This window comes from Lytechinus pictus, chromosome 10, assembly GCF_037042905.1.
Source record: "Lytechinus pictus isolate F3 Inbred chromosome 10, Lp3.0, whole genome shotgun sequence".
NCBI lineage: Eukaryota > Metazoa > Echinodermata > Echinoidea > Temnopleuroida > Toxopneustidae > Lytechinus > Lytechinus pictus.
The window spans coordinates 29769948-29825729 of record NC_087254.1 but is presented as its reverse complement, the minus strand read 5'-3'; the positions used below and the strand labels follow the sequence as shown (position 1 = coordinate 29825729).

Sequence of the window (55782 nt, the reverse complement as noted above, 5' to 3'; positions counted from 1 at the left end):
TGGCATGAATAAAACTAGATTTCATAAAACAAGCCACTTGATCACACATCATCTACCCTAGTCTATAGACCAAGTAATCAGACACGTTGGGGAACATTGATTTATACAGAAGGCTAAACAGACAAGCTTATGACACGGCAATAGACAATTTGATTGTAACATTGTTCCCCAATGGAATATTATTGTTTTGCCTTCATGTACCTCCAAGTATGATACTAGCTTTCATACATACTTTTGACCATCAAGAAGGCTTGATTATTTCAAACTCAAATCTGGTTGATATCACTTGCATCCTTTTGATATTGCAGGGATGCTCATTAGCATCACATGAGAATTAGACCAACATGTTTGGAGGCAAGTTAGCACTACAATACATGAATATTCCTGAACAGTGTGTATGCTACATATTAAAGATAACACTATCATTAATATCTTTGGTGTTAGATAAAGTTCTGTAAACACTATTCCCAACCCACAGATTTCATACAGGAATTGAAACAGCCGGTGATAAAAAAGTCTCACTGTCATTGCTCCCTTCCCATTCCCTATGTGGGCCACTGGTGTGGAGGAATCGATACTTGTATCGGTAGCAATGTAATATATTTGGTTAGTCTGGTCATTGTGACCTACATGTGGAGCTGATACCAAGTACACTGCTGCTCACTGTACATAATCAAAGTGTAGTCCAACTCAGGAGGCAATATCTACATTAAAATAACATCACATTACAATATCAACACATTAACACAATACAGATGAACTGGCATCAAGGGTTTCGTTAAGTTTCACACTTCTTGGAGAGAGGTAACTAAAATGTAGAATGATGTCATATTAGCAATATAGGTAAAGTGGTGGGAAAGGAACCAAATACTGTTGATCAACACATTAATTTTTTAAACATATATAGCAAACATTGAATTTTGAATAAATCAGGCAGACAATTAACTTACATGCAATTTTTGCATAAAAATCATGATGGCATGAATGAGGGTTTTCATTTCTTACTACAAAGTAATCCACAGATTATGTACATGTATGCCACTATCATTACAATGGAGGAAAAAAAATCAAAGTGGGTTTTCCTATCAAAGGTGGCACAATCATTAGTAGAGCAGTAGTCTATCTATCAATTAATCTTTGTAGAAGTTATGAACTTCATGTCAAGCTGATATATGGAAAGCCATAACAGGTTCACTTGATAATTTTCATCCACGTTAGCTGCAGTTCCATATCTACAGTGTAGATATGATGACATTCCTTATACCTCCGTCACATTTGGATTACTGCGGCCGTACAGCAAGTCGAAAACAACGGCTTTTAACATTTTTTTTGTACCAGATACATATAGGTGGTTTGAATAAAAATGAATGAAACGGCTTTTTTCGACTCACCATACAGTCGCCATAGAGCAAATGTGACCGAGGTATTACTGTATAAATATATTCTTATGCAAAGTATGTGATTTGCCATAAATCAAATCTAGTAGTTACTAGAGTTTAATATTGTGACTTTATTTAGAACATTGAGAAAAATTGATGGTTCATATTTTGGGGCTTCATATTCCACTCCATAATAACTTCACAACAGACTTTGTGAAACATCTCCCACGTTAGGAATGAAGTCCATGCAGGGGCCGCGGAAGCGAGGGGCTCTAGCCCCCCACTTTTTTCCAAAACCTTGTACAAAGACGTAAAAATGACCATATGATTGTGATTTTTTGCATGGTCAGCCATCCCACTCTGAAAACCATTCTGTGGCCCCTGCCATGCACGAGTGCACTTTAGGAAATGCATTATATTTTTATTTATTTTGGGAGGAAATTTTCAGTAAAAATGTCTTCTGCCAAAGAATCGCTGCTCAGATGCCATTCACATTCACGCTATGACCTGAAACGGGTAAAACATTTGGCCGAACATTAGCATACAGTCCCACTTATGCACTTTTGTGTGCAGTGCATACTTGAGAAGTTTCTCATCATCCTACTCATTTCAACATCTTAACAACAAACATTATTTCTTTGGTGCATTGTTATCAACATATTCCATTCTCTTATTTTGTGGCAGTTTCCGTAACAACAAATATGTCTAAAACCGAGAATTATCTTTTAATAATTACCAGTCCCCAAAGATAACTTGGGCCATCTGGTTGCTCATAAGCTAAATAACTCTTATATCATCAACAGCTGCCAGATTAGTATATTTTATTCATTTACTATACACACAACTGACAAAGCCATCATGCAATTCGCTTCTATAGAGTAAACCAATTCAAGCTTTTCTTTCCAGCGTGTATATAGAATAATTAAAGCATGCAGAATAAATAGATGGTTACTGCAAATATTTTTTTCATAAATATATGTATAAGCCAGATTTTATATAATTGTTACAACCTGGCAGTCATTTTTTTTAAAACTCAATATTAACAATTATGTTATTTCAGTTTCAACCTTCAATTGAAAGTGGAGAAATATAATACAAGAATGGTAACCTTCACTTAAAAATTACAAATAATTTTGTTCTAATAGAATTCATTGAAACAATGAAATGTGACCTGCTCATTGGTGAGTTCTGTACATACCTTACTATATACTTGTAATTTGTTCAGTACTGTCCTAAATCAATAAATTTATCTTGCACTTTGAAGATTGTGTTTGATTGTTCATCATACATACTATCACTGGATCGGAACCATTTGAACTGCTTTCAGAGATAACATATTAAATACTATATGGCACTGGTATGGAGTCATACAATGTTCTATCACTTTAAAGCTCATGCAACATGACAAAGAACAGAAAAACAAAATAAATAAATGAAAGGACCTTTTTTTAGAAAGAGGTGTTATACGTAACCTCATCAAATATTGATTCTATATTTTTAAAGCAAACCTGTGAAAATAAAGGAGAGCCAAACCAGGGCACCATCTTACAAAGCGTTACAGTTGATCCAATTGATACCAACTATGGAAAGCCATATGGGGGCTGCTGCATACAACTTTTTAACATAGATTTAAAACTCTGGTTTGTGAAATTCTGCCATTGACTTTACTACAAGAAAATATATGTACTCTAGTAAAATAATAACCATTTTTCTCTACTGAAAAGTTTTATGTAACAGGGCCCTGATTTCTGGTATATTAGATATGTGCCAGAAACAAAACTTTCCTACACTGACAAAAGGAAGCAACTCATGAAATATGGACATTTCAATAGCAAGTACATGTAACTCTATTTATTCCCATATAAAAACAATGAAACATTTTCCTCATTTACAAAGAAACCCATTCCAAAGAGTTGCTTCCTTTTGTCAGTGGACAGCAGAGTAGCTATGCAATCAGACTATATTCTATTATCACAGATGTTCATGCCACAAATTCAAGATAACATCTAAACATTATAAAGATTCCAAACAAGCTCAACCAAAAAAAAAACACCAAAAACAAACAAAAATAAAAACCACAAATCAATAGAAAGCTACAAGGGAAATTTGCACAAGGAAACTCATGGCTAAATTTGCACTTTACCAAGAAACTTTCAACCTCCCTGGCAGGGTACAAACATATTGCTCTTAAAATGTATTGTGTGAACTGAACATAATAAAAATAAAATGAAAATAATTTCAAAATTCCTCATTATTTCAATAATAGAGTGAAAATAATTTGAAATACTTAAGTAGCTTATCATTATTGTACCAAATTACCAAGAACCAAATGAAAATGACAAATTTCATTAAAAATTGCCGATGACCAAAATCAAAGTACTAAATATTCTGTTCGTGCTAAATCTGATATGAATATAGAACGTTTGAGTCAAAGTTCAATAAACATTCCATCAACATAATAGATTCTACATGACAAACAGGCAAACAATTCAGAAAGTATAATATTTGTCATTATAACTTTGTTACACGTCCCTTCATGAGTTACACAACCAACAAGACGTACATGTATCCAATTTTAGGGCTTAAGAAATATAACATAAAATCCAATTTTAGGGCTTGATAAAAATAGAACATAGTACAATTAAATTCAATTCAAATATTGTCTCCAACACCTACAACGAAAATGTCACTGTTTTTAATATATAGGTACAAAACATGGTCTCTAAAATCAATACAACAAACAAAAATATTTTTAAAAACAATATGAAAAAATATACTGAACTAATGATATCAATTATGAAACTTTTTGTCATAAATAAAAATAGTAATATAATCATATGGAGGATGACAATTAAGATTAAGGAACTCTAAGCTCAAGAGATGTCCACTACAATGTTTCTGGACATTGTCATTTTCACAAGAAAATTATAAACTCACTTCATATTCATAGTAAAAATACTAATGTCAATCGTTAATCCCCACATCATTTATGAAGCTTCTAAAAGAAGTGATTTTACAATGATTGTAAATTATTATCAGTATATCCACAATGCATATTTGATTTCATAATACAGTTTAGATCTGTGAGAATGTTCTATTTTATGGCAATTCTATGCTATAAATACCATATCTTATGTGAAAGTAGAAAATAAAAGAATAAAAAAATGAGTTCAGGTGATAGAACACAAACAGCTTAAAATGGTAAAAGAATGCCATTACAATAGGTGCCCCCAAATCCACAAAATGATTTTAATAATAGAATTACGTTGCAGATATGGAATATTGTTTATTGAGTGATTCTAGTATCATTTTAAAGGTAATTTCTCATAGATGAAATAAGAGGGCATGTCATTATTCCAACTTATCTTTTGGGTGCATAATTTCAAATAAATTTATACATTTTCATCCAGACATTGACATGTCTCAATTATAGGTAAAATTGTGATAGGATACTAATATTCTAAGAACAAAGTCAATATTTAATGCAGCAAAATCTATTGAAAAATCAATGTAAAAATAAGTACAAGGATTGACTTCAATACAAAAGTCACACACAATACTAAACTAAGTAATTATGAAAGAAAAATTCAAATACATATATTTAAGAAGTTTTGAGAAAAAAAATTATCAGGGCATATTTCAATGGTCACAACAATGAATTGTTGATCAAAATATTTGATTTTCAATACATGGGAAAAAGGGGGAAAATGGAAGAAAAATAAACTTGTCATATGTGTTTAATAATAGCTTCATGAAATACCCCCCCCCCCCCAGCTAGCATTCAAATGTAGGATTCATAAGTTGTCTCCTTATTAGGCAAACAAAAGGGAGGTAAAATCAAAGCCTGTCAGAGATTGGGAATCCACAAATTACACTAATTGAATGAAGGGTTGCTTTGATATTAAACCATAATGCGAAACAAACTGATTTGTGACCATTTGGGATTAATGCACATGTACAGTATCATCATTTGGTCAGCTGTTGATGTCCACGTGTCAATGGTCTAAAACTGTGGGTTGTACAGTTATGACTGATGTACATCTTTCAATACTAGGTACAAATATCAATACAACATGAGTACTATTCTACTCAAATAATTTAAGTACAAACTCCCTATACAAATGGACTAATAAAAATGTCCACTTTTTATAAATATACCAAAAAAATACACCTCCGTAGTAATATATGCAGTAAAATGCTTTACATGACATAAATATACCAGTAGCCAGGGGGTGTTTTATGAAACTTGCAATCAGTTGCAAGTCAATTGATTGCAAAGACACAAATCAAGCCTATGTATTGAAATCAATTGAAATTTGCAAATAGATTCCCGGTCAATCTTCTGCAACAATAAGTATGAACAGGTTTCATATGGTTTAAATTACTTGCAATTTTTGAAATAAATTTTTGAAATCTATTGTAAAGAAGTTTCTTAAAAAGCCTCCTGACTACTAGGTAAAAGATAGCATGGTACTGTTCTAGACAAAGAGTGACACATCTGAGGTGGGCATGACTGAAGCACCAATATCTTGATGGGTGAGTGCTGCACAGGAAGCAAGAGCTGAGGTTTTCAAGGTATACAAAGACTGCTATACAAACATCGGTGATCATCATCCATGAATCCATTCAAAGGTGCCTTTGCTAAAAAGTCCAAGGGTTGCATTCTTTGAGGTGCAGGACTGGGAATATAATAAGATTTCCAATCTGACAAGAAGTCTCACCTCCTCTATGTAAGTCTATCAACAAGTCAACTGTTGGGTCCGCTAGACATTCTGTGGCCCTCTGGCCTTGGGCGTGCTTGCAGCTGGCATGGGAAGGCTGTACAGATAAATAGCGACAGTCACAAGAGCTGATCCACCCATGAAGAGGTACCCAAAGGACTTCCCAAAGAAAACAAATGAGCCTACAGCTGCTAAGACGATAGATACTGCTGTAGAGAATCCTTTGATGATGTTATCAAGGTACTTGACCACAATGGATGTGTACAAACCTCCTATACTAGCCATTGCTGTGAAAACATACAAAAAGGGAATATATTAGTAAAAAGATACTTGCAAATCAAGAACCAAATCATCCTATATGTTTATCTTTTTTTTAAAGTTTTTTTTTAAAACTAATAACTAGTGGCGGATCTAGCTAAGTTGAACATACCATTTCAGGGGCCATATTGTTAAATATGCACAATAGTTGGCCTGTCAAGACTCTTGTCTTATCCAGCTCTATCTGCGCAATGTATTCGGTAAAAGAGGGGCTCAAATACATTCCAAGTACAAAGTATAATTCAAACAAGTGGAATGCCTCTAGCAGTCTCGCCTGCATTACACGATTTAATGTAGCAGCAGTGCTAACTTTGAAAACTACTACAAAATAATCATTCACAAAAACACCATTCATATAATGACATAACATCACGTTCATTGACCATAAATGACATTTGAACGGTGACTTAAGACTTGTCAACTACACCCATGTCCACATTTCATTCACTCTATCCATAAACTTTCAAAGTTATGATGGCAATTCAACAATTACCGCAACATGGCCTAAGTTTATTGACATTTACTGAACTTTGACCTTGGTTTTGTGACCTGAAACTCACAGGGGATGTTCAGTGATACTTGATTACTCTTATATCCCAAGTTTTATGAACTAGATCCATAAACTTTCAGAGTTAGGTTGGTAATTCAACAAATACCCCCAACACAGCCAGAGTTCATTGGCCTTAAATGGCCATGGTCATGTGACCTGAAACTCGTACAGGATGTTCACTAATACTTGATTAAACTTATGTCTAAGTTTCATGAACCAGATCCATAAATTTTCGAAGTTATGATAGTAATTCAACAAATACCCCAAACTTGGCCAAAGTTCATTGACCCTAAATGACCTTTGACCTTGGTCATGTGACCTGAAACTCAGGCAGGTTGTTCACTAATACTTGATCAACCTTATGTCCAAGTTTCATGAACTAGATCCATATACTTTCTAAGTTATGATGTCATTTCAAAAAACTTAACCTTAGGTTAAGATTTGATGTTGACGCCGCCGCCGTTGCCGTCGGAAAAGCGGCGCCTATAGTCTCGCTCTGCTATGCAGGTGAGACAAAAATCATTAATCAGATACATTTTACTAGTTTCCTTCCACAAACTAGTTTTACATCAAGCATAGACCCCCCCCAAAAAAAAAAGTTCAATGAATAATCGATGATGGTTAGGAGGGACTACAATGTCATTGATAAACATTCCTACATTGCAGCTCCTAAAGTCAATGGTAAATCTTGCAAGCAAGTGCAATTTTTGCAAAATACTTGCTGATATACCAAAATTTCATTAGAATTGAAGCAAATTCAGCTTCCCTTCAGAACCATCATAGTTCAATAAAACTTTGATAAATGACCGGACCACATAATCATGAATTCAATACCCTGATAGTGCAATAAGAATTGGTCAAATATATCTTCCCTTAAAGGAGAATGAAACCTTTGGAACAAGTAGGCTTGTGTCGTAACAGAAAAATCAAAGAAAAAGAACAAAGAAAGTTTGAGAAAAATCGGACAAATAATGAGAAAGTTATGAGCATTTGAATATAGCAATCACTATGGAGATCCTCCCATTGGCAATGAGACAAGGATGTGTGATGTCACATGTGAACAACTTTCCCTTTGATGGACTATAAAATACCCTCAAAATGTCTGTTTGCTTTTTCTTATGGTGATACAAACTCTTTATCCATGATGTATTTTTCAAAAATCTGTATTACATGCCCTCCTATAGAAAGAACACATAATCTACTGATAGATGTGATAACAGAAGCAATTTAAGTGAAATACATACTAAAGTAATGGGGAGAGTTGTTCACAAGTGACATCACACATCTTTGTCGCATTGCCAATTTGAGGATCTCCATAGCATTAGTGATCACAATATTCAAATGCTCATAACTTTCTAATTATTTGTCAGATATTTCTCAAACTTTCGTTGATCTGTTTCTTTGATTTTTCTGTTTTCACACAAGCAATCTTGTTCCAAAGGTTTCATTCTCCTTTAAATATCCCGGTAATCAGAACAGATGGCATACTTACCTATAATCAAACAAACATATGCATCATAGCCATATAGAAATCCATGATCCATAATATTCCTATAATCTTTGGTAAATACTGCTACAAGACCGCTTATGATACCAAATAGATACATCTGAACATTCCGTATCCATAATGTTGTCTCGGTTCCTTTTAGTACTTTTTCAAAATAAACACCTGTGTGTACACATAGAAAGAAGGAAATAAAGACAATGTCATGGCAAGTCAGAAATTCTTCAACATCATAGCTTTGCTGGTAGAATACTTTTCATACATCAAAAAGCTCCATTATTACTATCCAATAATTTCATTTGAATCATATTTGTGGCAACTAATGATACTTGTTATGTTTTCCATTCTCATCTTTTGTTATATCATACCATTTACATCCTAATATCTATTTTTTCGTGATTCACCATAAAGATATGAGGCGAGGATATAGATCTAGTTGTGTTCACTTTTTTCCATCAGGATAAAATCTTACTGAATTGATACCGGAACCGTCCCAGGAGCTTTGCCTACTACATGTATGGTTACATCCCAGACCGGTTGAAAATACTAGTGCCATACATCTGCTTATATACATGCAAAGGGAAAGACCCCTCTAAAAAACTTAGCATCTGGATTCTTGCCAAAAGATAGTGTAATGATAATTCCCAAACTCAATTAATCCCAATATCAATAAACTCCCATGATCCTCCTCACCTGCGAATCCTGAGCAGAGACAGGAGACTATGATAGCTATTAATCCTTTCATGTAATTATAATGGGATGAATCTTCTTTCGTGTTTGCAGATTCCACCTGAACGGCAGCCACGCCAGCAAAGAGAAGAAAGATGGCAAGCCACTGCATTGGGTTGATCTTCTTCCCTATCATCACCACCATGAACATTGCTGTTGTGATGATCTTCAACTGATATGTTATCTGTGAGTCAAGAAAAGATTGTTTACGCTACAATATCACAGAGTAAAATAAAAATGAGTCAAGCAAAACAAATATGACACTACAGTTATCACAGACTAAAGTAAGATTTTGGCAATACAGATATGGGAACCTCTTGAAACGACAAAGGATGCAGAGTTCAGAAATTTTATTACAAAGCTCCAAGAATAGATTCCTTTATTTCTGGTAATATGGACCTTCCTCAACAAATTGGCCTTAAATTAAGTTGCACTGTGTAAATCAAGAGGGTTACAGATTCACTTAAATATGATATCAATCTGTCATCTTGAACAAATAATAAGGGATCAGATTTTGAAGAAAAACAGTCCCAAACTACTGAAATTCATAAGCCAGTATCTCAGTAGTGTCAGCATGTCATAGCTTTAAGCATGAATGGTCACTGCTCCAAGATATCATCAGCCTATGCATAATCAAATAATGCACAGTATTCAAAGTTGTGCTAAGTTTGTGACTGCTATGAATGCTCAGTATTTGTGCCATAGGAATAATATCACATACCTGATAGGTAGCAGCGTCCAGATTGGACAAGGCCACAAAGGCCAGGTTGTTCTGAAGAGCATAGATGATACTGGGAATGCACATCTTGAATGTATCCGATGGGTTACAAAGGACATTGTGGTAGACGTCCCTCATCATCCCTATCAGGCTCTTGTGTTCCTTGGTGAGTAGCATGAGACTGATGGTGAGCTTGGAGACCTCTGATAGAAGAACTGTGGTGGTGCTGAAGTACATGGGGACGTTGTCTCTGGAGCGGGTGAAGCGGATCAACAGGATGTACCCCGTGGCATTCATGGTCAGCACCAACAAGATGTACATCTTGAAGCCAAAGCTGGCTCCTTCTCCTGGATTCATACCATGAGCAAACACATATATGATAGGTTAGCTCGACAATTAAAGGTATAGATGGGACTAAAGTTTGCACTTGTTGACCTACACTTGTAGAAGAAAACACTTGCATTCTTGTTGCTTCACTTAAAAATGGCCAACAGCGATATCTATCCAAAGCAAAATAACTGAACAGTAATGAATTGTTGTCAGCTGTCAAACCAGATACAAGACTGCCCCCCCCCCCCCCCGAAAAGAAAAAGGACCTAGTCTTTCAGGATAGATAGCTTTAAAGCTTCTAGTTTTTGCTGAATGTCACCATTCTAGTTCATTACGAGATAAATATACTACATGAAAGTACAGCAAATACATGTAATTAAGATGTGGAAGATATGAAATACGGGTTGTTTTTTTTAATATAAACTTCTCAATATGAAATAAAAAATATGGGTTGTTTTTTTAATATAAACTTTTCAATTTTGCATGAAAACTTATTTCGATCAGGTGCCCAAATTACAAATAGAATAACTGGGTACTTTTTCTTTTTAACATAAAACCACTTCACAAGCATTGAATGAACTGAAAATTATGGCAAAAAGAAACATAAATTTTACATAAAGTTGAATATGATGTGATTAAAAATGAATGCCAAAACATTCACTCATTCCAGCAAACTTTTCATTTTATGAAGCAGACAGTAACTCTGTACAAAGTGATAAAAGTGATACAAAATGATATGACTTCTTACACATGTATTTGATGTTAAAGCAGACCGTGCACAATGCTGAAACTGATGTATTTTCCTATCAAACAATTGATGGCTATTCAAGTACATATAGTGAAAGCATATAGACAAACCATATTTGCTACCTAAAAACTGTTCATGTATTGTACAGTACATGAAAGACTGACAACTCGGCTGATTAATTGAAGTAATTTTGTTTTTACATGTAGCTATACATATATGCAATATTATCATATCAAGGATTTTGAAAATACACAACACTTGGGAATAATAATAATAATAATATAGCATTTACATGTATGAGGCGCTGATTTATCTATTTTCCTATTCAATGGCGCACTATATATTACCCTGGCTGTAGCTCCAGCTGCTAAAGGCACTTGGTGCATTCAAGGAATTAATCCTGCCGAGTACCCACCTCACCTGGGTTGAGTGCAGCACAATGAGAATAAATTTCTTGCTGAAGGAAAACACACCATAGCTGAGATTCGAACCCACTTCCCTCTCATTGAAAGACGAGATTCGTAACCACTAGACCACAAAGAATTTTTTTTTTTAAATGAAGTTGCCAATAGAACTACCTGCAACTAAGCAATAAACTCATATACATGAACATTTTAAATCTAAACTAAATTGTTTTTTAGCATTTATATATTGAATTTTAAAGGAATTCAACTGACATTTAAAAAGTGGCATGTATAACAGAAATGTTCACACCTCTCATATCTTATAAAATATCTGACGGCATTCTGAATTCTCAGCAGAATATTGTAATCTGAATAATATTTACCATGTTCCTCTGATAATGTCATAACATTATTATTTTATGAAGATTCACAGAATCTCTAATTATTATAGCCTGTAGGCCTACATGTATGTCAGTTCATCATGTAGAGCAGAGTCCAACTTCCAAGCATGACATTAATTACTTTCTAGTGCACCTTGGGATAGTTTATTTCCAAATAGATAGCACTGTAGGGATTCTTTCTATTATATTATCTATAATTACATTTACTTCATACATGTACATGTACATGAAATATATCTATAGTTATTTCAACATAATATATATTCCAAGTAAGGTGCATTGCTGATACAAATGATATTAATCTTTAAGTTTTGCCTAAGAAATTCTCATTATTTGAAGATGGGTGTGAAGTATATATAAAGAGGAAAGCAGGGGAGTCCAAAGGTTTCATGTTTAGAGAATCGTTCCAAAAGGGAAATATGCAAGTTTCCAAAACATGATAGAGCCTGCTGTATGTATTCCCGGGGGGGGGGGGGGGCACTCAGTATATAATGCATAGTGGGTATGTGCCGCGGAGGGGACCCCCATTTTTACACTCAAATTTCCGTTCCAAGGCATAGCATTTTTGTCTTTTTGAGAAAAAGAACAAAGAAAGCCGCTCCAAGGCATAGCATTTCCTTCTTATCGAGAAAAAAGAAGAAAGAAATCCGTTCCAAAGCTTCGCATATTTTTCGTTACGCCGTTCCGGTCGCATTGATCTGCTACAAGGAGCTGCAATTTTGGTGAAAAGCGGCCGTAGAGCGCTTTTCGACCATCGCCTAAGCGCGAGCGCACCCGGCGGAGGCCGCGCTAGCTGCGTCATGCACGATTGCCCGTTCCATAGGGATGCATACGCACTCACAGAGATACGGAGATCCGTTCCGAGGACCCCCGTTTTCACAAACATTTGTAGTTCCGAAGCCCGTTCCGAGGACCCTCCTTTTTACAATAAGCCCGCTCCAAGGCCCCCGTTTTTTGCCTCGCCCGCGGCACACCCCTACCACTTTTTTGGTCGAGTGCCCCCCCCCCCGGGTATGTATTTACGTACATGTACCCAGTTATAATTACAAACAATGGATATGAGAGAATTGTCTGCATTTGTCTCAGCAATATCCAATAAATGTTTCAATAAGGCAACAGACATTGTATTTCCCTCCTGAATCATGATTTTGAGTAAAAATATAACTCTTTGTTCATACAAAAATTCATACAATTACATCCAGAGCCAAAACACATGAAGGAAACACTAAAAAAGATTGGTTTTGAAATATGATTTTTCACACTGCTCTATTCATAGCACCCATGCTCTGTTTTAGGTTCTTTGTTACATGTACAATTGAAAACAATTTGATGGCCTCTAATGTTCACTTTAATTGTGTAAAATGAGTATACATGAGTCAGATAAGCTGGCATTGGGTCAATGAATTTTAAACCAACAATATTATTCTGAAACCAGAAACCCCATACTGCATACATCCTGAATTTATTAAAGATGAAGAACTTGGCAGACATGTTTTTGTCAAGCATTGGATTTTCCTCAAGGTTGTTCAAAATCCTCAATGAAGTTCATTCCTTAAAACATTGTTAGTGAAAAACAATTTCTAAAAATACTTTTGGATGTTGGATACATGTAGTCAAGTTGGAAAGAAAGGAACTGAAAAGTGTGGGAAAAATAAATATCGCACATACTATCAAAGTTTGCAAAATGAATTGAAATTCATATAGCCAAATACATCTAGCTTCTTTCAAAGAAATAATGGTTAATTCATATAATGTAATATCTTTATTTTCTCCACACTCCTTGTCATAACTCAATGAAATACTTTTTTTAAATTATTATTTACATATTATATATATATATATATATATATATATGCCTACAAGGGTGTTCACGCCTTCTTTCTTTTTCTTTAAAATATAAGTATGTAGTTTTGTGATGCTGACTGGTTAGCTTTAAACCTTGAACAATGTAGCAAAGTTGTTTGTCTGTGTGATGCTTCTACATGCATGATCCCTTCATTAATACACAGCATGGGATCAAGCCTCCCACAGATATTAAATGGACAAATCGGATATCGCTGGTGGAACAACATATCCTTATATCTCAAACAGTTGAACTATTTAGGAGATTCTCAAACAGTTGAACTATTTAGGAGAATCTCAAACAGTTGAACTATTTTAGAGAATCTCAAACAGTTGAACTATTTAGGAGAATCTCAAACAGTTGAACTATTTTAGAGAATCTCAAACAGTTGAACTATTTAAGAGAATCTCAAACAGTTGAACTATTTTAGAGAATCTCAAACAGTTGAACTATTTTAGAGAATCTCAAACAGTAGAACTATTTCAGAGAATCTCAAACAGTTGAACTATTTAGGAGAATGAAGAAAAATAACTATTTTTTTCATTTGTGCTGTTATAGTATGTATCCTATCAAAGTGGACTTGCCCTTACGTTAATATTCAAGGCCAAAGATTAATTTAAAAACATAGGCATATTTTATGTTGCAAGGCCAAACTAATCTCTAAAATAAAAATTGAACATCGAACATTATCAAAATAAAAAAATTAACATGAATGATAGAAAAAACTGTGGAAAGGACTTTCAAATCAATTGATAGAAAAACCTCAACAGATTTCAACATTTGCAAACCTGTATAAGAATATGCAACTGATAAAGCACTACAAATCACCTACATGTAGACATTCTTTTCTATTGATACAGGTGATCAAACAAAAACTTATGGTCCTGGGTGATGATTAACAGTGATCAATAATGAATATTTATTGTTTCTGATTTTTTTTCAATGAAAACATGAATTCTAGTTAAACATTTTGCAAGGTTAAAATTTAAACCCAACAGTGATAATCTTTAGCCTGATAAGTAATTTTTACACGCCATGTAATCAATCAGATGTACTGTATGCAGAGCCACCGTTCAACTAGTAAAATGGCAATATGACACCAATATCAGCCATGTATTGCCCCTTTACTTGTGAAATGACAAAATCATCAATTTGACAGTGTTTATTCAATTGTTTTTTTTTTGTATCATTAAAAAATGACTTACTTTTAGTATTTGCTGCTGAGTCAAAAGTTCAGGTTAATGTGAATTACATTTGATTTTCATCTTACATTCTAATCTGACAAAAGAATGGTGACAGATAACTTTTAGTTTTCTGAAAGAAGTTTTCAATATGAAACCTTTCTACCACCAAAAGGAGACAAGAAGTTGGTGTTGATCGACAAATTTATATAATACATAATTCAACAGGGAGATGGGCCCAAAACTTATAGTCTACACAAACAGGTTTAGTGTAGTATATTTCAGGCAAACATCTGCATTCATTCCTCCATTTCTATAAGGAAAAATAAATATATTTGTAGTATATCTGGCAAACACAAGCCTTACAATATTTCATTTCATAGCGAATTTGAGTAAACAGTGCAGTGCTCCGTAACACAAACGTCTGCAATCAATCACTAAATACCAATGACCAATCAAGATCATCATTGCATGCGCACTCTGTTTAAAATACTGACCGGGAACCAATCAGTGCAGTTCTTTCATATTTGCAATTGATTGCAAACCTTTGTGTTACAGCGCCCTGAGCTGAAAAAATCTTCACCTTCTGACCATCCATTAGTCATTACTACACAATGCCCTGTTCTATAAAACTGAATTGGGAACAAACACAAGAATTTTATGATACAACATGATATGATTTATATTATCTAGTATTTTACCACTGATAAAAAGTTTGTTGAAACAGGGTCCAAGTCTCCCCATGGTTTCCCAGAAAAAAAGCTCCAGTATCAGATTCAAACCAAAATGCAATTTGGAATGGCAGGATGAGAAATTCATGTGCTACAAAGGAAGTGCAGACGAATCAATTTTCCCCTTATTGTGCTGAACCTGAGAATCTTTACTATTGAATCACAACTGGCAGGAATTTAAAATAAAGGAAAACTATCACAAATAACCATAAAAATCCTGAATTCCCTTACCCCCAAATATACACTAATTAAAAAATATGTGAGTTTGTGCAAATTATCCCTTTAAAGTTCAAAATTTCCTGGTAAATTACAAAACAGTGCCTGGTAATATCATTTTACCAATGGGTTCAATACAAAATACATTGGAATGAGCAAATGCAGGAAAAAATAGATCCTTAAGAGTGCCACAATTCCTGGTGAAATTACAAAAAAATAACTGGTAAGATCATTTTACCATTGGGTTCAATACAAAATACTTTGGAATGAGCAAACGCAGGACAAATATCCTGTTAGTATTAAACATTTTTCTCTGCCGCCATGATCTGCTCCATCGAACACCCTGTTTACAGATCTACTCTCAAACAGTGGATCATGCTAAATGTATATGACACCAGAGGTTCTGCCATGTTGTGCTAGACCCTCTAGCATGATCTTCACCTACCCTAGGTGCTGAGACAGGTTAGATCTCACCATTGACAAGGGAAGTCCTAGCCTAGGTCACTTCATGTTCTTGGTAGATATAAACAAGGTATTTAAAATCAAATGCAAACTCTGTAGTGACTTTAAAGTGACCTGAACACAGAATAAAACAAAAGGAAAAGGAAGTCTGAAAGAACAGTTCTTCATGGGCAGGGCAGCCAAGAACAAAAATAGATTCTGGGGGGGGGGCACTTTTACTACCTATATCTGAAAAACTGGATTAGTTTTTAACATAGCAGTGAAAGGGAATTATTCAAGGGCTTTTATCCTGATTTTTTTTTTTTTTTTTTTTTTTTTTTTGGGGGGGGCTCTCTTAAGCAATTGGGGGCAAAATCACCCCCAAGCCCCTGTGTAAATTTTTCCCTGCTGAGCAGGTAATTTGGATTTTGAATCATGAACAAAGGTACTACATGTACCTAGGCTACATCCTTCAAGCAAGTATGTTCACAAATGGTTTATACAATTCTTCAAAAAATTCATCAAATAAAAGGAATATAAGTTCCATACTGGATTGTGAAAAAGCTGAAAATTAACAAAAACTCCAATAACACTCATATCAACAGAGCAGGCCAGAGTGAAGAGATTGATTTCAGTCAAGTTGTATGTTGGATGTCTATTATTGATTTTCATGTCACCTACACCTTAATATAGTCAGCAATGAAAAAAATGCACTTGCAGAACATTGATTAATTTTGATGAAATAATGGAACTATCAGTGTACCTAATGTAATCTTAGTGAGTGGCTTCATGCACTGTCTGTATAAATGTATACAAATTTACAAACATCTGTACATATTCCCATGAATATGAACATTTTCTCATTGTACAAGATGTAAACTTCGGGCTCCAAAATAAGTATGATAATATCTTGACATTGAAACTTCAGCGAATAATATTCAGAGCACGATTTTGAAATGCTATTACCAATCATAGACCTACAAGTACATGTGAAGTCACAATAATCTATAATTCTTACCAGGGACGTTCTTACCATGATTCTTCTCGACTACTCGTCCAAGGCAAAGGGTCATTAAAATGTCAACCCAGGCAGAATTTAAAGCATGGGGTTGACCAATAATAGCTGATGGAAATGTGGTTTGTTAATTGTTAGTTTGACAATTACATGTATTTACTGAGGACTTAGTATCGCCAATCATAGACCTACATGTACATCACCACATAATCATGATATCAATCATGATACATCAAGACTGGTGATAAATTAATACAAAACATGCAATATGTCTCGCCCTGGCATGATCTCCACATACTTTCTTTGTATAATTTCAAGCTTAGATTTATCAATATTACATTACTTAGCCAAAGCGAGATGTACATAGGCCTGTTTATGAAACTTTGATGAATATAAACAGCATACTCTCAGCCACATTTGCAGTACTTATCAATTCACAACCACAAAATTGTACATGTACCAAAGGCAATGGACAAAGGCTTGAACTGCTCAGTTTTCTCTTTCTCTCTCTCTCTTTCTTTCAGTATCTGTACCCTTACCTGACTTTCAAGAAACAAATTACTCTCTAAAGACCCATACATATCTATTCTACTTTACATGTATCATATCAAAAGCAATAATTACAACACAATTACCTAGACTTATGCTTTATAGTAACATTTTTTAAACTAAATGCAACTTGCAAGAGAAAGCTACATGTATACACAATTGAAAACACTTTTTTTATTTTTTTTTAGGAGGGTAAAAACATTCTTACCGGGGGTAACACTTTTGTTACCACTCCCCTCTTGGGCAGTTTCCTTGGAGTCTACAAAAAAGGGAGATCAGTACCAATTATTACTCAACAGCAAATTGGTAACAACAACTTAAGTGTTCAACTGTATCTTGTATCCATGGTGACAGAGGAAACCATGTATGAAACACATGTAGCACATAAGCTAATATAAAATCTGCCAATTTCCACTCAAAAGACAGGGGTCATTCAATCTCACATGCCAAATCGCATTGGTTTCCATTCTGCATGGGGAATTTCAATTTGTATATTGAATAGTAAAATAATGAAAGATCTTTCTGAACAAGATGATACCAGATCTAGAGTCTAAACTAGAGCACATTGTGCTCCTTTGCCATCAGCATCATGGGACATTGAATTCCTGATTTTCAATATCTTCAAACACTCTACTATATAATAGTTAACAGTAGTTGTGTTATTTTACCTATTTTTTATATCCAAAAACTCAATTTCCTCTGCAACAGCCGTCGATTATCTTAATCGCATACATTTATTTATGGCAGTGTGTGCAAACATCACGCATACCCATACTTCAGGCGGTCATTAATCTAAACATGGTGGTTCACAAAGGTCTCGCCTGATTTTGTGAATATAATAAATGATGAAAAAATGATCAATTGATTCCGAGATGACCTCTGAGCTTACATGTATCATCCTCAAAACATGTGTGGTATACCCAAAGATCATTGTACTATTAAAGTATGAATACAATTGATGCAGATATAAAGAAATGAGAGCAAGTTGAACAAAAACTTGAAAAAAGGGATGGACATGACCTCATATCATTTCACCTTTTAACCCCTAGCTGATCTTTGACCCCATCATCCTTATGAACACACATGTGGTATTACCCAAGAATCATTTGTACCAAGTGTGAACAAAATTGATGGAGAAATAAAGAAATGAGAACAAGTTGCACAAAAACTTTTTAAAAGGATGGACATGACCTCATATAATTTGACCTTTTGACCCCTAGATGACCCTTGTCCACATTATTTTCATGGACACACATGTGGTATTATGGATCATATGTACTACAGTACAAAGTACATGTATGAACATAATTGATGCAGACCCCTAGCTGACCTTTGACCCCATCATCCTTATGAACACACATGTGGTATTACTCAAGAATCATTTGTACCAAGTGTGAACAAAATTGATAGAGAAATAAAGAAATGAGAACAAGTTGCACAAAAACTTTTAAAAAGGATGGACATGACCTCATATAATTTGACCTTTTGACCCCTAGAAGACCCTTGTTCCCATTATTTTCATGGACACACATGTGGTATTACGGATCATAAGTACTACAAAGTGTGAACATAATTGATGCAGAAATAAAGAAATTAGAGCAAGTTGAACAAAAACTTGACCTTTTGACCCCCTTAACCAAGTGTAATCCAAAACAATACAGAAATAAAGAAATGAGAGCAAGTTGAAAAAAACTTTAAAAAGGATGAACATGACCTAATATCATTTGACCTTTTGACCCCTTGATGACCTTTGACCCTATCATTATCACAAGGTCACATTTGGTAAATTACAAGCACCAAAGGATCACATGTACCAAGTATGAACATACATGTAATTGATGCAAAAATAAACAAAAGAGAGCAAGTTGAACAAAAACGTTAACATTTTCAAACGGACCAACAGGAAAAGTGATTTAATGCTACATTGTAGGTCTCTGCCGAACTTTAAAAGCAAGACAAAAATCATTCAATATCTTTAAAAATCTGACGAACTATTATCATCATAAAAGTGAGCTGAACTCACCCTACTTCTTTGAGGTGAGATCAATATACATACACGACATGAAAATACTGAAAACTTATCAACAATTTTGTCACCCATTCCAAAAAAAAATGCTGACTTCTCAACAAACATCAGGAATCATCATTTCATTTTGCAAGCAGAAATCATCCAAAATGGGAGTACCGTACATGTATGTAAAACGTGACACAACCAATTTTATCACATTTTCAGTCTGATATCAATATCTCATCTTTGAGCTTGACTCTTTGTGTGAATCTCCACTGAACATTTGTCTGCGAAGTTAGATCATACTATTCATAGTTAGTATTCAGAACTGTTTCCCATCACATGTACTTGTACTTGTCGAATGTCGATAGGAACAGAATTTTGATGCAATACCAGAGAAACCCCTTCACCTTGTCCTACTTTTGATCAGTTTATGGTCTTGCTATCAATTTGGTGGCTATCATTTGAATTGGTTTGTATAAAATGTAAATATTTTGTGAATGAATTTTAGCCTGATGAATATTTTTCAAATGCCTGAAGTTTGGATACCCCATCATACAGACACCGCTTGAGATAAGATGCAAATATGTGCAAAGTTAAAATGACACAAGTATGGACATGTAGCTGCTGTCAGCTGTGTAAGGAGTGTGACCTCACTCATACAGTAGCTTGATGGAGAACTGATGAAGGCAGAAATATGGATTGAAAATATATCGTTTTTGAGGGCTGATTTCTGCAAGCCCCATTTACTATTTTGGAAAGGGTAGTTATCTGGTACTTTCCCTTTTACAATTGGTGGGATCATCGCTTTGATCTACCATGACTAACACTCCTCTGCATCCATACAGTAAAAAGTTCACCAGACTATTAAAACAGATGGAGTAACTGGGAATTATGTATCTTGAGCTAGCCCCATTTGTGTTAAGTCACTGAAATCAAATGATTGTGCACCCATCAGCATAACAATGGTCATAACTTAAAAAATATTAACTGTATCCATACAAAAGTATACTTTCTTTTTAAGGAATTTTTATGAGCATTCCAAAAATGGCATTAAAAATTAATTTTTTTTATTAAATAATAAAATTTACATATTGATTGTAAATAATTATTACAATAATAAATATTTACAGTCAATATTTTTTTTATTTAATAAAAAACATTTTTAATCTATGAATTTTTCTTCAACACGGCACTTGGTAATACAGCTCATCGAAGCTACGTACGTGTACCTGGTACGTCATATCGGAGCGGGTTCAAGGGTCAAGCCCATTGTATCGCAGTGTTTACAATATGGATACATGACATCGGTCTGGTAAGAAATCTCTAATTTTTCTTATTTTTGGGGGGAAACTATCATACCTTTATACGCATTAGGTGTATAAAGGTTTGCAATTTAATAAAAATTTGGGTCTATATATGGACCACTAGTTCTAATGTTAAATATGAAGGGAAATCCCTTCTGCACTACGATCTTCTCCACAAAGGCATAGCCTGCCTTGTATCAAAGGACAATATCAAAATCATAAAAAATATGATCACTGAGTCCTCTAGGCTAGTCTAGGTTAGAGAGTGGCCACATCTTTTTATTATTATAATAATTATTTATAATCACGTACTAAATTTTAGTATTTGTTGAATAATAATTTTCATCTATAAATTGTTCTTCAAAACGGCATTTTGTAACATCGCTAATCATAGCTACGTCATAACGAAGCGGTTCAGGGTCAGACCTATTGTATTTGCTTTGATGACAAACGGATCGAGGGATCTACACGAGATCGGTCTGGTAAGAAACCTTCAATTTTTAACATTTTTATTAACCAATTTTTGAAACCTTCAATAGGCATACATGTAGGAAGGTGTAAAAATAAATAAAATCACCACCATTTACGTGATTTCCTAGGGAAATCCATCTTTGTTTTGGTCAGTCTCTTATGCATCGGGAGTATAGGAAGAGTGTCAAGACTCCATGATGAAGAGGTATACAGTATGTCAAAATATTTTAAAAAACATCATGGTGACATGGAGTCCTCAAGACTAGGTAGAGCTAGAGACAGGTTACCTCGGGCGAAGTTCGTGCAGGCTCCACTCCACTTCACTACTGCTACACTACGTACGCTCCACCTACCCAAAGCGTAGTGTAGCGGTAGTGAAGTGGAGTGGAGCCTGCACGAACTTCGCCCGAGGAAGAGACAGGTAGGACATGTTTTACGTTGTGAAAAATTGTCCGTGGATCTGAGTCACCGGGGACCTGGATCACGATAATGCCTAATCATCTGATCTACACATCTATAAAAGTATGACTACTCAATAACACACACATAAACAATCTTAACCCCGCAGGTAGCAGCTCAACTTCGTCTCTGGCACCAGCCCCCGAATGCATCGCGTGCCGGGAACCTGTCGCGGGCGCGGGCGGAGTCCACATCGCATCCTGCATGCCCCTGACCCCATTCTCTCAGTGCCTGCTGCCACGACACATTTGACAGTTAAAATCACAGTACAATATCGAAACTAAAGCATATCAAAAGTGAAACAAATCATCACATTCCTTCTCAGTGACTGACAAACTTATAATATTGCTGATGCCCATAAAATCGAGGATTTTTACTCACCTGAACCAGCCATTTTTTAACAATCTGTTCGTCTCAGCGTTCAGATCAGAAAATTGATAGATGAACGTCCCTAATCGAAAGAGGGCGCACTGCTCGTTGCGCCGGGATCGGACGGGGGTCGACCACGGAAATAAAAATATTTCCGTGGGGTCGACTGGTAAACGTAACCGACCTATAAATAGAAAAGGTTCGATGAAAATCCATCAAAGCAGTTCTAGTTCGAGATTTTCATTTCATTTCAAATTTCCATTATCAACATTAGAAACAAAAACAAATCAAACATACATTTTAAATACAAACAAATGAAATATGATAACGTGCACCAAGGGCAGAAATCTCTCCCCAAAGGTAAATAGGGGAGACCATGGCTGTAAAATTTGACAAGCAAAAAAAAAAAAGGGGGGGGGGGTATCGGCCCAAATTGTAAGGTTATCTCGTCAAAAATACATGTTTTATTTAGATTTTGAATGATGTATTTCTTTCAATCATAAAAGACCAAAAATAGTAGGGGGACATTTGATACTGTGTCCCCCTACTATTATGGGTAAAACATTTGTAGAATAGTTTTAACAAAATCTTAAATGGAAATGACGAGATCCACTAAAAAGCATTGCTTGTAGAGCATGGGTCCCCTAATAATATATCAAACGATGGAAAATTTTGGACTCATTAGCAAGTGTAGGCGTAAGAAAATACAATAAGCTAATGGGAATAATAATAAGATTATGAGTAATAGCGAGAAATAATAAGATGACAGAGATACAGGACGATAATAAAAATGAAAAAGAAAACAAAGAAATGACGAAGAATAGAGGGGAGAGAAGGAATAAAGTACTGAAAGGAGAGGGAGAGAGGAAGAGACTGAGAGGGCAAAGATAAATGGGAAGAGACAGAGAGAGAGGGAGACACACTCACAGATATAAGATGAAGAGAGAAAGGGTCAGAAAGAGAGAGAGGAGGGGGGACGAGAACGAGAGTGCAAACGTGGATGAAAGAGAGTGTAACTTAAACGCGTGCTTTGACCAGTGGCGTACCTAGGATTTTCCACAGGGGGGGGGGGGGCAAAATCGGCCGCCAAAAAATTTGACAAGCAAAAAAAAAAAAAAAAAAAGGTCTTCAATAAAAAAAATAAAGGTTTTCGTACCAGAAAAAAAATTTACAAGCAAAAAAAAAAAAAAAAAAAAAAAAAAAAAAAAAGGTCTTCAAGCTCATCAGGGGTGGTAGTAAAGGTCTTCAAGCTCGTCAGGGGGGGGGGCAATAAAGGTCTTCAAGCTCGTCAGGGGGGGGGGGCAAAAAATGTCTTTTAAGCTCGTCAGGGGGGGGCAGGTATATGTCTTTTGTATGGGTTGTTGCTCGTCAGGGGGGGGGGCAGAGTGCCCCCCCGCCCCCCCCCCCCCGTAGGTACGCTAGTGGCCTTTGACCATACTAAAAATATATAAACTTATTAATTACTTTGGTAAGACAGTAACAGTTTATCTTAAAGGAGTAGCTGGAGGGGGCCTGTTGAATATCTTTATAGAGGGAATTCCAAAATTTTGACCCGGTGAAAATAATGACCAGAACGAGTTATTAGGATAGGTAGATGAAAGTTATCGGCGTGTCTTGTAGGATATCCATGAAAATTTTTATTTTGAGAAAACATATCATGAAATGCAAAAGGAACCATACTGTTCTTATACATGTACATATAACTGTCCAAGCTGAAATTGGTATGAGTTTTTAATTTTTTAATTTTATAATCAAGGAAAAGTGGATCAGTGTGAGAACGGGGATGTGAGAATGAAATATGAAATAATACGAAGGGCTCTTTTTTTGTAATAATATTTTGTTAAGTAAATTTTGGTGTGTGAAGTATGGGAGGGTTAAGTTTTTTATTCGTGACGTCATATGCGATCAACTCCACAATATACAGTGAAATAAATTCAATAAACTTCATTTGTTTTTAATGGAGCATGGGGTAGATATATACTCATAAAATAAGGAATGTAACGTCGTGTCTGATGATATGTCCAAGGCATAACATCATTTCGGCATCACTTTAGAAGAGCATTTTTTCGGAAATTTATATCACACGACATTTACATGGCAATGTTAATCATTTTAAAAGGTCGGTCGACAATAGATTAAGTCGCCGATAGAAGAAGACAATGGAAACATACACGATCCAGCCTTTAAACCTTGGTTTACGGTCAATAGTGTAAATTTTAGGCCAACCGGAGAATCACCAAAACAAATATCAAATCTTACAAACGTGTAGTTACCCCCCCCCCTGTGTAAGTTATCGACGGGGGAGGGACCTTGGGTTTCACGACTTAGAAAAAAGGGAGATAAGAAAAAAAAAAGTTGATGAAATGGGGGTGAAATTAATATAGCTTTTCGCTAAATGATTATCATGAAATGTCTTTCCTAAATTTAGATTTGATCGTATTAAAATTGTATTTTTAAAATATATATTTGGCCCGACATGCCATGTCTCGTGATGTCCAGCTACTTTTTTTTTGGGGGGGGGGGAGCTCAATACTGCTCGGTAAAATGACGAACATCTTTCTTGGCAACATTCATTCTCCCAGTCTTAATTCTTCCCTACGTATACCGCTCTTCCATATTTCCTAAAATACGTCATTCAGTTTATCCATTGTGTTTCGGGAGAGGGATGGTGGGGGGGGGGGGGGGACTCGGAATTGGAAAGGGTACAGAGTGCGCAGCCTAAAAATCTGAAAACATATTGCTATGAAATGGGGAGATTAAACTAAATGATCCTCTGCAGATGCATAGGGGTGCTTATAGGAATTGGAATGTAACAGAAAATGAGGGTCTTCGAGATCTGACACCTGAAATGAGTGGTTTGGGTACAGGGGAGGATTGGTCAATGAAAAAGGGTTAAAGGTAAAAAATACACGTGATTTTTTTTTGGGGGGGCAACAAAAGCAATGGGGGAGGCAGAATTTTTTTTTCAAATTTTCAATTTTTTATAAGAAAATGGGGGTCTTCGAGAAATGAAGCCTGAAATGGGAGGACTGGTCAATGGAATAGTGTGAAAAGGTAATACGCATGATGGGGGGGGGGGGGCTAAAAAAAACAAGTTTAGGGTGGAGGCAGAGGCGCAATATTGTTCAATTTTCAAAATTTTCTGGAGGCAACGGGGAGGGGGACATATGCCCACATGCCCCCCCCCCCCCGGTGCCACCACTGCATTTTGGCAGTGGTTTATTCCGATACTAGTATGTACGACCTTTATTTTTTAAACAAGAAAATTGAGTTGGGGATTATTGAATGAACAAGCAAGTAACTTCTCTCAGTGCAATTCTATCAAGGAAAGCATATCAGTATCAAATACAAATCAATATGACAGTAAAGTATCAGTTTATCAATCAACCAATCAAGTAGTAAATCGGTAAACAGAGTCAAATAATATGTAAGCCAAACCAGTCAATCAATCAATAAACAACTCAATAAATCAATCATTCTTTTAATCAGCCAATCAAATAGTTGATAGATACATATAAATCAATCATCATTCAATCAATAACATATCCAACAAGTCAATCATTGACAAATTTGCAACCAATCAAATAATCAGTAATTTTCTCTGTATATCGATCTATGAATAAACCACTCAATTACTTTTAACCAATCACTCAATATATTACCTAATGAATTAAACACTCCGTCAGCCAGTAGTCACTCAGCCAGTCATTTAATCAATCAATATGCTGCTCAATCAGTGAAATCATCAATTAATCCATAAATCAATAAACCGATCAACCATCAGTTATTTGTTCAAACCTACTACCAAAAAGGCAAAATCACTACAACAATTGATCTCTTAATTTGGGAAGCAATTCTTGAATGCATCAAACAATCAATCAAGCAAGCAAGCAATACACCAATACACTGACAGTGAACAAATCAAACATTTTTTGGGGGTATTGTTTTTAAGAAAGATATTTAATAATACAAAGATATCAATAAATATTTTTTTAGCATCATTTTCTCGTGTATCTTTTCTTGGTACTTGACATTCATTACTTCATTCATAAGTAGAATTTTATCTCAAAAGGAGCAAAATCTACATATCACTATAAGTAGATATATATCGTTATTACTAAATGAAGTCTTTTTTAATTATCCCTTTCTCTTATCATATATGACAATTGACAAGGCTAACATGTTTTTCAAATCTAGCAATTAATAAGAATTTTTCATGTTTTCAATTTCCATGGATTTACCTCATTGTGGACTAAAATCTTAGTCGAATTTCTATTTCTGCACATTTAGAATATTAAAAAAATTGAAATTCAACAGGAAACATATCAATATTGCTAGCAGAGTACAATTTTACATCTTTCCTGACGTTTAGCTGTTGAGAATTTTAAAAAAATTGGAAATTTATCATCTCTTCTATAAGGCAATTATTTTCAGTGCTTTATTCCAAAAGGAACTAATTAAAAATATATATTCTGACATACACATAGTAAATATTAATAATAATGAAAAAGCCATTCATTTAGACTAGGATTAAAATAGATATGGTTCACCTCTAGTACATGTATGCCATCAAATTTCTGATTCTTCCTTGAGATTTGACTTACATTTATGTATCCAATAAATATCTTATAATATAAATTTTATCATGAAAGAAAAGGAGATATTCCAAAGCATTATATAACTAGAATCGCCCCTCAACAAAAAAAGAGAAAAAGAACAGAGAAATTAGAAAGGAAAAGAGATGAAGAAGATGAAGACCATGGTGAAGATGGAGATGACGGTGATGAAGGAAAGCAGAAGAATAAATGGACATGATGCAAAAAGGTTATTTTCTTTGACATAAAAACATCCATATTTGATAATCCATTTTTATATGATATAAAGATTTTTTTTTCAATTGCGAGAATTACCTGAATTCCAGGATATTATGGTTGTAAAATGTACACAATGTAGTCAGTACTAGTCACATTCATGGAATTGTTCGTCTCATTTTGTAGCTCAAACATTTTGTGCTGTCATTATTGATATCCTCCCTGTTCCCAAAGGTGCATACATGGACAAAGGAAGTTTTAAATGTCTTGATTCCTGGTCAGTAGGCCTACTTCAGACTTGCTGCATCATTCTCATTGTCTGACGTTTATTTTAAACACAAATTTGAAGATTCCATGAAATGCCACTGAATTTCAGGTTATTTTGGGATTCAGTTTCAGGATTTAATTTTTAGCCACGAAAACACTAAGGTTTTATCAAGAAAAAAAAATGTGCATTGATCATGAAAGGAGAGGAAACAAATCAGTTTGACATATTTCCTCTTGATTCTCTTAATGTCTTCTGTATGCAGTTCTTCTTTCAAATACCTAAAGATCTGTATTCAATTTTTTACCAAATATTTGTGATATAAGTTCAATTTTACATTTATCTTTCCAAAGGAATTTAATTGTACATTAAGTTCAAGAGGCCTTTACACCCACCAATATGACTTTGACAATTGAACAGAGAAAATGCTAATCAGCTTGACAGAGCTTTTGAAAGTTGGATTAGAGTCGTGAAAAAGGGAAATTACAAGAAGTTACATTGAGGGATACACAATTTACTTCAGGTATATTATTACTGCAAAATTGCAAATGCCTAGAGGTTTGTCACAATCTGACATGAAATAAACTTTAATATATAAACTTTACTTAAGGTTGTGAATGAAAAGACATACGAAAGTCAATTTCCATAGCCTTATGCCTGTCCTTCTTCGGGTATCTGGTTCTATCGTTATCTTTAAGGGGGACATCTTTCTTTTTGTCTTCCTTCTTTTCTTTCCTTTGTCTCTTCACCGCATCGGTATCAAAAGGCTTAAAATGAGTAATCCTGGGCTTCACACTACTGTCTGATAAGCCTAAACCTTGACGATCTCTCTTCAAGATAGTCTTAACTGGAAACTTATGTCCTTCACCTTCCTTTCCTAGTCCTTTCTCTTTGTCCCAACCATCCTGGAGCATCATCTGAAAGCCGCGATTGGATTCCGGGAGGTGGTAGTGGGTAGGACGAGGGCCATGTCCACAGCTGAACAAGTGAGCCGTGGAGTGCTTATGAATCTTTAACTCATCCTTAAAGTCTGATTCACATTTCTCACACCAAACAGGCTGTTTGCTTGAAGAAGGTCCCTCATAGTTCCTTGTTTGATGAACAGAACTGCCTTCGCTCTCCATCTGGTTAAGGACTTCCAAGACATCATCATGCCCTGCTCTTTGAGCCAACTCAAAAACAGTCTGTCCTTGTTTATTCCGATGTTGCAGTCCTTTGGGATACTTCAGGCCGAGGTATTTCACCACTGGTACATGGCCACTATATACTGCACACATCAATGCATTCCAACCAAAATTATCTGTAGAATCTAAATTGATATCACATTCTTTGAGAGTTCTCTTAATTTCCTTCAGATTCCCCTCTTGGCAAAGCCTGAGTAACCGATGAAGACCTCCATCACCCCTTGATTTATGTGCTGAAAATTTTGAACTGGTAAAATCAGGCAGTTTTGTCTTTGATTTGGATGATCTATATCTTACAAGTGTTTTCCCATTTCCAGATTTATTTCGAACATGCTGATCGCCATCCTCCGCTAAACTACAATCAGATATTGTCCGCTGAATTTGGGGAGGTTCCGCAATAACACTCTCATAAAATTCCCTTGCTTGACTTCCGGCATTTTCCTGCTTTCTTTGTATGTCTTCCTGCTGTAATCCTGCTTCCGTTGCCTGGACAGTACTGGGTTTACGATTCTTTGCTTTCACAAAATTTACAGGTTTCACTAGATATGCCATAGCTGTTAATGTTTCATCATCTGCAAACAAGAATAAAGGAATAAAATACTGCATATCATCAATACAATAAGTGTCAATACTAAATTCAAGATCAATCGATACTTTATATATACTTTATAACTTTATATTAAGCGTTATATCATAACCTTGTTCATTGAATGAGTGATATAGAGTATCATCAGTGTAAATGCTTACAAGATTATTTTCTCAAGTACACTTAGTTACATTTATATCTCAACTGTAGCTTTTCATTAAGTCTAAGAACTACAAGATTTTCTCTTTCCTAATATAATAAATTGCATCTCTATGATTATTTATGACTCTAGTCTATCCTTTATTAAACCCTTTAGCTTGCCTTACAACCAAAAACACAAGCGACCCGAAGATTCATGTAGCCCTACCATACATATACATCTGACTCATCAAATGTCTTGACCTGCTTGCCTTTGCTTTTATTTGACATGATCAACCCGGGTCCCGGACTCCCACTGTCCCAGTCACTGACTCAGTGACTGTACAGTTAGATTTGAATTTTTTATTACAATTTATTGTTATGACTTATGTTTCTCCTGAAAAATGTCTGATTTTGGGAATCTAACACACGATTTAGTAAAATAATGTCAGCGAGGCCTTCCTTACCTTGGCTGTATCTGGACTGGAGACGGCCGACGGAGTTCCTGCATCCGAGCTCCGGCCGTCCCGCCGGCCTGCTGTGTTAGGGGGCCGGGGGTAGGCAAGGTAGAGACAGGTGCGCGAAGTTGGCGCCGATGTTGGTGGCGTTGCCGTTGTCTATTTTTACTTAGATCAAGTTAGACGAGACGTAAACGATCCACCGACCCGAAAAGTATATATTCACCACACAATTCTGAAAATCAGGAGCAAGCCATTCAGGAGCACTACCAGAACCCGTAAGTACTATAATCTAACCGGAATCTGGCTACAGAATTCATTGTATAAACGCCTTATTTAATCCCCGAATTATAAAAAATTATAAAGTTGTGGATCCTCGTCTATGAAGCGCTCGAAACTCTGCACAGCAACATGCATAGCGCAATAATGTATTTGTTATTTAATAATAATTAAAAGAGATTATGCCAGAGATTAATATACAGTATCATAGGCAAAAATATATCAGTTCATGAATCCATTTGTATTAAAAAAATAGTTGTGAGCAGTACGTTGTTTTTTCCTCCGAACGTCTGAAATATTTGCCGTTGATTATTGTTCCACGAGTGGCATCCCATAGCTCAATGACGATTGATTGACGATGATTTCATCTCTGTGGCAAAGTGGGGGGGGGGGGCAAAGTCACGCCTCCAAGGAATCTGTGACAAGCCCCACCACCTCTTTAAAATAAAAATGTAATACTGATAAATATAAATGAATGAAAATAATGAAAGAAAACATAATGAAAGAATGGAAAATACAAGATAAGGAGAAAAGTGAAAAGGAAATGGAGAGATTGAGATAACTCAAGAAATAAATCATCTTATGATAAAAAACTTAGAAAGAAAGAGAAGAAGTATATAGGCCGACATTAGGCCTATAGTAGGTGTGCAGAGCAAATCAAAGAAAAGGAAATATAAGAAATGATATGGTTTATTAGAAAAGAACAATTAGAATATGAAAAAAAAACACACACAAAATTAAAAAAAAGTAGGAAAAAACGTAAATTCTAAGGGCCCCTGCCTATATGATTTCAAAATGATTATCTCAAGAGTGTACGCGATTTGAAAAAAAAAAAAAATCAAACAAACATTAAAGGTCAAGTCCACCCCAGGAAAATGCTGACTTGAATAAATAGAAAAAAATGAAACTAGCATAGTGCTAAAAATTTCAGGCTTGCTTGTATTCGATAGTGGTTGTGTTTTCTTGATCTTCGTCTAAAAGTTGATAAATTTCGAAAATAGGGTTGATTTAGCAAATAAATAATAGATTCATAAAGAAGTAAATGATAAATAGAAAGATAGATAGATAGAATGAATAAAAACGTGTATAGTTAAATAAATAAAAAAACATAGATACATAAATAAATTAATAAACAATCAAATAAATGAATTAATAAATAAACAATTAAATAAATAAATAAAGATGCCAAAGGGTCGAAGTAATTAAGCAAATGTAGGCCTACCCATTTTATGTTTAAAAAAAAAGTGAAAACCATCCCAAATTTAAACACAATCAGGGAGCCAAGTTCTAGATTATGGATGTCATCCTATATCATAATTATGATAGATAACAATAATACCTAATAGTAAATTATACTATCGGATTATTGCAGAACTTTTGCTTGTCTCATATACGCTTATCTACCATAAATCTCCCGTCACGGGTATAGGGTAGGTTAATGCACACGGTGCATAGTAAAATGGGTATCATAACTCTTCAGTTGTTTGAAAGGAAGGAAAGATGACTGAGACAAACAGATGCAAGTTTGAGCAGTCGGACAAGAGTTATTTATCTTTTAAACTTTGTAAAAAGTAATCGCTACCGGGAATTTCAAATTGACCGCATATGGTGATGTTAGTGTGATATACGAGATGAATGAAATGTCATTTATTTTAGATGAGTTAATCGGGGAGTTAATTCATAGGACATTGTCCTTCTTGAAGACAAAAAACAAGATGATACAGTAGGGTCTAGGAAACCACAAATATCTAATTATGACAATGGAAAAGTCGTCCATATTAAACCATTAGTTATATTCACTGATCAGTATCATTGATTATGATTTACTTACTGAACGGCTGCTTCGAAATTTTTTTGGTCTTTTCAAACACACTTTTACAATTTATATTCAATATTTCTTTCAAAACTTCACAAATTCAATGAAATCCGTAATAAATCGGGTTTAGCGCCAGCTAGAGTTGAAAGATAGTAAAGTTGCTTTGACAACGACAAGCGAAAATGGCAGGTGATCGAGCCGAATCTATGTACGAAAACACCAGATTAAATCTCCTCGAGGTCATAGAGGAGAGAAATCGTGCCCTTAATAAGGTGAGGATATACAAAAGGCATGAAATTGTGATATCTCTGTTGAAAAGTTTGTCTACGCTTTTCAAATATCGACTACTGAAGACCGTCGCAAATAGTTCAAGTGGGTCCCGTTCCCATTTCACTTCGCCGGAGTTCCGGGGAAGAAATGCCACTCAAATGGGTCAACTTGGGGGTTGGGGTGTGTGGAGTGCATCGGCGTGATCGGTAAACAGCTGAAATGAAATGAATGAAATGGAATGGATGGGAGAGTCCGCATCAGGTCAAAATAAAGGGATGGGACTCACTTTGAAAGTCGTACAGCTTGGACCCTAGGAATCTCCAAATGGTGGAGGGATCAGCTAAGAGAGAGAGAGAGCTATCACAGTTTCAGATAAATTAAATAAGTTTGGACTTTGGCTTTTCGCCTTTTGCATTTCTTTATTCTAGGATGGGGGGTAGGGTGTCCGGACACTATCTTTTTGAAAATTGAAGCCTTCTTTTTTGTCTTTGGATTGCACTAAAAATATGAATTCAATACTTGTAATCATCTTCTATTTTGTTCTTTATAATATTTCCTAACATTTTGTACTAAAAATTGATGAAACTTCGCTTGTAATTTTTTCCAAATGACTTTCTAAAAAATTGATCGTCCGGACACACAACAACTGGGTATACATGTAATCTAAGACTAAGTATGATGGGGTGACCCACTAACCTCGTACTAGTGTGAGTGGGGGTGACCATAATTTGCGCACATTTTAAAAATTATCATGAAGTTGATTTTCAATCAAAAATTTCTCACAGTTCACACAAAATTAATCATAAATACCAGATGGGAGGCAAGATCACAAAGTCAAATTCGCTTGACGGAATTATAAAGTAGGGTCTACTCTAGAGTTTTGTTTGTATCGCGATTTCAAAATTCACAGATGTTTTGCTTAAATTTTTACAATTTGAGACCTTCAAGAAAATTACCGTACTGAGTAATTTTGGGTCGCTTGTTCTGTTGGTGATATCAGTTTTTCAAGATATTAATTAGATAAAGATATATTCAACTGTGTGCAAAATTAGGTAACACGCGAATTAAGGTCACACCACCATGAGACTAGTGACCCCAGGGCCCAATCTTGGACTAATAAACTTGTTAGATAAGTCTCACATTTAACTTGGACTTCAACTTGGACTCGTGGAGCTGATGAATGTTTTTTTAATTGCATGTTTCATTTTGATACTCATACTACAGTAGTACTAACAAAGTTACTACTACGTAGCCTGATAGGGCCTAGACCCTAAACCCCTCTTGTGAGTTGTGTACGTGTGGAAAAGAAGTGAGCTGCTGACAGTGACAGCTACAACCTGTAGCAGCTGTACTAACCTTGGCTTGATATAGGGATAGACTTCACTTTTCCTCAAATATCGCATGTAGTGCTAATAAGTTTATGGTAATAAATTGACTTAGAGTTAGATCTACATGTAATGATTAATTATTTTTTTATAATTATTTTGATTACGGTACATCAGGCCATCAATCATGCAATTTTATTTTAAAAATGCAATGTTGTTGTAGACTCGAAGGGCCAGGCATATGTTTGAAATAGTTATAGAAAACAATACACGAATATTGACAGTTTTAATTCAAATTTATTTGATGTTTAGGTGTTCTGCAAGGTTTGGATTTTGGGGCCCCTTCTTTGTACATTTTTTATGAATGATTTTCATTCTATTTCAAATATTTGTTTTCAATAATTTTGCTGGTACTAATTATCTTGTAAAAAATGTAGTACCAGTAGTGAAATCCAAAGAATTCCTGATTCAGAGTTATCAAATATATTTGAATGGTTCTCTTACAATAAGTTAATGATAAATCTTGAGAAGACTTACTTTTCTCGATTTTTAAACCTAAGAATATGACTGTTGATGATAATAAACTGCAAGTACATGTATCAAAAAGGCACATGTAATATCAAACTGAATTTTTAGGTTTAGTCATAGATGATGAAGTTAAGTTGGAAAGAACATGTCATTGACACTTGTTGTAAATTGGTGTAAATCTTATTGGGGCTATTTATTGTCTCAAACAATTAATACAAAATACTTTTATACTGTATACTTACTGTTTATTGTTTGGGGTCACTGTACTAAATACTGTATATGGCTAATAGAATAATTGTACTTCAAAAGCATACAATCTGAATTATAAGTAACACTCATCCCCTCTTACAACTTCTTCTTGTTTTACTAAGTATAGAATTTTGAAAGTTACAGAAATATGCAAGATAAAAAAAAGGTTTCTATATTTCAAAAAAATCCCTGCCTAAAAGTAAATTCTCAATGATATGTCTTATGATTTTACCTGTTAATTTGCAGATGAAACTAAGTCATTTATTAGTATACATGTTTCTCCCTTTATAAATATATGAATTGTCTTTATATACAACTATTAAATATTCGGGACCTGAAGGTTGGAACAGTGTATCTTACAACTTGAAAGCTTGTAACTCACAAGTTGCGTCTTTTAAGTGCAACTAAAAATGATTGACTTTGTCCACACACACAACTTAGAATCCCTGCTTATTGGGGAGGGGGATGGGGTGGGCGAGTTCCATGTTTATGTACCTATTTGTGATTGTTTTGTTTTATCTTGTTAAACCATAATCTGGGAGCAGCCACGATGGGCCTTTGACCTTTGTTGCACCCCAAATTATATGATTTTTTTTCTGTATTCTTAAAAAATGATTTATGTGGTTCTTTTGCGGTCAGAGTATTTTAAATAGTTATTTTGACTATGCTTTTTATTCTGATGTTTGTGATTTCCTATTTTAATGATGTTATTGACATATATTTTATATACAGATGTGGAAAATAAACTTTATGAGAGTACTTTAAAAAATATTTATTTTTCATGTTCTGTATGGATGATGACTATTGTGCTGAACAAGGAGAAATGCAGTCTTTCTGAATTATGATCTGCTATTCAGTCATTGTAATTTCCTTTTTGTTGATTTGATATTTCTGAATATCATATTGAGTAAATCATTTGTTAGATTCTACTCAACCTGCAATGACTTCAATTTGTCAACATTGCCATCAGTAACATACCCAGACAAAATCCAAGTTCAAAAGAGTTTTGTGACAACATTATCAGACTTTTTAGGAAAGGATGAGAACTCTTCTCTGTCACTCAATAAATCCTAGATTTCTTCTGAACATCCTGAAAACATAACAACATTAAACACAGATGTAGGGAATTAAAATTAATATTATTACATGTAACTATGAACAAAACTGAATACTGAATCAATTAAAGTGGAAGCAAGATTTACGTGATGCACCTCACTTTCCAATGCAAAATTGCTAATGTCAATGTCATACAGAGGAAAAGGATATTTCCTTTTAAAAGACATTTAGATTTTTTTTACAAGAATAATTCCAACAAGTTAATGTACAAAATCTAGGTACATTGTTGGGATTATTATTATAATTTTTTTTTTTTGGGGGGGGATTAGTGAAAATATATTTTGTAGGTAACCTCTGTTTTGCAAAGTGTATAACTCCTCTTGCAATGTAATGTTTAAATTGAAGAAAAGGAGAAGATTCGAGAGCTTAAATGTGTGTATCTTTGACCAAGGGTATTTTTATTTGGGAATTCTTTATATTGCTGACTTTTGTATGCTCTTCACCCTGAATGATCTAGAAATGAAAGAAGAAGAAAAAAATAGACTGTGAGAAAATATTGAGAGATTCTTTACTCCTGATTCAATGGCTGCCTTTGTTCAATATTTTGATAATGATCTTTTATTGATGTTGTACAAATGAACACGGAAATGAATGAATGCAATGTAATAAAAGATAGAAAGTGATTGTTAGCTCAAGTGACGAGTAAAATAAACAATTCCCTGTGACATGTTTGCCCATGTGATATCAACTCTCAAAACAATGTTTGCACTATTAAAGATAAAACTTTTGATTGATTGATCAGTATATTCAAATACTGCATGAATAAAACAAATAATCAATATTTCATTTTAATAATGAGCTCTAAAGAACTATTGAGGACAGGGACAGATAGGTGTCACTGTCATTGTTGGCATCTCTGAGGGAAATTCCTGGATTGAACAGTTTTGTTTGTGCGTTGCCATGGTAACTAGATGAAATCAGCTGCCAGTTGGAACTGTATTAATGTAGATTTCACCTGCCCTCATGGTTGGGTGTACAATATGAATAATTGATTGATTTCTTTTGATTACTGCCTCAATACAATAAAGGCTAGCCAGTATTAATCATCTACTTGTAGTCTACCATTGCTGCACATTACTCAGATGTTAGTCAGAATATTGCCTTGTTTGAGAAGTCTACTCTGAGTTGTTGATTATTTTCCTTCTGTAGAATTGCCCTCACTTCTTAGGACAATCTTCAACAGAAAAGCAATCTATCACTGCGGCATTGAATCTCAACTTGGTGATCTGTGTATTGTTTTCAACTTAGTGTTCATGGGGATTGATATATTGCCATTTTCTTTCACATCATTCTCTTCAGCTCAGTGGAACTGTCATTTACTCAATATTGAAACAAGATTTCTTTGCTTATTCATATTGTGCATGTTTGGTGGTGTTTAAAAAAAAAATCATTTTATGAACTGAAGGCCAACTTCAAAAGGCTCACATGCAGAAATCCAACTAGCAGTAGACAGAAACCAATGGTAATTGGCCTGTATATTCAAAGAAGAAAAGTGGACAGATGAGGAATTAATAATAGGACTAGATATCAGACCTGATCATACTGAATTGTGTCAAAAAATAATCATTTGCCATGGCAACGAGTCAGAACAGTGGAAAGCCTAGCCAGCCCCAGTACTATTGGGTTGATCCCACAGAGGTGTTGACGAGACCAAGACATAGTGTTCTTGATTCTATTCTTGGAAAGATTCGCAAAGCTGACCCTGATCGAGTAATGCTTCTCAATTCATTTTAAAATTACATAATTTTTTTTTTTCAATTGAAACACTTACAAGTCTCAAGACATAGTAGATTTAAGCTTTATGTAGGTACTAGAAAATCATAAGCTAATTTGTTAAGATATAGGGCCAACATTGTACTTGTATGTGTTAGATATTTTTAAGTCAACGATTGAGTTAATATATTTTTTTCCTATTAAACTTCATCATTCTCAAAATGTTCTTTCTAAAATTTTGGTAGTCCTCAGGTTCACTCCCTCCCATCTATGTATGACATTTAATACATTGTTTATGCCACAATAGGAATAACTGAAAACATTAAAAATAAATTTGAAGAACTAAATAACATTTAGATAACAAATGTAAAATTGAATAATTGACATTCTAACATTTTTAACAGCAGCTTCCTGGGGGAGGTGGGGGTACCTTTCAATTTTTGTTTAAATTACTGTACATGATTGTTCATAGCAGTGATAAAGAAGATTATAAAAGCTGTATCTGATATAACATCTCAACCACAGTTATGTTCATGTAATATGTACTGTTCATTTCATTGACCTTTTTTCCATTTTTATGCCTAACAGAAATCCCTTCTTCACAGACTGGTTTATGTAGCAAAACTGACTGATTCATTACCAGAGAAGAGGGTTTTAGGAGGTAAGAGTGGATAACAATCTTGTCTCTTGATTGTATCATGAATTCAAGATAAGCTTTCATGTATTCTTTGAAGGTATCTTTTTGTAATTAAGGGAAGGCATTCTTAAAATGAATATACCATATTTCTAATCAAGATCAGATATATCATCAGTGAATGGTTTATTGAAAATATAAAACACATAAAACCGAATGTTTATTCACAGTTTAGATGCAAAATGTGATATTAAATATATTGGTGCTGTATTTCATAAATTTTTAAAATATCCATGTTTAATTGTATATTTGATTGAATGATATTTATATCTAGACATTTGTTGCCCTTATGTTGCTCTTTATGTAATTTTCTACTTGCAAGGTTTCCAGTTCCAGTTTATAATCTACATGTATACTGAAATTATTTTCTATTATTGTTTTCTTTTGCAAATTTCTATTCTACTTTCTTGTACTTTCCCCCATCAGCTCACTATGAGAAACAGTTCAAGAATTGGCAGAACCAGTACCAGGGTGAAGGGGCTACAGGAATGTTGTTGGTTTACCCTCATCACTTTGTTCATCTTGTAGAGGTGGGTGTGTCTCCTTAAAAAGTACAAATATTTTCAGTTTTGTGTGAGCCTTCATGTTGGTATATATGACACACTGGTGGATCATCATGCCTCACCCTTGGATGATCTGCTAATGTAATGTAATTCTTAGAAGAGGAGTCCCTAGGTCCATCGTCTGATGTCTTGACAACAATTTTTTGTGACAGTGGCCAATGATAACCATTTTTGTTAAAAGAGAAACAAAGTGCATGTGAAATTAGTCCAGTTTTCTGCCTCCTCATGTATGAAATCTTGCATCCACAGACCACCCCTGATATGACATGTGCTGTGATCTATGTTAAAAGTTTAGATTTATTCTAAAAGTGGAAAAAGAAGATTGATTTTTTGTTTTAAGTATGGTAAACCCCCTGCTTTTCAGCAAGTCTAAAACATATATGCAATTGGCATAAAAACAATGAAAAAAACAGGATTGACTACTTAAAGCAAAGTAAAGTAACTTTGAAAATAAAACAGTTTACAATATGATTACACACACATGCAAAAAAAAAATGGTCTGTAGACTCTTGAGAGGCTGCGGAGCATCAGGCTCATACAATGAAAGTGGAGGGGCACCTACATGTAGTGTTTGGCAGACAAAAGGTGCCCCTCCACTTTCTTTGTCCAAACCTGATGTTCCACCACCTCTGAGACTCCTGAAAATATTTGAAAGAGGTAAAACTTGATAATTTTCTTTCTTTCACTGTGCAGTCATCAAGCGAGATGCTGATGGCCCTGATCCGTGATCTTCGGGACCTGATACAGAGTAACACCTTGGTGGAGGAGAGTAAGATCCTGGTAGTCTCTAGCAATGTCCCCACCAGGCTCTTCTCCCAGTGGAGCTTTAGGGTGCTCAACCTCCCTGAATCCAGGCTACAGGAGTACGAAACCTCAGAGCCTATTGAGAAGCTGGTTAGTATATTGTGTGATATTAGTTTAATGTTCACTTTATTTTCGCCCATCTAGGCGGGTGTTTCATAAAGCTATTCATAAGCTATGAATGACCTTATGGACAACTAGTGACCCTTTCTTGGGAACTGAATCAATACCAGCAATATCTTGGGGTATACCACAAGAAAGGAACTCCAGCCCACAGGAGGCAGTTTCATAGAGCTATTTGCTATGCATTGCTTTACATATACTACATATATTTGCATGACCAATGACCCTTTCTTATCCCAATGTAGCCGACTTAGCATCTAGAACATGTTCAAGTTGAGTTAAAATTCTTGCGTTACCTACAAATAGCTTTATGAAATACCACCCAGATAAGGACTGTACCACTCCTTCCCAAGTACAAATTTACACTGATTTGCACTCACTGCTGAGTCTGGTAAAGGAATTCCAGTTAAAATTTTGCACAGAAAATTGATTTTGATGAAGTACTGAGGCTTCTTTAATTTCACAATTTGACCTTAGTCTGCTTTGCAAACCCTTCACTTGAGTTGAGGGTCTGAATGAGCAGCCTATAATGCCATGTGTACTGAAGGCCCTCTCGCTCAGCAAGTGTTGTATGTGCTATTGAATACCCACTTGATGATCAAAGTTTCAATCAGGGTATGTGCCTGAAGACTAATGTGACCTCTGGTTCTAAATTCATGGACTAGTTGCAAATGCTTGAGGTCAACATGGTCGATTCCTTCAGAATCTTTAACATTTGAATCAGCTAGCTTTCTGTCATCAGTAGATGATTGTCTTTAGCCCATGGAACTTCTCTCTCTCTCTCTCTCTCTCTCTCTCTCTGACTCTGTCTCTCTTTCTCTCTCTGACTCTGTCTCTCTCTTGATTTGCTTTGATGGAGGATTTCACATTAAGCCATACTTAAAGGGAAAGCCAACCCTGATATGAATTTCATTTTTAAACAAATTCCAAATAATCTCTTGTCACCAACAGGTTAATGAATGAAAAATAACTTCATCAGGATTTACCATCATCTTATTCTATTTAAATGTTTATACCCAGGAAATGACATTGCTTACCAAATTTAAGAAGCAATTTGGTCATGAAAGAAAGCTCTCAACTAAGAACTGAATAGTCCTATGTACAAAATTTGCAAAGACGTTTTATGTATCAGCTTTAAAATGTGGAGCAAATTGTGATGTGATACCGGGAAAATTATTCCCTGATACCAAACACATCCATAGTGCTGTCTATACAGGGACCAGTATAATACTATTTATTTTATAATTGATTACAATTATTATCAGTTGAAACTGTAGATAATATCTTTTTAGGAATATTTATTATACAATGCACTGTGTTATTTAATCTTCTTTGTAGATGATTCTCAGATAAGAATTTGTTTGATATCGATTTCAGTGTAGAATTAGCTATTTTTCTGAATGTAAAGTGCATTGAGAAGCCTTCCTGTGTGATCTAAATTGCACGTGATAAAAAGGTATCGCTGCTAACAACTATTATCAATGATTATTGATTATATTTTTTAAAACGTGAATTGTTGATTTGCCTTAAATACTGAATGTCTGTCATTCTAATCATGAAGATATGTTCCATGTTTAATGCATCAAGAAAATTGCTCATTCATTGAACATGACTTGATATACTGATGAACCTACAATTTTTTTCAGGCACCAGAGTGTCTAGCCTTGATGCTTAAACTTGGATCCTATCTTAGCAAACAACCAAAGGTAAGATTCAACTTTTTTTCAAGAAGAAATCTTTATTCTCTCTTAAAGTATGCAAGTTTCAATACCTTCATATGAGTTTCTAGAAAACTGCCGGGTCCTTTGTTTATACATATATGCAAATAGGTGGAGAATAGCATGGGTTCTTATAAATGAGGGTGCAATTTTTTTTTGTTCTGACAGATTATAGGTTTGATAGCTTATTACTTGATATTCTATACTGTATACATGTTGTTAAACACATCTGTATACAGGGAGTGTTTCACAAAGATTTAAGAGTGACATAATAATTCCAATGTGTATTTGGTTGTTTACCTCATTGATGGCTACACAGTAACAAGCTCCAACCGAGCATTTTCTGAGAACTCATTATACCACATGCTACAAACTTAAGGAGCAACTTTGAGCCAAATTCAATATTTTGCAAAACACTGCAAGGTTTGTACACTCTCTCAAAACCGCAAACATATATTGATCAAGAATGATAAAAAATTTGGTGAATGTTTTTTTTGCAATGTTTGGCTATGAGATCAGTGACGTGATGCCTGTCTTGAAATTTTTTTGCCTGAACAATAAAAAAAGAAAAAGGGGTTAAGTCCTTCTGTTTTAATAATTCAACCCTCAAAATAGGAATAAAAAAATTGAAATGATTGCTGAAATTTGGAGAGATGGCGAAAAAGGGAAGATAGTGTAGTATATCTGGTATTTTCTGTTGGAGGAGCAGGAGAAAATACATACCTATCATTTCAGTATATTTGATGGTTGAATATCAGTTAAAGGGGAATGAAACCCTTGAAACAAGTTAGCTTGTGTGGAAACAGAAAAATCAAAGAATAAGATCAAAGAAAGTTTGAGAAAAATTGGACAAATAATGAGAAAGTTATGAGCATTTGAATGTTACGATCACTAATGCCATTGGCAATGCGACAAAGATGTGTGATATGTCGCATGTGAACAACTTTCCCTTTGATGGACTATAAAAACCCCCAAAATTTCTCTTTTTGCTCTTATGGTGATACAAACTCTTTATCCATAATGTGTTCTTTGGAAATCTGTATTACATGCCCTCCTATAGAAAGAATACATGATCTACTGACAGATGTGATATAAGAGGCAATTCAAGTGAAATATATACAAAAGTAATGGGAAAGTTGTTCACATGTGATATCACACATAATTGTTGCATTGCTAATGGGAGGATCTACATTACAATAATGATCTTAACTTTAAATGCTTATAACTTTCTTATTACTTTTTCATGTTTGTCAAATTTTTGTTGTTCTGTTTCTTAGATTTTTCTGTTTTCACGCAAGCTACATGTATCTTGTTCCAAAAGTTTCATTTTCCTTTAAGTTTATGAAGCTTAATGGTTGATTTCTCTTTTGGTATGTGAGGGTCACGGTGTTTGTGCATACATGTATGTGTGTAATGATTAAAAAAATGATATTGCAATGTTTACTTATAATGTAAGGGGGGGAAATGCCTAGAAAGAAAGAAAGGGAGGGAGGGAGGGAATAGTAACACAGACAAAGAATACAAGATATATTCAGAGAACATCTATGTAAAGCTGCCGAAAGAATAAATCCTCATCCTTAAACTTTCAAATCCATCCATGTTTTTCATGAATAATCTGAATTCTTTCTAACATGCATCCCATGTTTTATGAAGATTAGCATACATTAAGCAGCATGAAAATTGTCTTGCAAATGGTACATGTAAATTGTAATGTACATTGTATGTTATACAAGGAATAAGATCTATAGATAAAAGCTTGTTATAAAAGATCTGGTTGTAATTGGAATGCATTGATATTGAAGAATATTAAAGTCACACATTCTTCTTTTTACACTGTGTAAAGTATTAAATTTTCCCCCTTCTCCTTATTTCTCTTTCACTCCTTTTTCTCCAGATTCTTCTTCCCTCTTCTCTCTTAGTCTTCATTTATTTATTTTTTCTCCATAAAAGCTCATTCGCTTTTCTATGTGCCATAATAATTGAATTTGAGTTCATTATGATGCGTAATTGATGAATAATAATCATTGGTAACTGGCTAATTTAATATGGGTTTATTTCATATTAGTGGAGAAATCGTAATTATCAACTTGTATTAGATTTAATATATACCACAAGTAAATACACATTTAAAGATTAAAATATTATAATACAGAATAGTACTATGGAAATTATCAATTTCTGTCATAGGCATTTTTGCTCCAAAATGAGTGAAAGAATTTCAAATAATGATTAATCAATGAGAAAATAAAAATGAGAACAAGAGAATGAAGATTTTGACTTAATATCAGATAGATTTCAAGTAATATGGGACCTATGGGACACTTGGGACCACATCAAGTACCACCATACTAATATTTCTGGTAGGCATAATCTGTGTGTGTCGCAGGTGGATATGGCTCCAGCTTGTGCACCTGCTTTGTCCGCTGGGCACTCGCAACCACGGTGTATGACAGACAATTATTTCTCACTTCTTTGGATGGTTACAGGACTTCAATTTTGTCTAAAACTTTCAAACATGAACCATATGATTCTGTACAAGAAGAATAGATTTAGGTCACATCTCATTCTGTCCGAAGCCAATATTCTACTTTCAACAAATCATTCCTTTAAACTGAAAGAACTGTACTTTCTCTGAGATTTTAAGAGTTAATAAGACTGAAGTAGATTGTCCCTGGTGTTTCCAGCTGACGAATTCAACAAGTAGATGGAAATTGAAGGGCCTTGGCCTGGGAGTTGTTTTACAAGCCACTTCTGGTGTTGCACTAATGAGCCTACAGTGTCTTGTCATTCCCTGAACAAATTGATGAGCCTAACCATGTAAATGCATGCATGTACCCAGGAAGCGTAACCAGAGCTCGGTTTTAAAAGGTGCCAAATCCATTTTTGACCAAAATTGATTTTTTTTTTAAATGGGTGTGAATTTTGGAAAAGGTGAATAGGATAGTGAATTCATTCCCTTGAATACATGTACAGTGTGGTCCATTTTAGCAAAATGTGTTCTGGAATCTGGATGTGACTGTTTGTGTTACTGCATTTTCCTACACATCATAAAGTCTTGCAGACATGGCACAAAGTACATCAACAACCAACAGAGCAATTTAGTATGCTGACATGGCACACCAATCGACCCTATGTATCTTCATGGCCATGTATCAGCTCTCACAGACATGAGATTCCAAAGTTGCACTAACAAAATCATCTTTATTTCTTTAAAATTTTAAATTGTCTTCTGGTATTTTTCATCCAGATAAGAAGGAAATTTCTGCTGCCTCTGCAATACCTCAAAGCAAAAAAAAAAATCATTAGCTCACGAATCATGACCTTTCCATGAAATTGATGCTTTTGTGATTAAATATTTTGGTGAATGTCATTTGGAATGATTTTCACAGAAGTGCAGTGAAATTGGAGTTATCACCTTAAAGAATCAATTCTTCCAACAGCGGATGATGAGTGTAGATGATGACTTGGACGTGTTACCGTCATTAGGGCAAATCAATTACTGAGAGATAAATGCTGGAGTTTCATAACCTTTCATCATTGTAGGAGACATGGGCTGTCTTCTTCATATCCATTTTCTCTAATTTGATCAGGGGCCCGTTGCAGAATGAGTTGCAATCAATCGCAACTCTAAAAATCATGCACAACTTGATTTTCAACCAATCAACAGCGCGCATTTGGGACTTGCAATTGATTTTTTGGCTTGCGTTTAATAAACGCAACTCTTTCTGCAAATGGGCCCCTGATTTGATTTTTACTTTGATGCAGTTGATTTATTCTTATTTGATCTGATTTGATTTGATGCAATTAATTGATTTGATATAATATGTTTTGTCATGGTTATCCGATTTGATATGATCTAGAAAATTGAGTATTGAATGATGATCGGATTGATTTGATTCACTCTGATTTGTTAAGGGAATTTGAATTGATTTGATCAGTTCAAGACCTGATTCATGTAATAAGATAAAATAAAAAATCAAATCTGATCATGCATGATTAATAAAAGCCAGGTTTGCTTTGATTTTAGTTTAATTATGCTGATCAGATTAGATTTGGTTAGTATTTTTTCATGAATGGGAATGGGATTTATAGTTTGTCACTGAAAATGGACAGAACAAGAAGCATATTTTATCTGGTAGCAGTTAAACTGATCATACATTTTTTTTTGCATTTCAATACACCCCATACACTGATAATAGAACACAGTTCTGTATTTAGGCTTCATTGATTTCTATATCCTTCAGTTTTAAATGTTGTTTTCACAGAGCTCTGCAAATTGTCATAATTTGTTGACCAAATTTTGCTAAATTTCATATTTAGGCTGATACAAGTATGTTTAAAATATAATCTCAAAGTTGTGAATAAAATCCCTTGTGTTTTACATTAATATATTATTTTATTTTGATGGATATCAGTAAAGAAATAAAAATTACTGTTTCTTCTGGAATATAATGTACCCAATGGTTAAGTGGATAGTGGGTTTTTAGAGTGTTTTTAACTTCCATTATCAGCCCATTTGGAAGAAAATGTCAGATTTGTTAGCAGTGTATAGATCTTTATTGGATCATTAATAGGTTTGGCTTCCTGAATGGAAGCTTAATGACCCTTCGATGACTGCATTTATGGTCTACCTTCATGGTATACATGTATAGCTATAATGATCATTTTGACTGCAATAGTATGCATTATCCAACAAGTATAACGTTCTTTCCTTTCTTAACATATCTTTCAGTTTGCTATTGGTACACATTTTTTACATCGAAAAGCTTTTGAAGATATTTGAATTAAACTTTAAATAAATAAAAATTCTTTGCTAATCAGTGGAAATATTGTTTGAAAAATACTGACTCTTTTCTTCAGGACAAGATTTGCTCTTTATATTTCAGGATTAAGTAGCTTGCATGTATAACAGGTTCTTGTAACCCTTATGAAGCAACACACCCCAAAAAATCATATACATAGAGATGGATTTTGTTTTTCATTGTGAAGAATTTCCAATTAGACAGCTAATTACCAAGATTTTACTGCCGGTTCAGTCATTTAATTTTTTTTTTTGGGGGGGGTCATTCTTCATTGTTTTGTTTTTCCAATAGCACCATTAGCATAGCTTTGCAAGTTGTGCAACATGTACATTTTAGTTGAAGGAAAAATGGAACTCTTCTCTTTTTGAAGATGCCATTAACAAGCAATTGTTGCCAATTTAATCTGCCAATTAACCCCCACCTTTCTCTGCATGAAGCATGCATTAACTTGTTATTTTTATTTCACAAAATTGACAGGGTTTTTTTCATACATGCTTTTTGAAAGGTTACTCAAGGTACATTGTCCTTTGATAACATGATTGAATGTAATTAGCTGTATAATCATGTGCCAATCAAATGCAATGGGACTGTTGGACAAATGTTATCAATAACAAGTTGTCATTCAGTGACATCTAAAAATAAAAATAATATTAAACAGCTAGGATAACATCTCTGTGTGTTTCCAAATGATCTCGATATTATTACCCCAGTTTTACATCGCACAGGCATTTCAAGGAATAAATTGCTGCCAGTTTAATACCCATTTGCTTCACCTGGGTTGAGTGCAGCACAATGTGGATCAAATTACATCATGGCTGGGATTTTAACCCACTTTCCCTAGTTTCCAAGCCTGGAGACTAATCCACTGGGCCACAACGCTGCATAGTGAATTCAATTATTTTAACTGGCTGATTGGTGACATTTGTTTGAAACAGGACCCAGGATGTATATATTTTTTTCTTTTGTATATTTTCCTCCTTGTCATATTTTCTGGGGAGGCAACTCCTGCAGGAATTTCCAGCTATCTCACTATTTTATTTCACAGCCAATCATAATATTTGCGTAGTATTATTATCTTTGTTAGATGTGGAACTAGTCTACCAGCAAATCTCTCTTGTAAAATATAAATTTACTTATATATGATATGATAATGTTCAATTAAACTTGAGTCTCATCTATTCTATGTGAGACATGACATGTCAATGTCTTTTTTATACAGAGTGTTTCAGGCGTGGATCCAAACCGGGGAGGGGGCGGGATGATCAGTTCGTCAAATGAGCAATAACATTTTTTATTTCATTGTCAAATTTTTCGGGAACAAATTTTGTTCCATTTTGGATTATTAATGTTTTTTTTCTTGTCAATATTTTTTGCAAATTTTCACTCTGTAAAATTTTTACTCTGGGGCCGCGCCTGGTGTTTAAAATACATGTTTATGTAGCTTGAATGTTTAGATAATACTGCACATCTCAGTATATTGTCAAAATAGAATTCCATATTCTCATTCAATACATTGCATTTATTTTTGCTGTTGCTGCTGCTGCATGCCTGACATTGCACTATTTAAATTGAGAGTGTTAATAGCTCATGAACAATTCACTGATGATTTAAAGATGTAATGGGGGTGAGATCTGAGCTCTCTTTAATAAAGAATGAACCAAATAGCAAATTGAAAATTATTTTTTTAGAAATTATGCAGATATCTGTGAAACATATTTGGATACTTGAATAGCCACATATAAGTTGGATCTAGCCTACACTGAAAAGTAAAGGTTTTTTTTTTCATTTGTCTTTGTTTTAGTAAATTTTGTTTGAATTTTCTTGACTGTCAAGCTTGAATTTTATACTACTAGTATATGATTGATGTGTTGTGTAATGCACATTCCATTAGAATTTTAGACACTGATATCGACATTAAAATGCCCAAAACATTTCAAAACAACTTCCTAACAACGCAGCTAATTTGTTAAGGAAATGTCACTCTGCTTTAGATGGTCACTTTGCTTTTCTTCATTTGTATAATGACCCATCTGTCATAGCCTGTAATGACCATCACAAAAGTTTCATATCTAGGGAAGATCATGATGTTTGACGTCACAATTAAGAAGAAGAACTTACAAGACTACTGAGAAGATAATGAGAACTCCAGTTTTTCAATTTCAGTAGTCTTAGTATGATCATTAGACTAATCCTAGTTTGCAGTGGTGGGCTCAGCTCTTACGTGCACGTACGTCATCACTCTGTAAGATCTAATAGTATTGTCCTAAGTACAAAATTTCTTTAATAATTTGATATCTACTTTATATTTCCACTTTTGCAGAAGATGCTATGATTAATGATATTTGTTACTTGATGTTAGCTTTAGCATGTAAACTTGGCTTGTCCCAATGTTGAGAACATGAGTATCTGGATATTATCAGACAGATGTCTTGCTCAATTGAATCTGATACACCAACACTGTGTATTAATGTAGCTGTATACATGTACTATACTCTTAAAGTTTTGAGCCTGTAAGAAGTCATAAAGTTGTTAGCAGTTTGCAAGAATTTTCATTCAAGCAAGCTTTCGGTTAGTACAAACATGGTTTTCATTGCTCTATTGAAGTTTTTAAATGAACTTTAGAAAGGTGAATGTGGAATCATTTGGAAAAAACATGGTTTGGAATAGCTTGCATGAGGGAAATCAGTTATTTTGCCCCCATGACAGCCAAAATCCCCCCTAATTTTTTTTCAAACGGAATGGTTTGGGGTGACACTCTTTTCTATAGGTGCTCCAAGATCTGTACTAACAATATTTAAGAACATTTATGAAAGCAACATATCTATAGACAGCAGAATTATGAGATATGCTTTTACAGCGTAATCGCTTGTTGAACAAAAAAAAATAACCCTTAAAATTTAAGAAATAGCCCCCCTCCCTCCCGCACACACAAACAAAGTCTCCTAACCTGGTTTAGAACAATGGTGTAAATTTCATGTTTTGAATTTTACTAAATTTAGCACACATATTGAGAAAGGTTTAATAATTTATATGCATTTTTTCTTGGGATGCTAAATTCATGCTTGTTGCCATGGTTTGAGTCCACTTTCTACAGATGGAATAATAAATGTGTCCACTCAGACCGGGGGGGGGGGGGGGGGGTGGGGGGTGTTCACAAATATTTTAAAGGTTGACTAAAAGTCACACTTCCCATTTGCATGAGTTATAAAACGCATCACGCATTGGTCAAATCACTACTGCACATCAGTAAGATTGAGCATTGAATATCATGTGTACACCACCATTTAAACATGACTGTATGTTACACATGAGTTGCTCTTTGTGAAATTCCCCCTATATAGCAACATATATTACCATTGCACAGTATAACAAAAGTGTACATTCATTATGGTATTTTTCTCAGTGCATGACTAAATTTAGTATGAAAATTTCATGAAAAATTGGCTTTTAATCCGTGGTTTTAAAACCACCATCATGAATTCAGGCACATAGTTACTAAGTGAAAGATACTTCAGTCCGCTTTTACTTGTAGCTACCATCCAATGAATGTACACATAATTATAATGAACACACATATTGATTGAGATTTTAATCATAAATGAACTGTTTCATGCAACTTAAGAATCATCCACAATTCCCTTTATTGTTCTTTGTTTTCTTTTACTCTAGATCACGTTAAAGACTGTAATGGATCAATTACATGAGAAAGTACCCGACCTTCTCATTCCTCAAGGTCAGTCTTACATTGTTGTTTGGTTTGATGAATGAGATTATTTCAACCAGACTATCTTGCTTTCTACTTTGCAGAGCTCTTGATTTCAATACTCACTCTTTGTGCTCTGTGGTAAAGAGGTAGAGACTTACCTTGACTTTTAACAAAACGGAAGCTTCAATAAAAAGGAAAAGTCTTTGGAATGCATAAAGCATCTATAGTATGCTATTTAAAATAATAAATTAAAAAGAAATTTAAAAAAAGAAAGATAAAAGAAGATTGTGGCAAAATGGGATTGTGCAAAAATTGCTTTCTATCTGTGTGCTATCGAACAAAAAGTAAAATATTTTCTCACAACATCAGAGCTGTGTCTTTTCTGCAGAAATCCTGCAGGCATGTTTTCATCATGTCGTTAGGAAAGTAGGAATGTCACTGTGAAAGACGCTTAGAGGGGGTGGATGTTTCATAAAGCTGTTTGTAAGTTACAAGCAAATTTACGCACAGCTGGTGATCCTTTCTTACAAGCTACATCAACTCCAATGAAACTTTGGTGTACATAATTTACCCAACAAAAAGGTCACCAGTCGGTAAAATCACTTGTAACTCGCTTACAGCTTATACCTTGGTCACATGTGCTCTACGGCGGCCGTACGGCGAGTCGAAAACAGCCGTTTTATAAATTTAATTCAAGCCATCTATACGTAGTTAGTACAAAAAATGTTGAAACGGCTGTTTTCGACTCGCCGTACGGCCGCCGTAGAGCAAATGTGACCATGGTATTACCCACCAATATTCCTGACGTTTATGGGGCACAAACTTACATGGTGATGAACATATTTGCTAGTTCTGCATGTATATTTTGACCTGCAACAATTCTGTCAGAGAATAACAGATAACATGAAAAAATTAATAATTCTGTAGAGGAAATGTATCTATTGTGTCTATCTGCTGGATATTGACAAGTATTTCTATTAAAATAGTTATAAGTCTTGTTTTTTAACCAAATTGCAGTGATTAATAAAGTTGAATTCAGAATAAATCAAGACAACATATTTAGGAGAAAAAATAAGGGAATGCATTTACTCCTGCTGGAAATGAACAAGTATTAAAGAATTATAGTTCTGCCATATGTTTTTAACCAAACTTCAGGGATGGAATAGAATAATATTCAGAATAAATTAAGGCAACATACTCTATGGGAAAAGATAGATAATGAATCGTAAAATTGGAATGTTGATACAGGATGTGCTTGCAGTCTGAACAAGCAAAAGAGACATCACTTTAGCTCATTTTACAAACATGAACTGCTCCATGCAGTGATTTAGCGAAAAAATAATAATACCCTGAGGCCAGAACCCACGATATCAAGTACTTTGTATCTGAGCGACACTCTTTGCATACAGAGTGAGTGTCTATCCATCATGTTGTGTTTGTTCTGTTAGCAAAGCACTCAGCAGTGCTTCTCCTGGGTGACATAACTCAATGTGAGTGCATCACCGATAACATTCATGCTCTTTGCTTCCAACGGCAGATCTGATTGGCTACCTGCTCTTCACGCCTGACCTTTGCACCCCTGCCGAGTTTCTGAACAAGTATGACAAGCCGATGGATGTAGTTTTAGATAATGGTGAGTTTATCTTGGTCTCATATTGCTAACAGTTTTTTTTTTTTACTTTTGATTTAGACATCAAAGTAATTTGATAAATGTTAAGTTTTTACAATCCAATAAAATGACCATCTAAGTGTGTTTGTATTTGTTAAAAGTATTTTAAAGCAATAAAAATACCCTCTCCCACATATGTTTAATATATTCAATGTACTCCAATCAGTTCATGTATTTGATGCAGGAGATCATGAAAGTAGAAACCACAGAAAGTTGGTTGAATTCTTGACGAGTTTTTCTTTTCCTTTTTAAAACCAAAGTGAAAAACACAAATTTTAAACTAATGTTATAATTGTGAGTCATTTATTTGAGTCATTTTAATGATTATACATAGAAAATATATGAATTGTTCCTGATGGTCCAAATTGTCCTAACACCTTTGCACAAGTTGGGCTTCCGATAAACACATGCATGTAACATTCTTTATTGTTCCATAACTCTACTCAGATATGTTATAGTGAGAGGCAATCAATACCAATTGACCATTGCATGCACAGAAATTGGTGAATATTTGGAAATCAAGAATCTTGTTCATCTGCTGAAGAGCACTTAGTGTGATTAGTTGAATAAGGTGTACATATTTGTTCTTATAAGACATGTTGAGATCATTTTTTTTAAATGTACCTGCAGATATGTTTCATGTGTATCTGTTTTTATTTGAGCCTCTGTATATAATACATGATCTTGATTGTGTGATCTTCTTCCATTTCTCTCCCTCTATTACTCTAATGTAAACTCTTGTCCCTCCTCTTCTTCAACATCCCAATCTGATCATCTCTCCCTTTTTATATTCCCCCCTCTCTCTTTCACTCTCTCTCCCTTGCACTCAATCCCCCCATCTTTCTCTTGTGTTTTCCTGGCTGTCTCCTCTCCTTCACTCTCTCCTTCTCTCTCCTCTTCTCTCTTTCTTTCTCTCCCTTGTATTCTTTCTCATGTAGAACTTGAATGGCCTCTTCCTACCAAGAACTTTCCTATCAACTGAATCTCAAGACTGCATTCCAGATGATCACATTCAGAAAATAAGATGAGGATGTTCCAATACGGGTCTCCCCAGGGCCTTGGATATCAAACCCCTCCCTGCAACCAGAAATTTATTTTGGAGCGGGTTGTAAGGGTGTCCATGAGAAGAATAATATCCTCTGGGTAACTGGTCCTCTTGAGACCACCCCCCCCCCACCACCTTGAGGTGAGCTGTGTACCAGATTTCTTTATGTTGGATTCTTTTCCAAGGGAGTTTCCCTTCAGGGGCAGTTGTACAATATTTCACTGTGCTGAGAGATCTTGGCCCTGTTTTACAAAGAGAAGTGGTCGATTGAAACCATTCTCAGATTGTACGGTAGTTCTAAATTTGTGAGACATTAATTTTAGATCAATCGCAATTTGATTTCAATCTTCTTTTTGAAAGTGAGTGCTGTATTACTCACTGACCATAACAGGCAAAAATATAAATTTTCCGGGGGGTTACTTTTTACAACCTACTGCCTAAATCTGCAACATTTGATAAGTTTTAACACTGCAGTGAAAGGGGATTTTTCAGGGCTCCTTTTTGAATTTCGAAGTTTCTTTTGAGCATTTCAGAGGACAAATTGCCCCAAGCCCCCATGCAATTTTGTCCCTGGACCAAGATTTATGTCTTTCGAAAGAGCAACCATACCTTGTATATCAACCCAGTCTTTGATGAAATATTTTTCTGCCAAAAAAATAAGGATATAGATAATGAACTTGCTTTGTAGCAATCTCACAAACTATTTTTCCAGTGGTAATGTTGAATATTTTTGATAATGTTAACCTACTTAATATCAAGGCCAGGTATAATACATATTTCTTCTTCACCTGGATTTACAAAAAATACTTACATATAGGTGTGGACTTTCTTGTTATGTTTCAGGAAATACGTCTTTATATGGTGTGCCTTTGTAGACTTTGACCTTTACATGTTAATGTGTCTTTTCATTCTTATTGCAGAACCTCATTATTTATTTTTTGAATAATATTTGAAATGGTGTAGTTTATTGTAAATAGGTGTATATTGTGAATAAAATTTAAGTGAGAATAATATTTTAAGTGCATATTATCTTTATGCCTTTGTTAACTGAATATTTCAGTGTATCTATCGGGCTAATAAAGTTTACATAAAATTCTAAATTGCCTGTGTTCGTGTGTGTATTTGAGTTTTGTCAGACGTGTATCAATCAGATATGATTATTTACGTCTGGGACCGACCTTTAACGTCACCATCCGAAAGACGTGACCAGGGCTCGAACCTCGAACCTCTGCATCAATTTGTAACTTCCCCAAAGCTTGGATTACAGGCGCACGCCACAACGCCCAGTTCTTTCATTATGTTACATATATATATTGCCAATAACACCCTAGTTTGAGACTTTGAGATGGGGTGTTGATGTCGAGAGTGAAAATCCAACACCGAATGTGGGTTTTATAAAGATAATGCCAACAACAACACCTGTGAGCTCAGTCCCAACACCGGGTGGGTCCACGAGGCTGAGGGTTTACGAAGCCGAAAGTCCACTAGGCTGATTATTAGGATGTTTGTCTGCGTCTTAAAGCAAGGTTTCCACTTTGGCGAGTTAACATCGCGAGTTATGGCGAGTTATAGCGAGTTGCCAAAATGAGGCACTCGCGATAACTCGCATAAAGCTCACCATGAAACTCGGGATAACTCGCGACAACTCGGCAGAGCTCGGCGGAGCTCGTTCAAGCTCGGGACAACTCTCCTTGAAGTCGTGAGCTGTTTCAAAATTTTTGAACATGTTCAAAAATTTTGCTAACTCGCTGTAACTCGTGCTGAACTCACCTAAACTCGTTATATACTCGCAGCACTCGCAATAACTCGTAAGAAGCTCGAGATAAACTCACAATAACTCGTAATAACTCGCCACATCTGAGTATACGCGAGTGCGTTCCGAGTTTTCAAGAGCGATATACGAGCATTGCGATCGTTTTACGAGTCAAATGGAGGTGCCCACGAGATTAGCGCGACTTTAGATCGAGCACCCCGAGTTACAGCGAGTTTCGTATGAGTTTATTCCGAGTGCGTTGCAATAGCTCAGAGGCATGCCAGCTGAATGATAAATGTCCAGTGATCTATATTTTCCCCACATATAAACCCCTCAAAAAAAGTTTGAAATCTGAGTTTGGCCATTAATTTCTCCCAACTCCAAAATTTACACATTGCATATTTGACATCATTTAAAAGGTCATTCAATTTTCTTTACAATGATACCATGCTTGTTATGATCACGCCATCACGAAAAGAGCAGGATTCAAAAGTGTTGGATAAAGTCTGAATTGAAAAGCTGCAAAACGAGCAAAAAAGTTTGGAAATCTGAGTTTGGCCATTAATTTATCCCGACTCCGAATTTTACACAATGCATATTTGATATCTTTCAAAAGATCATTTGATTCTCTTTTAAATGATCCCATGCTTGTTATGATCATGCCATCAAAAAAGAACAAAATTAATAAGTGTTGGATGAGGTCTCAAGTAAAAAGCTGCAAAACGAGCATAAGTAATCATGAAGGGTCAATACAGAACATGATGTTTTTGTCTGTGTCAATAAAGATGAAAATCCATTCAAATCAAACCCCTGCTTTTTCATTTCATAATGTTTTGTTGTGGTTTATGTTTGTTTGTTGTGTGTTTGCTTGTGCAGAGGTGTGTTTGATTCCATTTGAATGTTGATATTAAGGTGCATGAAAACAATTGCTGAGAATCTCACTCATCATCATGGAAGAAAAGAACAGTGACTTTCAATATTGTGTCATTTTGCAAATTTTGAATTTTGACCTTGCCCCGCATTTCAAGGCACTGCACCTCCATGTGAGCCATAATCATATCATGTAGGGTATCATTTAAAGACACTTAAATGATCTATTCATTGATATTAATTCAACTTGATATTTACTAAAACCGAGGCGGGATTACCGATCAAACTCAAAAGAAACCGCTTAAAATACTCACTCATCAAAGGAACAGTGACTTTCAATACTGTGTCTCTTTGCAACTTAATTTTGATTTTTGACCTTGCCCTACATTTCAAGGCACTGCACCTCCATGTGAACCATAATCATATCATGTAGGGTATCATTTAAAGACACTTAAATGATCTATTCATTGATATTAATAACAATTGATATTTACTAAAACTGAGGAGGGAGTTTTGATTAAAGTCGGATTTCCAAACTTTTTTTGAGGAGTTATTTTAAAGTGAGAGCACATTTTAACTGACCCACGCAATGTACACGTACTATTAAAAAGGCTGTTTCCACTGCATTATTACAACTTTCAACAAATAAGGAGAGAAATATGCCTCGATCCAAAAGATCCAAGAGTTGTGGCCATTCAGATAGGGAAACAGCGAAAGAAGATGACATTCAAACAAGGGTAGAAGAAGTGCAGGAAGAGACAATTGAAACGGAAGAGGAGGTCAATGACGAGCAGAGCCAAGGTAAAAAAACAAGACATCAAACTGGACAATTAAGGTCCAAGTGGAGCGCCTCTGCATCACGCTATCCAATATAGAAGTAGTGCTGACTCTGAAAACTATTGTAAAAT

General features: G+C 34.9%; 3 protein-coding genes across 3 annotated transcripts; 1 reads left to right on the top strand and 2 right to left on the bottom strand.

Annotated features, from left to right (window-relative positions):
- Positions 1-2923: 2923 nt before the first annotated feature.
- LOC129269448 (CMP-sialic acid transporter-like) lies at positions 2924-22474 on the bottom strand. Its single transcript, XM_054906950.2, has 6 exons — positions 22405-22474; positions 17987-18037; positions 9923-10266; positions 9166-9385; positions 8461-8637; positions 2924-6387 (listed from the first exon to the last, which is right to left on the bottom strand). The coding sequence occupies exons 1-6, from the start codon at positions 22415-22417 to the stop codon at positions 6143-6145; spliced, it is 1050 nt and encodes a 349-aa protein (XP_054762925.1). The 5' UTR covers positions 22418-22474; the 3' UTR covers positions 2924-6142.
- Positions 22475-25853: 3379 nt separating this feature from the next.
- On the bottom strand, positions 25854-30405 carry LOC129270077 (G patch domain and ankyrin repeat-containing protein 1-like). The gene is made up of 2 exons (XM_054907488.2): positions 29844-30405; positions 25854-29224 (listed from the first exon to the last, which is right to left on the bottom strand). Exon 2 carries the CDS (start codon positions 29202-29204, stop codon positions 28074-28076), a length of 1131 nt encoding a protein of 376 aa, XP_054763463.2. The 5' UTR covers positions 29205-29224; positions 29844-30405; the 3' UTR covers positions 25854-28073.
- A 1662-nt stretch (positions 30406-32067) lies between these two features.
- On the top strand, positions 32068-53351 carry LOC129269447 (testis-expressed protein 47-like). The gene is made up of 8 exons (XM_054906949.2): positions 32068-32201; positions 37719-37791; positions 38251-38354; positions 39081-39281; positions 40958-41017; positions 49501-49564; positions 51075-51170; positions 52145-53351. The coding sequence occupies exons 1-8, from the start codon at positions 32112-32114 to the stop codon at positions 52186-52188; spliced, it is 732 nt and encodes a 243-aa protein (XP_054762924.2). The 5' UTR covers positions 32068-32111; the 3' UTR covers positions 52189-53351.
- The last annotated feature ends 2431 nt before the right edge of the window (positions 53352-55782 follow it).

Coding starts and splice junctions, on each gene's coding strand:
- LOC129269448 (XM_054906950.2), bottom strand. Junction 8,638..9,165: donor TCTCTGCTCAGGATTCGCAG/GTGAGGAGGATC, acceptor GTGTACACACAG/GTGTTTATTTTGAAAAAGTA. Junction 6,388..8,460: donor ATATGTTTGTTTGATTATAG/GTAAGTATGCCA, acceptor ATGTTTTCACAG/CAATGGCTAGTATAGGAGGT.
- LOC129270077 (XM_054907488.2), bottom strand. CDS start 29,204: ATGGCATATCTAGTGAAACCTGTAAATTTTGTGAAAGCAAAGAATCGT.
- LOC129269447 (XM_054906949.2), top strand. CDS start 32,112: ATGGCAGGTGATCGAGCCGAATCTATGTACGAAAACACCAGATTAAAT. Junction 41,018..49,500: donor ATCTTAGCAAACAACCAAAG/GTAAGATTCAAC, acceptor CTTTTACTCTAG/ATCACGTTAAAGACTGTAAT. Junction 51,171..52,144: donor GGATGTAGTTTTAGATAATG/GTGAGTTTATCT, acceptor TTTCTCATGTAG/AACTTGAATGGCCTCTTCCT.